The sequence below is a fragment of the Hirundo rustica genome, chromosome 6, assembly GCF_015227805.2.
Source record: "Hirundo rustica isolate bHirRus1 chromosome 6, bHirRus1.pri.v3, whole genome shotgun sequence".
Lineage (NCBI taxonomy): Eukaryota > Metazoa > Chordata > Aves > Passeriformes > Hirundinidae > Hirundo > Hirundo rustica.
In genome coordinates, this window is record NC_053455.1 from 44648192 (window position 1) to 44720280 (window position 72089).

The 72089-nt window shown below is 38.8% G+C and overlaps 2 protein-coding genes across 2 annotated transcripts; one reads left to right on the forward strand and one right to left on the reverse strand.

Annotated features, from left to right (window-relative positions):
* Nucleotides 1-7985: 7985 nt before the first annotated feature.
* PDHX (pyruvate dehydrogenase complex component X) lies at nt 7986-41437 on the reverse strand. The gene is made up of 11 exons (XM_040066527.2): nt 41296-41437; nt 33993-34076; nt 29279-29379; nt 24227-24432; nt 22883-22981; nt 18043-18214; nt 16469-16616; nt 14278-14336; nt 13002-13160; nt 10775-10839; nt 7986-9507 (listed from the first exon to the last, which is right to left on the reverse strand). The coding sequence occupies exons 1-11, from the start codon at nt 41435-41437 to the stop codon at nt 9243-9245; spliced, it is 1500 nt and encodes a 499-aa protein (XP_039922461.1). The 3' UTR covers nt 7986-9242.
* Nucleotides 41438-41749: 312 nt separating this feature from the next.
* APIP (APAF1 interacting protein) lies at nt 41750-56050 on the forward strand. The gene is given in 9 exon segments (XM_040066528.2): nt 41750-41777; nt 41780-41853; nt 44143-44243; nt 47139-47187; nt 48504-48621; nt 49670-49805; nt 52351-52518; nt 53052-53174; nt 54314-56050. Coding segments are annotated over 8 exon segments (774 nt in total). The 3' UTR covers nt 53152-53174; nt 54314-56050.
* Nucleotides 56051-72089: the final 16039 nt, after the last annotated feature.

Genomic DNA, 72089 nt, shown 5'->3' on the forward strand with positions numbered 1-72089 from the left:
CTTTCATATGTGTCAATAAATCATCTGGTAAGCACCTGGTGAGCAGGCAGTCCTTGGAAATCTGGGGTGATAACACGTTTGAAGTTTGGAGTTTCCTGGGCACCTAAAATTAAAACTCAACAGTCATCTGTATACAGTTAGTCTGTGCCAGGACTTACTAGACAGAACTTTCCTCCTCTTCAAGTCATGACCCAAATCTCCAAGTTAGAGATAACGGTAGTTGATGCTGAAGTTTGGATGAGATTTAATCAAAAGTCAAGAGAAAACTACCTCCTGTTTCTATTCCATTGAAATTCAGTTCACTGCTATGAAAGATCTGAAACCTACCAGAATAATAATAAAATCAAGCTGTTTTCCAGCAAATTCTTTGTTATCCAGTTGAAAATAGCATTCAAAAGGACTTCTTACATTTTACAGTGAAAGCACAAAGGTCCTGTCAAAAAAACCCAGACATTCAATTAAAAAAATCATTCAAGTTTATTCTCTAGGGAAACAAGGAATGGCAAGTCCAAACCCAACAGTGGTTTCCCTCTGTGCTTAGTGATGTACTTCAGTGACGAGTTTGTTGCTTACATGCAAGCCTCTGTGTTATTTTACACATCTTTGGAAATCCCACCTGGTCTCCAGCTGCCACTGCTGAAAAGAAACTATTGTCCCCTATTCCTGTAGCTTTATTTTAAACCAGATGTAAAGGGCCACTACAATCACAACATGGCTTGAGGGGTAAAGAAAAAATTAAAACAGCAAAAGAAAATTATATACCATGCTAGCTTCAGCAATATATTTTATATATCAGTCAGTGAACAGTCTCTAACAAAGTGATTTGGCAACAGTCAGAGGTACCCTGCTCTAAATGTAAAACACATTCTGTTATTAATGAGTCCTGCTTTAGTGAATCTAAAAGAATTAAACCAGTTTATGGATAGACAAAGGAATTCTTTTGAAGGAGTGGCAAATCCTGCTGGATTACATGAACAGTTTACAAAGGAGGAAATAAAGTAATCTTAATATTTCTCCCTGCTTCACAGGCTTTCAGTACTTAGCTCAAAACAAACCATTCAAAGGGTTTTCTGGCTAGGCAAACTAATACAACAGCACACACATGTATATACATAGAAAATATATATTCTTACTTAAAGCCACTGCTTCAATCCTTTGGCAGAACTGTGAAGATAAGTATCAACCAGTTTCTGTCACAGTGCTGGTAAGCACAGGAAATAGCTTCAGGGAGAAACAGCACAAGCAAGGATCATCCAGAGCCAGTGGGAAGTGGCCCAAATGACTGAGAAGGGACAGCAGCCTGGGCTTACAGAGAAGGAGGCAGCAGGGCTGTGGGGTTTTTTGCCATAAGATTCACAAAGTGGCTGAGATTTCAAGACCTACATCTAACAAACATTAACCAAGTGCCTCTACATTTTCTCAGTCACAAACAGAATGAGCTCAACACTAGGAACACCAAGACTTCACATTTATGGTGGTGGAGAAATTGTTATTATTTAAGATATAGTATAGGGGCACTGTTAAAATCAGCACAAGGAAAACATAAATCTAGCTTTCTTGTAAAATATCTCTCACCCTAATTTTGGGAATCTTTAAAATATCCCCAAGTAGCTGAACTAGGTCTGAGAATCATTTAGTTGTAAAAGATCCTCAAAAATCATCAAGTCCAAATGTAAATCCAGCACTGCCAAGTCCAGCACTATACCACGTCCCTAAGCGCCACATCTCCACGTCTTTTAATGCCTCCAGGGATGGCAACTCTATCATTTCCCTGGGCAGCGTGTTCCAATGGTTGACAGCACAGATGCAACTCCAGTCACCACCATCTCCAGGCTCATCATCCAGTCAGTTGCTTACCCAGTGAACACCTACCCAAGCCATGAGCAGGAGGGTGCTGTGGGAAATGCTGTCAAAGGCTTTACTAAAGTCTTGGTAGACAACATCCACTAGAGCCTTTCCCTCATCCACCAAGTTCATCTTGTCCCAGGAGATCAGGCTGGTCAAGCAGGACCTCCCTTTCCCAGTCCCACGCTGGCTGGGCCTGATCCCCTGGGTGCCCTGCACGTGCTGTGGGATCACACTCAGGACAATCTGCTCCAGGACCTTCCCTGGCACTGAGGTCAGGCTGACAGACCTGCAGCTCCCCGAATCCTCCTTCCAACCCTTTTTTGTAGATGGGTCACACTTTTGCTAAATTCCAGCCAGCTGGAACATCCCTGTTTAGCCAGGACTGCTAATGAACATCTGAGAGATGTTTCAGCTTTCTCTTGTGTGGTCAGTTGTTTTTTATGTCTTCTCACCGTTTGATTGCTTGAAAGAGGTGAGGCAGCCCCAGGAGACCCGAGACACATGAACACAAAGGGCTTCCTCACTGATATTTCACATTATCACTGGAAGCCAAAGGCAGCTTTTAGGATGTAGTTTGAGATGCTATTCTAACATTTTCAATCTCTAGGCACCTCTGTGGACAGTCCCAGCACTATTTTTATTTCAGAAATCTACTTTCTCTTTGCATTATTAGCAAGGAAACAGCCACTAAAAGAAAGATAGACAGAAACTCATAAACATTTTAACTCTTTCTGAGAAAGTTGACTCCTCACAGGCTTCAAAAAAAGTTGAAGATTTCTTTCAAGTCCAAATATGCCTCCATTGAAAAATATCTGCTTGCATAAGGATTTCAGAGATAACACAAATTGTTAGGAATTCATGGTGAGGTGAGTCAAAGTTTTCTGGGATTGTTGTAAAAACTGATTACGCATTGCCAGATAAGTAATTCCTCAAATTATTTAAACAGCTGACACATTACTAAATGACCTCTTACTTTAAAAGTGGTGGCCAGTTCTAAAATAATCTTTATGCATACACTTTATTATTTACATAAATCTATATCTGAAACAAAACTTGTGCAACTGAACACCTTTGGAATGTCCTTCAGAATTCTAATGAAAACTGTTATGCATAGATATAATTCAAAATTTTGTAAAACCATCATTGTGTTTATAAATGCTTTGGTTAACTAGGTCACTAATTAAGTGCATTAAAGCTAATTTTAACTGGGGAAAAAAAAGGAAATTGAGCAAGAAGGAAATGAAAAGAAATTAGATATTTTTCTCACATGGCTGAGAGCCTACCAAAAGGCCATCTTTACATCTCCTACTTGGTGACAGGGGCATCTACTCCAGAAAACTTACCTTGCAGTTGCATACTTCAATCAGAGAAAACTGCAATCTATGGTTGTTTAATCTGTTCTTCACTTATGAAACTTTAGCCAAGCATTCTAAATTACCACAAAAATAATGGCAAACCACATGAAAACAATTATTTTTAATACCACAAGAACTTCAAAAGAAACCCCTAAAACTTCCAGAGTCAAAAGAACGTATTCTAGAACTTTTAATTAGAACTTGTGGTTGCTATGGGGGAAAAAAAAAAAAAATGTCACTTATAACAAAGCCACATTTTTCTGCATTTAATTAATCTAAAACAAAACAACAACAACAAAAAAACACTCCCCCACACTCCCAGTCTTTAGGTATTCAAGAAACCAGAGTTCTTTTGTCACAGAGTTCTCCACAGAGTTACTGTTTTCCTGTTCTACTGTCACTTTCTGCCACTAGTTGGGCAAACTCTTGTCTCAGTGGAGCATTATAGCTATTTAGTAGGGGGCTTTTGGTTGGTCAGGGGTTTTTTTTGTTTGTTTTGCTATTTTTTTTGTGTTTCGCATTTTTTGTGGCGTAGATGTCATAATTCTGAAATTAAAAGTAAATTGTCAATTACCATCCATGACTAGTTCAATTCAAATGGTATACACAGACACACTACTGAGCTGTATATAGTGCACATCCACAGAAGGACAATTACCATATTAGACAGCTTAAACATTAAACTGGACTCATGCTCAGAAAAGCACAGAGAAAAATAATGGCTTAGTCTATGCCTAAATCAGTCCCAATACCCTATGTTTTTTGGACTGTTAGGTTTATCCTTAAATTAGGTACTCTGCAACAACCGCAGGTTTTACTTGGTTGTTGTTTTTTTATTAGTTAACAAAAAAGTTTAAAATCTCTTCAAGTGCACTGGACAAATTACTCTTACACAGGACAACTCCTCCTCCCACCACAGCCCCAAAACGCTTTGATGAGGTAGGTACAAGGGAAGGCTGCTTTCTCACCCAAAGATTGCTTCACAGATTCCTCAGGGTCTCTCTTAGCCAAGTGTATTTGCTCCCAGCTATCATTGCACCTGTCTCATCACTCCTGTTTGAGCAACAGATGCGATGGTGCAATTACTCTCTTCAAATGTAATCAGGGCAGGTTTCTCACAGGCCTCCCCCAGTGTTGTGCCTGAACACACACATGGAAACGTGAACATTAAAGCAGAAATGTTGAAGTCTCAGCAGGGGAATCCAGAAGCCTGCCTCTGTTCATCCTGTAGCCAAAATCGGAAAAGCTTTAACAAACATGGTTGAAAAGGCAGCAGATGGTCTTTAGCATTCCGTCTCTGCACGTGCAGGGATTGTACATGGGCCCACAGACGCACGGGAATTATGCATTTCCTTTAAAACGAGGTCTAAAAAGTAAAATTCCCTTTCAAATGCATTATGGAATATTAAAGTTTTGAAGCATTATTTCCTTCAGAGGTTATCTACGACAATTACATAGTCAGAGATCATCTGCTTATACTTTATGGCTTAAAGAAATCCAGGCACTCCTTGATAATGAATAAAATAGAGATAATGCTACACAAAAAATGCTGTTCAAGCACAGGTGAAAGAGACTTTCCTTTGAATTTCTTTCATCTCTTCTACCCTCCACAGTAGAGGTTGTCTTCAAAATTAAAGATATCTTCCTGCAACTCTTTAAATATAGTCTTTGGCTAAAATGCCTCTCTCAGCTCAGACTGCACTTTAAATTTAAGCCATGTGAATAATATTTGAGACAGCCCTGACAGGTAAATTTCAATAATCACTCCTATGAGTATTATCCACTTCAGTAAGAGGGCTTCGACCCTCTGTTTGTGGCCTCTGTCTGCAGCTGTCAGAGAGCATACAAATACATATGGATAGCACCCAAGGAGGTACCTTAGAGCATTGTTTCAACTTTGCATATCCAGAAATGTTTCTTCTGCTCCAGCCTGGGAGTCACTCAAAATTGTTAGCCCTTGTTATGAGCTTGAGTAAGACACCACCTGCTTTGAAGATTATGATAGCTATAGTAGGTTCAAAATATGAATGCACAGAGGAAAGACTCCAAACCTACCTGAAAAAGCTGTAAATCTTCTATATTTGTCAACAGGGAAATGCAAGGTGTTAAAACATCTGATGAATTTCCCTGGGCGTAACCAATTAACTTATGAATTGACTCCAAAATAACTGCAAATTAATTCTCTCTAAATACTCTTGGGGGTGGGGTGGAATTTGAATGTTATTTTCATTTGAATCTGTGCATAGTTTGTAATTTAAAGGAACAGTAAAGGTGCTGTAGAATTTTTTCCTACTATCCTAGAATGAGGTTGAAATTTACACAATAAGCCAAAAGTTTCAAACTCCCTAACAGTTTAAGAAGAGTTCTTTTCCTGATCAAGCCAGGGATCTGTGGTAGTTCTTATTCTCCAGGCAAGGAGGAGGAAACAGCATGTTGCTGTCTGCCAAAACCTCCCCAGTCAGTGCATGCTGCTAATGCAGACTGGGACATGACACAGCAAGTATACGCATCTCCACAAGCAAATGGCCTCCTCGGATATGTAAGCTTATAATTTATTTGAGAGAGAAGAAATTAAAATTAAATAAAAATACCAAAGCTGCAAAATGAAACATAGTTATTTCTTAAAATAGGCAACTGAAACAGGAATTAATTGATGGCTAGGTGAATGTAGAGCATTATTCAGTTGCTCGGATCCTTGCAAAGTGAAGGGATGAGTGTGTTGTAATGCACATCACACAGACAATGCAAAAATGATGAAACTGCAGAGAGATCTGCTCCTCTAACAATTCACTTCATTCCTCAAACAGTGAGCAGAAATAAAAATGTCCAGAGCTGCCCTTTCTTCTTGTCTAGGTCTAAGCCACGAGAAAAACTTACAAAGTATAAAAGGGAATCTTTTCTCTTGTTCTCTTATCTTTAAAGGAGATAAATAGTGGCATTCATTAACGCAGCATGAATCATTTTCCTTAGTACAGGTACCGAACAAACAGAAATGTCCATCATTTTCCAGCTAGTTATTTTCTCATAACAACACAAATGTTTAACTTGACAGGCAGGGCCATTATTATGGAGAAAGGTAAGAACAGTTTGGTTATTGTATCTGAATGATTATGTACCATGACACCTACAAGTTGAAAGAAAATTGACGTAAAAGTGAAGGAGCGCAAACTGAGTTCAAGCAAACAGTGATAGTTTTTCACAGATAAAGATGAAAGATGTAGATTTTGTAAAGTAAACATGCAAAGTAGCCTGTCAAGCTTCCCGTAAGTGATTTTCGCCCCAGTTTAATCAACATGTAATTTCACCCAAATCATACATTTCTGTGTTTCTTGGACATGTTTCTACACATCTCTAGCAGGCTACCATGATCATCCTCCTGCTTCACTCAAGCATGACAACAGAGAAAGAAATCCCAAGTTCAAAGTTCAAAACTTATGCTTAACTAAAGAACATGCTGAAAGACACTTTCAGCTGATCAGGCTTTTTCCTGTTTAATCTATAACTGCTATACTGGCTTAGAGGAATCTGCTCTCTATGCCTTCAACATTTTAGGCACAAACAGAATAGAACATGACTGCATATGAGTCAGCCGTGTGCCCCGGCATCTAAAAGGACCAACTGTATCCTGAGGTGCAGGATACAGCATCAAGCAGAAGATAAATTACAGATATTTTATTTCATAAGGAGTAGATTGCAGGGGAAAAAAAAATCCCCAAAAGTCAAATATTCTGACATTAAAATTAGGGATTAAAGTGTGACACGCAATTCAAGATTTGCCAACAATCATAAAGTCCGGAATAGCTACCTTTTTTTTTTCCCCTAATCATGCCTCCTGTAATGGGAAATGATATAAAGATAGTAAGTATCCTAAAGGCACACATTTCCAGCACATATTAGTACACTCAATTTTTATGTTTTTTTAAAAAAATTACTCAAGAAAAGCTAAATTTTTCATCTGTGAAAATTTTACTTTCAGGAAAATTTGCTTCAAAAGCAAGCACACCTACTGCCAATTACCTGGCAATTTACCCATTGCTCCTATCCCAAAGCATCAAGATACTGAATATTTAATCTGTATGGGCAGGTATTTGTTGTCTCACTCCTGCTGAAGTGGTAGATGCTGCCAAAGGGTACATTTCCTCTGAATTAAAGAGATGTGACTGCCATCACATGTCTGAATTCCACACACTTCCTTCACAGGCTGATGACTGACAAATCATATCCGCTTCGAGTAGCAATGCTGGCAAAGCAGGCAGGTGTAAAGACACTGCAATTCCAGCTTGTATTAGCCTTGCCCAGTTCCGAAGCTCCAAAGGTTTCTCTAACCTGGAGAAGCTGCCTGGCCTGCTGGGACAGCACAAGGGATGTGAGCACCACCCGGTGGGACGGGACACGCATCCCATCCCATCCCATCCCATCCCATCCCATCCCATCCGGACATGCAACAGCGCCTTCCAGTGGCTCCGAGGGCGCGGAGAAAGCACTGGCTCGCAAGAAGGGATCGCAGCGCATGAAGAACTGCAGCGGCACACAGCAGCCATGCAGCCCTCACCTGCGGGAGCACCACCGAGGGGAACACACAGCACCACTGCAGCAACACACGCACTAGTGAAAAGCAGGAAATCAGATTTATAATTTTCCTGAAAAATCTCCTGGCCAGAGCGGATTCAGCAAATAATCAAAGCTTCTTTAAAAATATAGAATTTGGTCCTTTTTTTTTTTTTTTTTCCCCACAGTAATATGAGGTTGACAAACAGCTTTGGAAAAATTGGTCATCAACCATTTCAAATTGCAAATTAATCCTCAGGAACCAATCTTTAATATGGTTTATCAGTAAGAAACTCTTGGAAATACAGAATGGCTATGTCCGTTCCTGCACAGTACACTGTATCTGGTCATCAAAATCTCTCCCTACAGTCAGACTAATAATTTGTGAAATTTATGATAGCAGAAGAAGATAAAAAAGCAACATCATTTAGCAAAACCTCTCACCTTAGTGTTAAATACAGGTTGTCTTGCAAGTAGCTGTATACTCAATGAGCTGCTGCCATAATTAACTCCTACAGATCATTAGGAAAAAGCAGTTGCACAAACCAGAATAAAACAAACTCCCATAATTCTACTGACAATCTATATTCTCGTGAGGTCCTGTAAACACAGTTATTTCATAACATTTACATGCAATATCTAGTTCCATACTTATATGTAAGAAAGAAACCAATTTAATTCTGTTAAATTCAGGCCACTGCACTTGAGTCTCCAAGTTACATTTCAATACACACTGATGATGAAACACTTTATACTTACATCTACATTCCATCCATGCAAAGAACAGCACTAATCAGCAACCATTCAGTGCTTGAATTTGACCTTTCATACTGGGACCTCCATGAGAACATTGCTTGCACAACTAAGTTCTGGTTTTTTCAATACTTAAAGGAGACATTTAAGAAAGATTGGAACAAACTTTTTAGCGGGACCTGTTGCAACAGGAGAAGGGGTGATAGTTTTAAACTGAAAGCAGGTAGATTCAAACTAGATATAAGTAAGATTTTTACAGTGAGGGTGGTAAAAGACAGAACAGGTTGCCCAGAGAGGCAGAAGATCCCCCATCTCTGGAAACATTCAGGGTCAGGGTGGATGGGGCTCAGAAGACATCCCTGCTCATTGCAGGAGAAGCTGAACAAGATGACCCTTAAAGGTCTCTTCCAACCCAAATTATTCTATTATTCCCTTTTATAGTTCATAAAGTTTTATTGAGTTTTTTACAGATGAGACTGACTTTCCTATGCAAACATGTGCCATTGGCACTATACGTTTAAAGAAACGTGGCATGTTAACTTTAAGGTCTTTTAGCTTTACAGTACGAAACCTGGTTATTTCAGGAGACTAAAATGATGAGTGTTTCACATTAATTCATAAATTAAATATTTTAACTGTCCGTCTTCAGCTATTTATTTACTCCTCTATACAGAAAAACAACCATAAGTATATAATAGTTATCTATGCTGTCAAAACAGGAAGCAATCTTCACTGAGTTTAATTTAAGGCCAGTCGCATTGGATTCTCTATATTGGCTTTCAAGGTCTCCAGAAACTTTGAAGCCAGTTCATCATCCACCACTCGACCATCACTCGAAAGAGTCACTGTCATGAGTTGATGCTGCTCAAGTTTCTCATTCCCTTCTTCATCTTCCACAATCTTGAGCTCTGGTCTTGCTCGGCCCACAGCGAGGATGCAGGCCTGAGGAGGGTTTATGACTGCTGTGAAATCACTGATGCCAAACATGCCCAGATTGGAGATACTGAAAACAGACAAGAGTTTCAGTAACATCAGAAAAAACATATTCCCTACAATAAATAATCTCTATCCAACAACTCCTACGATTAAATCCCCTCCAAGGCAAAAGCCATTAAGTCAAAAATAGATCTGAACTATTGTCAGTTGAGCACGTTGGGACTCTCAAGGGTTCGGAATTCTTGCAATTAAAAATAACGTACCTTTTAAAAAGTCTTTCTTTACAGCAATATATTCTTGCACTGCACACACAGAAGCCAGAAAGTAAACCAGCAAAGCAATGTCTTAAATATATTTTGCCTATCCCTGTTCCAAGCCAAATGTCTTTTAGACTGAACCTCACAACTGCAAGTTACAATGGCTGCTGGTACCCACTAAACGATAAAATTTGGGCATCTAGGTATCACTCAACAGACAAAAACATTTCTGTCCATGTTACCATCTGTGAAGTGGTATACTAGGAAAGGCTTGCACTCTTCTGTGACCAGTTGTCTATGGAGAAAGCTGGCCCACTATCTCCTCCTTTCTGGTTATAGTTACAGCAAAGAGTGGAAAAACAATTAAACACTACAGTCCAACCATCAAATGGCACCTCTCCCATGTTCATCACTACACCAGGTCCTAAAGTGTCACATCCACCTGCTTTTTGAACACTCCCAGGGATGGTGACTCAACCACTTCCCCGGACAATCTGTTGCAATGCTTGACAATCCATTTCATTAAGTATTTTTTCCTAATACCCAATCTAAACTTCCCCTGGTGCAACTTGAGGCCATTTTCTCTTCTGTTACTTACTACCTAGAAGAAGAGACCAACCCACACCTCACTACAGCTACACTCCTTTCAGGCAGAAAAAGTGAACAGTGACATGGTCCCCCCTGAGTTTCCTTTTCTCCAGACTAAACAATCCCAGTTCCCTCAGCTGTTCCTTCTGAGACTTGTGCTCCACCCCTTTCACCAGCTCCACTGTCCTTTTCTGGACACACTCCAGCACGCCAATGCCTTTCTTGTGGGGATAGAACCAAAACTGAACACAGAACTCAAGGTGTGGCCTCACCCGTGCCAAGCACAGATGAAATGAACCTGTACCAAAGTAATTGTTTCCCCCTGATACAAGATGCTCAGTCTAGGTTTGACCCTCAGAATCATCACATGGCGTTTCATCCTAAACAGAGCAAGATTTTAAAAACAATGCGTTAAAAGACAGTGGGACAGCTGAGAATAAAACAGTTCTGAACCCATGCTGCATATATTAAATGCTTCTAGGGTTTTACCTAAAAGATCCTCCCTGGTACTCTTCTGGTAACAGTTTTCCATCTCTGGCCTTCTTTGCTAGAGCCTAAAGAAGATGAAAGAAGAAAACAGGCAGAGAAAAAGAAATTAGTGTGTTGTAATTGGTCAGTTCTTTTTATTTCAGGAAGAGATTTTAAGTAGCATACAGACATTAAGTCAGCAAAAGTCACCTGCTTTTTGATTTAGGGAAGCACGTCAGCAACAGTGTTGTTGTATCTGCAGTGATTTGGCAAAGAGACTGGGACACAAAACTTTATTTTCCCACCAATACTGGCTGCTCAATAAAATCTGTTTTCTCACCTTACAAATATTGTTCCAGTTTTTACAATGGAACCACCAATCTCCTTGGTGGTTTTAAGATTATCTAGCAAAATACTGATGAGATAAATTCACAGTATTCGTAACATATTTGTTAAAGAAGCTGACAAATCATTTCTGAACTTTCTACCAGAATGAATGCATGTAATTCTCCCGGCTAAACATTCAACTACCTTTTGAAGGGTGCCTGTAAGGCCAGTCCTTCTGTGATATCCATTACATTTGTGAGACTTTTCTTTAAAATTCAACAGAAGAAATGTTCAAATATAGCCCAAGAAGTTCATAGTATGTTCCAAGATAAGATAGCAGAGTTACAAAACTTTAAAATTTATAGTAAGCAAGTCAAAGTTACAAAGATACACTGAGCTTTATTTTATGCTTCTTCTCATCTCTGAATAATTAATGAAGACAATAGCCATGGGAACAGCATTCACACAACAGGGTCAATATAAGCGTGAGCATTTGTGCAATTGCATTATTTGAATGATGAAAATACAATGCCAGGATGCACATGACCTGGAAAGAAGACAAAATTAACATGCAGCAGAAGGGGACATATAAGCAATCACACAAAGAAAGCGTCTGCCAAACAACAGGGAGACTGACAGAGAAGCAGCTGCAGTTCCAGTGTGTGCCTCCCCCTTATGCATACCAGGTATGTATTTATTTCAGTAATTCAGCGAAGAAGTTGAAAAGCAAAATGATGTTGGTGGTGGACACCCATGTCACACATATTCCACTTGCAAGGCAAGGGGAATGCTCGCTGTCATGGCCCCACTGAGTGCAACACAAGCTGCATTTCCATCACATGAACTGCAGGACATTGATTTATGCTGAGAGGTTTGCAGTACCCCACACTATTACAGGTACTGGGGATGCTAATGAAAGCACAACACCAAACAATGCTCTTCCTCTTGTCAGTCCATCACTAACCCCACAACAATCTCAGCTGACCTTCCTCCTCAACTGGCTACTAGCGTAAGAAACTGTTTTCACAACACATTCAGCATAAAGTAAGCAATATGGACTGGAAAAAAATCTTAAAAACACCCATTTATGAATGTTTTGTGGTATGACCCATCTTTTTCTGCTAGAACTTTTTGGCTGTTCCCCTTTGTCAACACAGACTATTATGGTTTCTGTAGTTTTACACAAAAGGCAATTTACTAAGCACAGTGGTGTCTAGTTTGGGGACAGTTTTATGCCTGAGAATTTTCTTCCATTGCATTCCTCAGATGCCATAGGCTTTGATTAGCACTCGTTAAATGACAATAAAAGGCCTGTGTTGGGACACTTCATCATTCACTCTCCTTTTGCCTGCCAAAAACCACTCCTTTATCTGGCAACAACTGCCACAAATCACTCTGACTGGCACCTGGTCTATGCAAAATACTGTTCATTAGTCTGAGGAGTTTAATGCTATATCCTTAATTGAACTTTATATTGAAAAAAATGCAGACAGAAATATGTTCCATAGTATTACTGCACAGAGAGTAAAAAAAGCAGACATGAGACATTTTCTGGGAAAGGAAAAAATACAAAAAACCCCAAAATCTCAAACCCCAAGACTGGAAATACTAACGAAAATAGCATTAAGTAGTCTTCTCTTGACGATTAAAGACATATAATTATATTAAATTGCAGAAGTCTGTACGGGTTTATTTTTCAAGCAGTCTAGCCACCATTCAACTAAATAATGATATTATTGTCGACTAAAAATGAAAATAGTTCCAAAATTAATAAGAATTTTGAAATGTCAGTAATGCTGAAACTGCTTTAGATCCACTGCCTTTGTTATTACTGATGTGTATCTGGGTCACGTTACATTTTCTGCTACAGAAAACCATACAGCTGCTCTATTCCTCAGCCTGCTGCACATTTCAGACCCACCTTTGCAGAGGCAGCAATTTCCTTTATTCCCTTGGCAGCGACATCTTTTATGATTGGTGTAATGAGCCCTCGGTCCGTTGCCACGGCAATGGAGATGTCAATGGACTGCAGCCGCCTGCAGGCCTCCCCATCCCACGTTACATTCACATCTGGCATTTGCTAAAACACAGAGAGACAATAAAAAATAGACAGCTGTTAGAAGAATAACAGTGCAATCAGTTATTAAGGAAAAGGAAATTCCTTTAAGACACATAGTTACATACAGGCATCCATCATGTGAATTAGCTTGCACTGATTTTATTCATGTTTACTTTGTCAAAAAGCACGAAATGTATGCACCAGAAACTAAAACTGGCAGGACAGGCAGAAGTTTGTTCAGTGTAGCTAGGAAAAAAAAACTAATTACTACAAATTTCCTCACTGATACCACCTTATGATGGCCCAGCACGTAAAGCAATGCAACTTCTCCCACAAAATAAATCACAGGATGCTGAATTTTAAAGCATGCCTAGAATCCTATTTTCTGTCTAGATTGCAATTATACATTAATTATACATTAGCATTAAGCTGTACCTAAGCTATACCTCTTAAAATTATACATTAATATTTAGTACATGTTCAGCTATAAATCTGTTAAGTCTTTTCCAGTCCAGTGTTCTCTCAATTCCACACCTCCACAGGAATAGGAATAGTTCCCCAACTTAAACATAACTTCCTCTCTCAACTTTTAAATAGTTCAAATTATCCTCACAAATGAGAAAAACAGCTCTAACATTTCTTCCAACATTTTCATTTCATTGTGAGGTAATGCAGGCAATAAGAATTCCTTGCAATGAGCAAAGAGTGGTTGCCAGAATTTTTATCTCAAAGCAGGTATCACTGAATGTGCCATCAGAATACACCTGAGGTAATAACAAGGTTGGTATAAAACTTAAATAAATGTTTGTTCATAACTAAAAGAAATAAGATGTAACTAAGACTAGACGAATGATCTTGTCAATGGCTTTAGTCTGCTGACAAAGCAACTACTGTGACTTGCAGATGTTAACTGCAGTAAGTGGATCTTAACTAAGAAGTTCTCATTTTTGCAGTTTACAGCATAGACAGGGAAGAGAATTTTACCTAGAAATCTACAAAAAACTGACAATAAGCAATACAGAATTAGCGGCTTTACTGTGATCCCATTCATATCTCCACACAGACTCACAAAATACTTTCCTTGTCTCCTCGGCAGTTTTCTATTAAAATGTATTTTTAAAGTCAATTATTTGCTTACCCTCAGAGTAACTGCTGTTGCCTTGATAATAAAATCATTTACAGATACCTTAATATCATCTGCAAAAGGAAACAGAAGAATTAAGAAAAAGGGTAATAGTCATTGTTCATAAGATTTGCTTTATCAGCATTTGTGTGATGACCAGATTCCAGTGATTCAGTGATTTCCCCCTTGGGACAAAATGCATATCCATCAAGAAAAATCTCATGCAGAGACACTCAGGAGAGTTTCAGGAGACTGAAACGGGTAACTAAAATCAGGAGTGGCAGCAGAAGCAGGGATAATAGATACAAAGCAGATTAGGCCATAAAATTACCCTGAAATGCACAACATTTACACAATACTAAACTCACCGTTCTCACAATTAAAAAAAATTAGATTACCCTTCCACCACCATCACTACTGTCACCAAACCTGATCAAGCAGCAAAACTGCTTAATTTTCAAATCTGGTTTATGGCATGTAACACAAACCTTTAGAAATATTTTTGCAAGGGAAAATAATTTACAGATAATTACATCAAGTGAAACATTCTTAAGTCATCACAAATTTAGAGGAGTAAACCAAGTATCCACTTACCACATAACTGGCCTGCAACATTTGCCATGATTAGTAATCTATGTATAAGAAGAGAGACAGCATTCCAACAGAACATAATAGAACTTGCAATTACTATGCTGCACTGACAGAATTTCACATCAGACAAACCTGTACCTTGGTCATCAAATATACACTGGTTTCTGTTTACATCCTACATTCCTAACCCTTGGCAAAAATGCCACTGTCCAGTAGTAGAGCAGGAATACAGTTCCACATCTAATAATATTTTACCCTGCACCACTGAAGTTTATAATAGAAGATACAGTATAATAAAGTTTATAATAGAAATTACAGTGGAAAACACCATAATTTCCATCAGAAGAAACACAAAAATCTACCAGGACAAGCTCTGCAATTCAATTTCATGCAAAGATATATGGCTTTTCCACCTCTGCATTTAAAGAAATTATTTATTAAGAATCAACAACAGCAGGAGAGGTGTGAAAAATTTCAAGTGATTATTCCTAAGATCCTTTTCTGGTTCATTCCTTATGAACTACTGCTGTTTAAAGAAAATATGAGCATCAGAAAATTTCCTTGACGTTCACTTGTGGATAAGACAGCACTAGGAAAAATGACAGGTAGAAAAATGACCTAGGTATTGTTGCATTAAAAATTAGTCATTCAAAACTCCAGTGGAAGGAGAAGGAGCTCCTGCATCATCATCTAGGAAATCTGAATATACCAGTCAAATTTTATTTTAGACCACACAAACAGATAAACAAGCATGGGCTAGTCACTAGGACAGAACAGTTAGCCTCAGTTTCTCAATAAGTACAGCATAGAAATGTAAATGAAAACTATTCTGCTGTATTATTCTGAATAACATGAGCAGAGCTCTCATGGCTTAGGAAAGCTACCATTTGAACCTATAAACTTTCAAACCATGACAGCAATCATGAAACTTTAGATCAAAACTTGAAGGGTCTTAGACCTAAAATTTTTAATTTTTCTTTTTTGTGGAAATGGGGAGAAACATTGCAAAGCTGAATTATTGAGAATAAACTACACAAATGGTACCAGAAAAAAGAACTAATGAAGCAACACAATAAAGAATCCATGTGAAATTTTTTATGTTCTTTTTTCTTGTGCCAACAGCTGTATTCTACCATAAATGTCTTCTGTCTTTAGAACTAATCTGTGGTTTAAAAAAAAAAAAAAGAAGTATAGCAGGAGAAAAACCACCCCATTGTTTCTTCACTCTATAAAATAACAGGCCTTTAGATTTTTTTACCCAACACACAGACTTAGTACCAGTCTAGGAAGTGCACATCTCCATCACCAAACAGAGCATCACTATTTGCTTATGCAACCTGATCATTGTGGAAAATAAGACTTCTGAGTGATATGTGACTTGGCAAAGCAACACCTCCGTTTTCCTCTATCCTGACAAGCTGTCCAATTCAATAATTGCTGGGAACTACAGTTTGACTGCAACATACAGAATACTGAAAAATAATTATTTGATTACACAGTGGTCTACCTACATAAAATCTACACCTCCTGGGGAAGTTTATCCAAACAGGAAAAATTATACATTAATATAACCACACTAGTATTACCACATATTAAAGTAAGTCAGACTACTAACCTTTGGCCAATTCTTTTCTTAATTTCAAAACAGCATCAATGGCACAGTCAGCAGCAGCATATGCATGAGGTATGGTGGTTTTAGACTCTGTTAATCTCTTAGCAATAACTCTTCGGATGTTGCTAGCTGGAATTTCTGTGAATGTGCCCTGAAAGAAATCATATCCTGCATATTAAAAATCAGGACAACAATCACACTTCCCCTTTGCTGAAAGTACTCCAGTACTTGTGCATTATCATCAGTGACTCCTGCCCACATCAAGCATCCCCTAGATATCCAAAAGTGATACACTCCAACAACTGAAATTAATATGACCAAGGCCATTGAGTGATCTAGTGCATTCCTATTAACTGGGATCAACACAACAGGTTTTACAGAATAATTCCATTTTAGAGTATACAATTAACCTTGTTAAAAAAAAAAAAAAAAAAAAAAATCCAAACACTGAGGCATTAATTTTCAGCCAGAGTATCTAAGCACTATTCCATCTTTCAGGCCTGGCATATTGCTCAGATTATGCTTTGATCCTTTTAAATTATAAAAGAACATTTCCTCGGTAAATCATTGCTTTTTCAATTCCCTGTGTAGCTCCTTAAGACAAGCTTTACTGCATCTTTTCTGTTATTCTTCTCTCTTCTTCCAGATATAACCAATAATGTTTCAATGGCCAGCTTCTTCCTAGAAGCAGGTCAACTTGCAAGAATAAGTGACTACAGAAAGCAAGAATATAAATGATTCTGTAAAACAAAATTTTGTATACTTATCTTTAGCACACACCCCTTGAACATATAAGGATTCATGGAAGCCTTAGTACATACTCAATAGTACTCAACGTACAATAAATTGCAATATGTATGTTCTGGTGCAATCATAGAAACATTTTATTCTATAATGGATCTGAGTTTTTGAGTTGTTTGGCTCTTTGTAAAGTTAAAAAAAAAAAAAAAAAAAAGCCCAGCATTTTCCGAACATTATGAATTGTAGCTACATTGTAAACTTCAGCCTAAAAAGAAACATCAAATTTAGATCTAGAGCCAGAAAATGTTTTTCACAACAGCTTTTCAATTTCTACTAATGTGTATTTCAGCAAGGGCATTTATTCTTTAAAAAAATATATTTTCTGGTATTTCTAACATTTCAATTTAACACAGAAGCTAATTTAGGTTCTAGAGTTTGCGCAATTACTCTCCAAGGCAACCACCAAGAAGTCTTTTCCTTCCTCACCTCTTGACAACTCATTAATGGACATTTATATCTTGCAGGAAAGCAAACAAATCAAGTACAATAAAAATATATCATTCTCGTTTCTCCAATGCCTGCAATATATATTTTTTCATCAGTTCAATTTGCAAGCCACACAAAAGAGCATGCAGCCCATCATTACAAGGATTTGACAGTTTTAATTACATTGCCTTAGAATCACTGAAGCGTACTAAAAACTGCACATCACTGAGCTTGACATCTGGGTGGCCTTAATTTCCTTCCTCTCTCCAGATCTAGAAAACTCAGAGCTACTGAAGCAGCTATTGCACTGTTCAGCTGTAGCAATGCTGAAATCCTAGCAGAAGTCTTACCGGTGCAGCAGGCTGTCCTGGCGTGGAAACTGGTGGAATTGCTGGCCTTGGATAAGTAGTCACAGCTGGTGCTTGTGAAGGAGAAGGCACTGCAGCAGGAGCTGGAGGAACCACAGGTTTCAGCTCACTGGGTTTACCTTTCTGCTTCTCTTGCAGAAGTTTGAGAGCATCCCTGGTGATTAAACACAGTGAAATATTGACAACAAAGAAACTACTTAACAGTTACCGAAGTATTATCGTTCCATCACTTATTCTGTTTAATTAGCCACTTCCGTACAGTTAAATTTCTGTTCTCAAACCAAACATTAAGAAGGCAATTATTATTAAGCAATACTAATTTTGTGTTGTCTTTGTGGTATCTTTTTAGTAAATTCTCATAAACTTCCATGAATAAAAGGGCCTGAATATACAGTAAAAGAAAAGATTTGTGTTAGAGAAGCATAACAATCATCATCACTAACTGTAAGCATGCACAGTGATTTTGATTTTTGAATTGTACTAACAATTCTCCTAAATAAAAAGAGTACATTTATTCAGGCTGTAAAGCCTCAAGTAAAAGCTGTGTTATCTGTTATATTTGTAATAATATGAATTTAATGTAATTACTTCAAGCTGCTAAGTGAGAATTGAATAATACATTTATCACTCATTTCTCTGCACCTTTCTGTCATAAATTTGCAGAGTCAGGTACAGATGTTATACATGCCCATACTTCCTAACACCACACACTTTGGGGAAACAAAGCCAAAGTGTTCTCCAAGGATTTTTTTACTGATACAGCTACCACCACAAATTTTTGCTGCTGTGGGCACAGTATGACAGACAGGAGCGACTCCCATCTCTAAGCCATGACACTGCGTCTGCTCCAGGTGCATTGCACTTATAAAGCAACAAGCTAAAGACCAGCAGCAAGGAGGCTCAACAGAAATAACTGCATTTCCACCACCACCTCCAGCTGCAGAGCGAGTCAGTTGTAGATCTCTTTTTATTCTCCAGATCTGCTAACAATAGCCTGTATCATATACTCTAGATAAATCTCTGTCACTTCACTAAGACACAGCATGTACACAAAAGTTCAATTCCACAAATCGGCAGAGGAAATTAAAATAAATTAAAAATCCAACTCCTTACAATGCTACCAAGCTTTTAAAACACAAGGCATAAATACTAAACAAAGCTATCTAATTTCAGTAGTTACTGCTTGAGAGACTATTCTTGAGTGACAGCCAAAAGCGACAGCTTGAGGGACAAACAAGAGTTTGTTACTAAATTCTTATAGAAAGAACAAGATTTCAGGACATTACGCATTCTTAGGTCTTCCTAAAAATTAGCACTCCAGAACCAAGAATTGAAAATTGAGAAGCCCTACATAATGCCTTTTACCATTGCTGACTTGCTTCAATTGATTCTTACCTTCAACACATACTACGACAAATGATATTGAAACAAAAAAGTGAATGAGCTCAAGGTAATTTTTTTTCTCATTAGAAGTTGTTGCTTGTTTTCAAATTAACATGTTAGTCAAAATTTGTTTTAAAATTAAGTGCTTATTATTTGACACAACTACTGTACCAGGGAAAAAAATTAGATTTGACAGAATGACAATCTTTCCCTACCATGACAATTTCAGACATAAAAAGTAACTGCATGACATAATGCAAGCTTTCTGGTTAACGTATTAGAAGCTACCAAAACTTTGTTAAGGGTTTTCACTTGGCAGTCGTAGGACAGACTCTCTGGTTTTGGTGGTTTTTAGTGTGTTAATTGGAAAATGTGTGTTAATTGCCAAAATTGAGCTTATTTTTAGATTAACAGATTCACTCAAGACTTTCTGAAACAAAAGACACATATATAAAAATCAAAGTTCACATATATTTGTTATATGTACATATGAATAGAGATCCCCCCATCAATTCCAAATTATTTAACAGGTTAAGAAAAACAGGTACAGCAATGTTATGACTGCTGTATTTGCAACACTGCAAGCCTGAATATAAGTAGAGTTAGAAGAGGCAACAAAGCAAATAAAATTAAACAGGTTTAAGTACAAGTCAGGCAGTTAGGTATTTTATTACACCTGGAAAAGGAAGGGTTGGTCACATGTTTCCAACAACTAGATGAACTTGGGTCAGTAACAGAGAAAGAGAGGTAACAAACATGAAAGAGCAGCCTCCTTTGCAGAAAAGGTTTCAGAGTTTAGTATACATTTATCAAACAAAATTATGCCTCACCAAACTGTTATTATTAGAAATATGCATATTCTGGTAACTCTACTACAATTCAGTTTACCACTACTACAGAAATGTGCAGTCTTTTTACTTCACAGTAGACAAAATCCAAAGAATGGTGAAAGCAAGCTGAGTATTTTGTGTTCAAAATATACTTTTCTTGATACAGACAGGTTAGGTAACACGGACCCTTAGAATCCCTGAGGATCCAATGGTGCAGCAACAGAAGCATGGATTGACACAAGCTTCCTGTTGTGGCAGTTACTGTTATTAAATTGTACCCAACCCCTTTCATATGATTTATATGCCCCTTTCACATGTTTACACCTGTTTAACTCAATTCACAGATTTCCTAGAAGCAGGCAAATGGTTAGCAGAGACTGAGAGCACATCAGAAACCTCCAGGTATCAAACTCATTGCCAATCATTACAGAAGGAACTCATTCCTCCCACATGGCAGCTAAAAAACTGCACACAGCAGAGATCCCAGGGTCAGTTCATACTCAATACATGCACGTGAATTTAATCTCCAGAAAAACAGCACTCCATGTGTTCTTTGCAAGCTGAAAACGCCTGAGCAGCTCAGAGATCCCAAGACACACTAACTTAATAACAGCTGGGAGCAACACAGCCTCAGAAAAACACGGTTCTCAGTAACCTGCCTTTTCATGGCTGCACTTATAAATCCCTAAAGCACTATGAAATAGAATGGGAAAGGGCAGGAGTAGCTGAAACAATCAATTTTAATATAGCCCTCCCAAACAGTGTCTGAGTTATGAGTAGAAACGTGGTACAATCTTTGACAGAATTTGTGAGTTACTTTGTACTGGCACACCAATTTTTTACGACATTTTTGAAGAAAATGATATTAAGAGATATAAGAGGATATAACTTAGAAATAACAAATTAAAAAAACCCCTGCCACTCCATAAAAAAAATACACACAAAAACCAACAACAAAACAGGCAGGAAAAAGACAACAGCAATTCAACCTTGAACGGACACATAAGAGAAACAAACAAAAGTATACAGATAAATAAAATAAAGAGAGAATGCCAGTAGAGTGGAAGTTCCAACTGCTATTGCAAGTGTTACAGTGAATTGAATTTAAACATAGAAAGTTGGGGGAAAGAATCTTCCTTGCTTACGTAATTCGCTATCTTTCTTTCTTTCTTGTAATCTGGTGAGTGCAGCAAAGGAAACATTTCCCTGAATATCTGCAGCAGCTCTCTATAAAAATCTGCACATTTTATTTCAGATTGAATATAATAGCAGAATCTGGAGGCATCTGAAAGATTAACCCTATTTCAAAAGAATGGTTAGAAAACCCCAGATGTTCTTCATCTTAAACTGACATTTCGTAGTCAAATCTTTTGTATGACAAGAACAGTTTTAAAAAGAAATTATTTTGCTAAATAATACTCATAACTACAGAAAAATCTTCGCTAGATCTCCATGACAACTAGGAAATGTTAATTTGTTAGCTCAAAGTCCTAGAGGGTTTCCACCTGCCATAGCCTCGTTACACACCATAAATTACCATTACACTTACGTAATTAAGAAAGAACTCTCTCTGATGATTTGCTGTTACATAGCATATTCTATCTATTCAATTCCTTATTACATCTCAACTCAGCCATAGTCATAATAATAAAAAAAAAAGCTTTGAAAAACTGCCACTTTTCTGGGTCCAGTTCCAAGTCACACTGACCTGGTCCTGGTTATCTTTGACTGGAACTAAAATAACAGCAGCCAGCAAAGTCTGCATAAGTGAATGATGGTATTTGTCAAAAGGAGTAATCTTACTGAGAACAAAAATATTTATTTCTGCCAAAATCCTCACTTCCAGTAAGATACATACTCATGTGAAGAGAATGCATCATTTCAAGGCTAAATGCACGGGATCTATTCTATTTTTTACACTCAACTTTCTCACACAAAGGCTCGAGTGCCAATCATTACACTGGAATACTCAAAAAGGTATAAAAAGCTACTAGATCATAAACCACAGCTTTGTAAACAAACAGTCTTTAAATCATACAGAGGAAAAAGAAAAATGGGAGGAAAACAGAATTCTGGAATTTCTTATCATTACACTTCATTGCTCCCCCCAGTCTAATAAAAATAGGAAAAAATGAAATCCTGATGGATTTCAGAACAGAACTGCAGAAAAAAAAAAAAAAAAAAAAAAAAAATCAAAAAGATCTGGACTACCTGAAAAAAAGGAGTTGAATAAAACAGGCCACTGGTATTTTATTTTGGCTCTGCATGCATCTTGGGAAGTAAAATTCTTGAGATCCACTGTGGTGGCTAATAGTGGTGCTTAGAAGGCAATAGCCACCATTAGGCTGAGCTGCAGGAAATGTGACAGCAGTACCACACTGCTAAGATGGGACTTAAAAAATACAAATACGTTTTGGTTTTTTTCAAATTAAGGGCCTCTTCAAATACTTCCTAACCCATTCTTCCTATCTTTTCAATAGATTTATCAAATTTAACTAAACCCATCCATAACAAAACATGGAACAAATACATGGCATTTTTAATTAGCAAACTTTAATGGAAGTTGCTCTAGTATCAAAAGTTGTAGGTTTACCAAATTATCCACATACTCTTTAGTGAAGATTCCTCGAGGCCCACTAGGTGTAACATTGCTTGGATCTAGACCATGTGTCTCCAGAATGTTGCGAGCTGCAGGACTTAAGCGAACCCTGAATAAATGAGGGAGGGGAGAAGAAATTATTTAAATAGTGAGATTAACTTATTTCATTAATGTACATAACGACAAACTACATTTCTCTCTGGTCAACTAGAAGGCACAGTACATTTTAAGTGCATCTTAATATGATTTGCTTTCTAAAATGAGAAAAGCCAACGTCTAGAGAAAGTGTTTTAGAATTCCTAGATACAAAACAACACACTCATAAAAGAATAAATACTTGGTTTCAAGTCTTTCCACAAAATCTCCTATTCATTATTTCCTAAAGGAGACTATATTTGCACCTCATTGAATTTTAAGAATGGTCCATTAAGCCCTTGACAAAAAAAACCCGATGTCATAAATGATCATTTGTTTCCAAACACGCTGATGCATCGCTAACAGCTGCAGTGAAACAGCACTTCTGATGTTCCTCAGTACTAAAATGAAGACATAATCCTTTCAAGGATCCTTTTGTGGATCATCCTCCTACTACAGGTAATGCCTGGGCAATGACCTCAGGTGTCTTCCACTGGCATGAGAAAAGCCTAAATGCTGGCCCCATTTAGAACACAGCAAACCAGATAGAAAAGGTAATGAGGTTCAGGAAAAAAACAAACAAAAAACCCCACAACACAAATAAGGAGTGATACCTCCAAACAGGACATATCCTGAGACACAGAGATTAGTGTTTCCTGACTAAAACTCTGGAGCTGACCCCTCCTTCAAGATGCTTACAATGCTTAGAATACCAACAGACCCAAACCAAATTAACAAAGAGCACATAAACCAACCGTTTTAAGTTTTTTGCACTCCACTGTTATGAAAATATTAGAACTATTTTTTTTCTAATGTCAAAAATGCAAGAGCTTGGAAGGACCTTGGAACATGTCATTTCCTTGTTTATTTTTTCTCCACAAATAAATAGAAAGCAAGTCATAGGTACACCTAGCATCTGATGCATAGGCACTATTGTCCATCCTGTATTAGCAGAACTTCTTTCCAACTGTAAGCTTAGAATCCCTCATAATTTAATTGCAGAATAAAAGCACATTTAATTCTAATGTTGTTTGAATTGATTTACTGGACTTATGAGCAAAGAAATAGTCTAGGCCTGCAAGGTTTATCACCTCACTCATACTGAAACACTCTCCAAATAACAGCCTACTACTAAGTAAAAAGGGACAGAAAATATTTCTTGGTTCAGTTCTACTGATCTAATGAAGAGTTCTATTTCAAAACAAACATAGAAACTTACTGCAATTTTCCAGGTTGATGTTGCAGTTTAGGAGGGGCTGAAACTGAAGGAGCTGCAGGAGCTGAGGCAGGTGCAGGTGGTGGTGGAGCCACAGAAGGTGGATCACCAGCATCAGCTGGCATTTCAACTTGCTTCCAATCCTGTCCTTCCTCTACCAGCAGACCAATTAGTGAGCCCAGGCGAACATTTTTGCTTCCTTCTTCCACCTAGATTAAGAACATTAGGTTACATATTACACTGTCTGCCCTAACATGACTAAAACCAGTAGATGTCAAAGTTTCAGGTATATTAATGACAATTCATCAGTAAGATACATCCCATTTTATTGCTACTATTAATAAGATATTTCTAGACTGAAATTAATTATAATCACTATTATAAGGAGAGGAACATTAAATTATGCCTCAAATCCCATACACCTAAAGTTAGCACTCAGAAATTAAACTTTTTATACACACAGCCTTTACAGCTCAGAACTAGATTAGAAAAAGAAATTGTTAGGATTTTGCTCAATGTTTCATCTCCTGGATTTTTGAGTCATTGCTACATTTTCATTACTCACAATAAAAAAACCTCTGCATAAACCTCAATGAACCCTAGAATCTCAGACTTAGAAAGAGCTGAAATAAGTAGAAGGACTTCAGGGTTCTGGGATAAGAGGCTGGACACAAGCCAACAGTGTGGATTTGCAGCCCAGAAAGGCAAACGCAGGAGTGTGGCCAGCAGGGTGACAGATGATTCTGCCCCTCTACTCTACTTCTGTGAGAATCCACCTGGAGTGCTGTGTCCAGGTCTGGGGTCCCCAAAAAGACACAGACCTGTTAAGAGTTGATCCAGAGGAGGCCACAGAGATGACCAGAGGACTGAAGCACTTCTAGAGAGATAGGCTGAGAAAGCTGGGGTTGCTCAGCCTGGAGAAAAGAAGGCTTTGGAGAGACATTAGAGCAGCCCTCCAGTACTGAAGGGGGTCTTATAAAAGGGAGAGAAGACATATACCTGTCTTTTTATACAGGCAGGACAGGGGGCAATGGTTTTACAATCAAAGGGGGCAGGTTTAGATTAGAAAGAAATGCTTTATACAAAAGTGGTAAAGCACTGGAACAGGTTGCCCATAAGGGTTGTGGATGCCACGTTCCCAGAAGCATTCAGGGCCAGGCTGGAAGGGGCCCTATGCAACCTGATCTAGTGAATGGCATCCCTGGTACAAGATGATTTTTAAGGGGCCTTATAACCCAAAACATTAAATAATTCTATGGTTCTATGCCATAGAATCATGGAATGTTTTGGGTTTTAACTCGAGAAGAGTCAAAAACCCCCTAGCTTTGCTGACAAACCAACAAAGCACAGGTTTACAGAAGTAAAATTCCCTTGGGACTTTTGCCACTGTAGCATAATGCTTTAGTTACTAACAAATATATATTTAAGTAAATGTTTTTCCTCCACTGGGAAGAAGAGGAGACAGAACTTATGCTGGCTCATACTGCACACATTTTTATACAAAGTGGTTCCCATACCAATTCTCATTTATGTCGTGAATGAGAAAGTGGTAATGGATACTAATGTAAGGAAAGCTTTCCTGTCTGACTGTCCAGGAGCCACTCTGGCAGTCACAGTCCCACCACGTGAGAGGGGACCAAGGCCCCTTTACAGTGGGTGGCTCCAGTGACCCCATGGGTGCCTTGCCTGGCTCCCTGCACACCCTGTCCTCACATTCACACAGGGCTTCCTCACCAGGTTGACCCTGGGTTTCCCTCACCAAAATCTCAGACACCTGGATCCCTAAAGCAATTTTAATTGTGGCCCAGTAACAAAACCAGCTCGAGCTGGTGCCTGTGGAGAGGGAGCCTGAACAAAAGAATCCCTGTGCTTTCATACCCTCAGTCTGTCGATAGTCTGGGGTCTTCCTGCTGAGCCCTTGGCTCCTGCTGTGTCCCAGTGCCCGGTCACCTGGCAGTGCCACAGCTCCCTGTGCCCTTCGCTGTGCAAAGGGTCACCACCAGATCAAGGCCCCTTTTCTGGTGCTCCCACCTTGTCCCCCAGCCAGGGCACAACCTGCAGCTCCACTCCCAGTACCTGCTCTAAGTCTATTCCTCAACAATTAATTACAGTCCTTAAACAATCATTCATCATCTGTTTTGTTTCAAATAGAACTGTAAAGTATCTTAGAAAAAAAAAAAAAAGGTGTTAATTTTAGAAGCAACTCTACTGAAAGAATAATCATCATTCTGAAATAACCCTTCTAATATTTCATTCAGTTATTTAATCTTTTACCACATTTTACACCGAATCAGATGTGATCATTAAAAGACCTATTCAGACAGAGAAGAAATATATATGCATGAGATTCTATTTTACTGTTAGCATGCTCTTCCTAAACCCTATTAGCCTGCTCTTCCTAAACCCTACATACATTATACAGTCAAGAAAAACCAAGAAGGGTTACAGAAGTTGAATTAATTTAACCTAATGAACCTCCTATCTTTAAATGCAAAGCCCAAAGCATTAAGCAGTGAGTGTGCTCATTTCACTCAAATTTCCCATACTGAACTCTGTCAAGATGGTTCAGAATTGTAGCTGGCATCAAAAGGCACACCATTTATTGTCTCATTTCTTTTAGGAAGTGAGTGAAATTCAGCCAGATGCTAGCTCAGAGCAACAAACATTCTTAAATTCCCATCAACTACATCACTTCTGAGTGGCCTACATCACTTCTGAGTGGCCCTTGGAAGGACAATCTTTTCAATAAGTAATCATCACCCCATCCACAAACTTGACATAGCTCATTTTATAAGCCTTACACAAATGTCCACTGAATACCTAATACAGAACAGAAATATCTACCAGATACTGCAGAAAGACAACTAAGGATCACACCTGAGCTAGGGAAAAAAATTTAAAAAAAACCTGAAAATTTCTGATCTTATTGCTCTTCTTGTTATTTTAGTTTCTGAAGCATCAGGTTTTTTCTGTAATTTTTAGGAGACTGGAATAAAAGCCTGTCTATTCTGTACCCTAAGTCTTAGGCCCACCATTTCTAGATTCCAAGGATTAAAAGAATCCATTAAAAATTTGGTTTGCATAATGAGTTGCTCACACTACTCCAGTAAAGCTGCCTCTCTTCCCTTATTCTGAAAGATATAGTTATTTTCTACCTCCTGGCATCTCCTCCTCAGGTTCAGCTCTTGGCATTGGATTGTTACTGGATGACACGAATATAACTAAGGCTGAAAGTAACTGCTCCATGACACTGATATCATGTAGCTACTGGAAAGTCTGGCTTTGATCTATCAAAAAAAAAAACATGCCACAAGAGCAATACACAGAAATTTTGAAATTTGCAATGCATTTGAAACACAAGACAGGAAATTAAAAAAACCCACAGCTTCTGAAATACTAATGTTACTTGTAGGCATCATTAATTACTATTAGAGAAACTTATTAACTTTTTTTTTTACTATCTCTGTAGGATTATTTCTTTAATACTAGACAGAGAGAATCCCCATATCTCCCCCTCACATTATCTAACAAAGCAGGGTCTGCAAATACAAAATAGGTTGCACAAGATTTTGTAAAGGTTATCAGGGCAAACTGATTTTCAGAAACATTCAAAACTGAAGAACAGAGATTTAAAAATAGTGAAAGCATTGTCCAGCAATTATTTAAATAACTACATGGAGACTAAACACAGATTAAAAAATACTTCTGATGTGAGATTTCATCCTGGCATAGCAGAATAGATCCTCTGAAACCTATTAAATGTGTTGTTCCATGGTTGGACACAAATTTAGTAATGCAATTAAAAGAAGGGAAATTACTTTAAGACCTCTTGTCTATATACACTAGTGTTTAAATGCAAGTTATCCTGTAGAAATTGAACACTAATGACAGTTTTTGTAAGCCCTGAAAAGAGTTCCTTTAACAGCTGAGTTCCATCTTACATCCCCTCACCTCCCTACCCAGCTTCCCATCTCTCTCGAGACTTTCACTTTTGCAAAGGATGTTCCCTTTGCTTGCACAAAAAAAGGAAGATACCAAACAGAACATCGCTTCTCAAATGCTGCCTCACAGGACACTACTCTTCCTCTTCTGTTTTTGCAAAGGATAACTGTGCAAATACAAGCTAATGTAAGAAAATGCAACTGTAGCAGAGATAGGAAGTCTAATATACCAATCAAAAAAGCTTTTGTAACAGCAGCAGAAACGTGTCTCACTGTGCATGGGGTAGAATTTTCTCATGGCTCCAGGAACCACTTTGTACCCATGCCCATTCTGCTGTTTCCAAAGTAGCTGGACTGCAATTAATACCAGTATACCTAATTCATATAATTATGTGATCCACACCACACAGGTAGATAGTCCCTAGATGAGACCTCCCTGACCAAATGACACAATATTTACTGAAAGTACACATCTCTCATATTTTTATTTATTTTATTCCAAATCCTTCCAATTCATCCTGATGTTTAATTATTGTGGAGGGAGAGAAGAAACAGCTGCAACACATGACCACCTGAGACTGGTTTGGAAAATTACCAACTCATCCCAGTTCTTGTTCTTTATATTAAGCTTAATCAATCTAATTTTGATAGAGGAAGTTATTAACTCCAAGAACTCTTCTCCAGGTCAGCCCATCTTTGTATAACATTCCACCCTGAATGACTGGCACAAGACAATCTAGCATAGAGATGACATCCTGGGTAAAGTACCACCCAAAAATTCCATATTCCAACTGATTGTTAACTGTTTTCCTGTAACTCAGATTAAGGGGTGTCATAAACTACAATATTCCATGGACATAATTCACCAGGTGCAAAACATACAAAACAACCTACTTCAATCAGGTTAAGTGAAAATCCATTAAATATATACAGAACCATGTACCAATCATGTACACGCATGGCACAAATAGAGCAATTATTTCTCCCCAGAAATGCAAGTAAGTGCACTTTTCTGAATGCTGAGCAGAAATGTAGCTATCTAAACTAGTTTTTGAAGCCATATGCTAAACAATCTGAAGTTACAATACCCTACGGAGAAATGCAGGATTCCTACCAGTATTTTAGCCAATATGCCATCGTCACTGGATTCCATGGTAACCACTGCTTTGTCCGTTTCAATTTCACACAGTGCATCTCCAACATTCACAGTGTCACCTGCAAAATACAACAGAACTTAAGAATACTTGCTCTAAACTTCCTTTCAGATTTGTTTAACCATGGAAGATAGATATTCACCATATAATATAGTCATTTTGTATTCTTTAATATATTTTATAGCTAGTTGATCCCTCATCATTACTTATCATATTGTATCTTTCCTTTCCAAATAAAATCACCAAGATTCAAGAACCACTAACTGCTGTGGCAGAACACTGACATGTTCCAAGTACTGATGTTTACAGCAGGCTTCCCAGGAGGAAGTAAACGAAATTTATTTCCAGAACCCCATACTCAGTAGCACTGCCAGGAATAAAATACTGAGCCTTCCCTATTCACTGTTAGCCACCAGCCAGAGCAAGCCATCTAAAACTGCTGAAGACAATCGTATCATAGTTCTGTAACTGGTGTCTACACTGTTAAAGACATACAAATAAAAACCTCAGGAATGTTAATGTCTTTGGGAAAGCACAGCTGCAAGCTTCCTTAATCTTCTATATAATTCAGAAAGGTCTTTTTAAGCATTCATTCATACTTTGTGAAATAAAAATACGCACAAGTGCTAGAAATTGCTTTTGCTACACTACACAAATCCAAGATTAATTCTGAAGCACACTCTTCCTCTGCTTTTGAAGAATATCTGTATCTGCTAGCAGATGATAAAGATATTATATGTCTGGATTATTTCAACAAATCAATACTGGCTAGATGTCCAACATTAAAACTGACGTTATATTAAAAACTATGAGGTAGTTGAATGCTTTGGCTTCCAACAAAATACAGCTTTTTCTCCTTATATAGACAATACATACAAGCCTAAAACATGCCTACAATTTTATATGAAGTAAAATTTTTAACATTTCCCCATTACCTGAAATGGTGCAACAGCATTACCTGTCTAAGCATTTAGCTTTACTACTGCTATCACTCTATTGTGCTTAAAGAGCAGAATTAAAACCTAGTGCAGGTTACCACCTACGTTTAGGTAAGAGACAACACTATTAAAACAAAAATCATTTCCTATTTCAGGACTACATAAATTAGAAAGGGAAAATGAGGTGTGTACCTCATTTGTGTTGAATGAAAACATCAAAAGCTCAGTCACCTACATAGTTTTTATAAGTCATAAACGTTCCTATTACAGAAATTTGTTGAGAAATATACTTCATCTTTTTAATGTAATAATCTAACAACCATATTCTACTTTGCAATAACTAGAGCATGAACAGTTTATAAGAGGAAGTCAAAACTCCAGGCTCTATATGAGTGTTTTAATTTCACTGGATCATTAATTCAAGTAGGCCATATATCAGATCATTAGGCAAGTACTTCTCAGCTGTTAAGAAATCAAATTGTTGGGCAAATTCTGTAATTTACAGAGCTAAGATTGGCAAGCAGAAAGGAGGTTACCTCTGTATCTCAATCTGCCATCAGACTGTAGGTGTTCCGCACTATTAAAAAGAAATCTCAGTGCCCAGAGAGCGAGAGCAGTACCTCCAGCAGGGCAGGCCAGCCAAGCAAACGCCTTCATCCATGCGTTTGTCACACGCCACGTCTCAACTCGAGTATCTGAGGCTGTTCATGGAAAATTAACTTTGTCTTGCACGGGGAGGGCAACAGGAAAAGTCTTCAGAGAACAGGATAAACCACTCTTCCACTACTTTGTTTTTGTTTTCCTTTCATTGCTGCAGCCATAAAGTTACCACAAATTTGAAAGGTAACTGAATAAATGCAGTATAAGAATTCACTTCACTGCAGCATTCAAGTCCTGTGTGTTTCAGTACCCAAGTGCACTAGAAAGGACCATAGTTATTTTCATTAGAGATTGCAATATTTGTGACAGCTCCTAATTGATACCCAGTTTGATGTCAATTACAAATCACCTTTCCTAATAATTAGGATTGGAAAGAACACTTTTGCTAAAGGCTACCTTTGCTCTTACACTTTAAACTAAGACAGCAGTATTTGCTTCAACCAGAGCTCTCTGAGCTTATATGTAATGGCCTTGAAAATTTTTGTGTGGGGTTCAGTTTCTTTTGTTTGCTTTTTCATTTGTTTTTGGTTTTAATGATTAAATTCCCATAGCTAAGCTGAGTGGTTAGGATCTCTACTGAAGCAGTTTCCTTCCAGGAGATCCAATTGGCATCCAATAGCCTTGGTGCTCTGTTCAACTACTGAGAGACAAGAATCCAATCCACAAGATACAAACCGCATTTCTTAATGTTGCCAATAAAATCAGAGTTGACTGAACACAGATAGTGAAGTCTCTGGAGCTGATGTCTCAAAAGGCAGCAGTTACATTGCGTGTGGATGCTGCCAGCACTGTTGTATCTTCTGTTTTCTGCCCACATTAACAAGAGGATTTTGGTCTCCTGGGCTGTCATTCTACCATCTTTCATCAACATTAAATTCATACATAATAAATACAAGTTTTTAGAAACATAGTTTTATCTTTGTGAGAATGACTTTATTACCCACAGGAATCAACATGAAACTGCATTAACAATGAGAAGGAAAAGTAAAACTATCAATTAAATTCAGAGCTTTCCCTTCTGCGGTGATGAAATTATCTGTCCATCTTTTAAAACCATAGAATGAAAACAGTCGATATTTACACAAAGAATAGAAAGATTAGCAAAATAGTATTATACTGACCCCTTCTGGTTACACCGTGGGAAAAACATTTCATGTGCAAGTGGCTTGCTTCTGTCAACCGCTTAAAAATATTTATTTTCTTAGACATTAGATTGTCAAACATTGATATTCAGCAATAACACTACTTTTACATGGCAAACACTCTAGAGAATTAAGTAGTTAAGAGCATTCCTTACAGAGAGGTGTGTAAGCTTTAAATCCCCTCACTATTTTCTTCAAAATGTATCTCCTTTTTTTTGTCTTTTTGTTTATTGTCCAGACTCTTAGAGGAAACAAAAATACTGATAGGAATTAATTATGGTCATAGATATGGCCAATAAGATAAAATACTATATTTGGGTTTGGTCTTCTTTCTCAATAGCAAACAGAGCAATAAATATGCTAAAATAATTTTCTTTCAAAGTCTAATCATCAATTAAGGTTTGATTATGATTTAATTAAAACAGGTGTGAAGCTTTCTTTTCTTTTGTGTTAGGATGGAAGGTTAGTGAAAGACTGAGAAAAAACACTGTATAGTTTTAACATTCTAACACTTTTTAATGAGGAAAGTGAATTCATTCATGTTAGGGAGCAAATTGGAATCTACTTCAACTCCTACCATGCCCTCTTTGCTTTCTCTTGCAATTTTGAGCGCTATAATTACTGTAAAACAGGCTACTGTTGGTATTTAATGTTTTACAATTATCAACAACTAATGAATATAAAAAGGACTTTGGATAATTCTTTCTGCATCATCTTGGACTTGATTAACTGAAGCTTCAAATTTCAAGAACAATGGTGCAATTTTTTCAATAGACATAAACTTCTCAATTGTTCCCAGTAAATTCTGCAGAAATTCTTATTAAAAGTTACATGAGCGAAAGGCCAAGTCCACTACCAGAGCAAGAAGCTGTCATCCAGCCACCTCTCAAAATGGATTCAAAATGTAGGAAAGCAAAGCTCTCACAATAATGGAAGCTGTATCAACACTTAAAAGGATAATAAGCCAAAGGAAAAGGCTTATCTAGGCACAATAGTCAAAACACATTTAGCTATCCAAACTGTGTCTGTCAAAGATAATAAGCTTTAGGATATTTTCCTGCAGATGTATTAATCTCTTTAGGAAATCTAAAAATGCCTGTGAACAAGATACATTCCTATTGCTATCCAAAACCCTGCAAGGCATCCTATACCAATGGACAACAGCTACCTGGAATCCAAAACTACAGACAAAATTCAGGTTTAATATTAAATTGAAGAAGGGACAGGGTTGGATTAAATAGGACAAAGATGTCCTGACAGAACAGGAACTGCTGACTCTTCTACAGATCATTTTTCATTTACATACAACCTACGTGAAGAAAAAACTTGACAGACTTTTTAGCCAGTTGCTCCAAAATATTTTAACAGAAGCACATAGTTGTCAGAGCACAGAGTTCAGGCTTTTTCTGGATGAGTAGGTTGGTTTTCAGTTTGGGTTCTTTTAGGGAAAAAAAATCCCCATTTGGTACTAGGGTTATGAAAGTAATCTAAATTTCTCACCATTTTAACTGTAGACTAAAGATATTCAAAAAGTTATTCAAAAATACCATAGCTTTCATGGTATCCCATACCACAGCAGAATAATCAAAGAAAGACCCTCCCCAAAGTCAACAGCTCTCAGACTTCCAACACTACTGAGCAGCATGACAATACTGGGAATTACAAACAGCACACACACTCACATTTAGGAACAGCCTAATGGAAATTTTTCACAAATATGATCAATGCAACCTTTTGGAAGACAATTAAGCAAAACACATTTGAAGAATGAACTATTTCAAAGGAGGTATAGTTCATGATGACAGCATCCATACACCAAACATTCTGCTTCAAAATACTGACCTATAACCAGGAAGAATTATGGTATTTTTACAGAATAGATTTACATAGCTGAAAAATTACAGAAAACGTGACCACAGGAAAAGCTATCTTACCTTCCTTTTTTAACCATTTCACAATGTTTCCTTCTTCCATTGTCGGAGAAAGTGCAGGCATAAGAACTTTAATACCAGGTGTACCTGCAAAACAAGCACATGGTTATCTCAACTGAGTACTTTTTTCAGTGTAACTTTTTTCTCAGTTAACTGCTTAACACAAATGAAACTAAAAGTGCATGAATCTGAAAGATAATTGAACAAAAGATTCATTATGATGCTCTCTTTTTTAAAGCTTACTTACAAGCATGCCCACCAAAGAGCTCAAAGAAAAAAAGGCACATTACAAGAGAAATGGAAATTCCCAAACCCTGAATTCCTAGACCCAAAGTTTTGTTTATCATCTCGAAATCCACCAAAGGCACTACACCCTCCTTTCTCCTGTTGTCCATCTCCTCCTGGACTCAGGCTGCAGAATTTTTTCCAGATTAAAGAATCTTTTAAGTTAATAAAGCCTTCGTGATCCTAGTATTCTAGACACTGATGCTCTACTTCTCTCGCTGATAAACTTTTTAAATGTTGATTTATCCTTTTTACTAGAAAACTATATCTATTTTGCAGAAATTGCTTGATTTCAAGTTTCAGTGATTTCGTCTTGGCTCAGTAAACCCATAGACAGAAGCAGCACTGTGTAACAGCAATTGTGTGCCATGTCAGTGGGATTCTTCTGAGGACAGAGCTCAGGATACAGCACAGTCCTCAGCTTCACAGCAAATTACACCTCTTGTCTCTGATTCTCTATACCAAAGGAGTATTCTGACATTAGTATGAGAGATTCTGAACTTTTAAATAGTTATGAGGCTGAAAAAAAACCAACTTTTTAGATCAGTTTTGTAAAAGCAGCTTTCCAGTAGCTGCTTTCTTAGGCTCTTTCTTGAACTATTATGTCTGAATTTGTGTTCAGCTGAAGAACAGAAATAGACACACAGAAGTACATTGTATACAATGGCAAGATTTATTTCCATTTCATATTTCCTTTTCTCTAATACCCAGAATTAAGGATTATCTTTCAATAGGAAACAACACATTTCTCCCAGTTGCTGTATTGCTTGGAGTAGTCAGAAACAGCTAAACAGAAACACTAAGAAACTAATAACTTTTCAGTTTTTCTTCTCATTATCTGATTTTCAGCTCAAAATTCTTCTAGCTTTTTTCTTTGCCTCTTTTTTTTTTTTTTTTTTTTTTTTTTTTTTTTTTTTTTCCCCCCCCAGAAGTGTGCTAAGGCACATGGGGGACAGGGAGGTGATTCAGGACAGCCAGAACACCTTCACCAAGGGCAAGTCCTGCCTGACCGACCCAGAGGCTTTATATGACAGAATGACTACAGCAGTGCACAAAGGGCTATAGACGTCACCCCTCTGGACTTACAACATTGTTCTCTGTAAATTGATGAAATAAGAATTTGATGGGTGAGGAATGGGTTGGATCGAGGGTAGTGGTCATCATGTCAATTCCCCCATGGGCACTGGTGATGAGTCTCTTAGAGGTACTGGCAGATGAAAAGCTGTCATGTGGCAGGTTGTGGCTCACAGACCAGAAGGCAAACAGAGCCTGGGATACATAAAAATCAGTGAGGCCAACAGGTCAAGGGCAGTGATTCTGCCTCTCTACTCTGCCCTGGAGAGATCTCACCTGGAGAAATGCATCCAGCTCCTGAATTCTCAGCATAGGAAAGACATCCATTTGTGTTAGAGGGGGTCCAGAGAACAGCCACGAAAATTATGAGGGAGGAAGCACCTCTTGTATGAAGAAACATCAAGAGGGTTGGGGTTGCTCAGTCTGGAGAACAGAAGGCTCCAGGGAGACCTCACTGCAGCCTTTCAGTAGTTACTAAAGGGGGCTTTTAAGAGAGATGGGGACAGACTTCCTAACTGGGCTAGTAGCAGTGGAACAAGGGGCAATGGTTTGAATTGAAAGAGGGAGGATTTAGTCTGGGTGTAAGGAAGATTTTTACGACAGAGATGAAACACAGGAATGAGCTGCCCAGAGCGGTGGTGGATGCCCCAACACTGGGAGCGTTCAAGGTCAGGTTGGATGGGGCTCAGAGCAACCTGGTCTATTTGAAGATGTCCCTGCTCATTGCTGAGGGAATGGACTAGATGACCTTTAAAGGTCCCCTCCAAGCCAAACCACTCTGTAATTTTTTTTAAATGTGAAATGGAAAATTGTAGCAAATATCTAATGACCTGAGGAGCCATCAATGATCCTGACATTTTAAATGCAACAACAGCAGAAAGTGAGTTATTCCCTAAAGCCCCCAAGACAGCAACACAATCAGGATCATGCTACCCAAAACATTTGAGTTTTGTGGAAACAAGCTCAAGTGTGCGGTTGACGTTCCCAGAAGACTGCATGAGCAAATACATATTTTCTGGTCTCAGTCTTTCCATGGTAGCTTCAGTTTAATATTACTCATGACTGTCATGTTTAGAAATATATCCAGACAATGTTCTTTGTAACACTCTCAATTCCCATCTGAATTACCTCCATGCACTTTCTTTAAAAAGTTTCTTGCAACTTCTCATCTAGGTCTAATATACAGAAAAATTAACTATGTTATGTATGTGAATGCTCATCTCTGTTCATTTACCAAATAAAATTTTGTAATATTTGAAGTATGATTGACAAATTAAAGTAAGAGTTAACAATTGTCTTATACTATACATATTTACTCAAAAATAATTTCTCAATAACAGCAACTAGAAAACATTATACATTATATGATACATTATAGGATGCAAAGAAGGGTTCTCAGTTTCATTAGTCTAATTTGACAAGTCTGACTTTAACCATCAAAACATTATTTTGAAGTCATATCCCACAAATATCTAGGATTATTGAGAACTAGTCAGAAGACCTCACTTTAAAAAGTGAAAATAATCCACAGTTTTAATGAGGAAGAAAAATTTAAACATGGTGGTTCACATTTCTCTTCCATAAAGATCCATTTTCCAGAGCATGCTTCAGACTTTGGCACAAATACAAAACTGAGCAACAAATTTGTGCCACTGTAACATTTTCCCTTCAATGTTATCAGCAACTACCACAAAACATACAATCCATTCTGGTCCTTCATCAAGTTGGAAGAGGAACTCCAGCAGCAAGTAGCTATGAAATGGACAAATAAATGAATCAAACTGGATACAAAGTAGAAGACAGGACTTATACCCAGAGAGGCCCACGCTCAGAGAAGTTCAGCATGAGATACGCAAGAACTCCAGCCACAACAACAGTCTTTCAAATGACCACACACACACAAAAATCAGCCTTAAAGACAGTGTGTCTCTGTATATCCAAGAGAATTGGCTCTTGGTGACAAGTTTTAACCACCAAGCTGAACCTGGGAACATTTCTGCTGCCTTCGCTCTCCATGAAGGGATTCAATGCTTATTTAACATGTCCCACCAGAAATATATTTCATAACTTCCTACACACGCCCTGTAGTCAGCAGAAAATTGAAAAACATACCGCAACTTAACACCAATGATAAGATTATGAAACATTCAAACCAAAGAAAAATTGACACACTCTAACATAAAGAGGTCATTCTGTTCTTTCTACTTTCTCTTTTTCCTCTTTCTCTGCGACCAACAAACTAGGAATTCCATTCTGAATTAATTCTTTTAAAGTATGCAAAACAAGTTTTTCTCTACCAGCATCACAAACAAGGACAGATGCATAAAAAGAAACAAAAAATCCATGTGACATGAAAAACTAGATCCACATGAACCAATAATTCAAATAGTGGCTTTTTCAGAAACAGAAAAGCAGAGAAATAAAAGTAATGCTAAAATAAAATTTAAATTTACACTGTCAAACTAGGAACCAAGACTGAATTTTACCTCCAAATGAGCTGTATTTTACCAGAGAAGTTATGACTTCTCACCTTTAATTTTAGAAGCAACAATACAGTTAAGAAAAATGGTGTCACCAAAATATATACCACCTTGAAAAGCTGGTGGAAAGCTGGTAATTTAAGGAATTAAAAGATGTTAGTAATTTACATGTCCAAATTTAGTAATCTAAATCCAGCTATATATTAAGCACTCTCAACATAAAAAACCACAATAGATTGTCTGGGAGGACTGTAGACAAGAGTTATTTAAGGAGTGTAGTGGTTTCACGTTCACTAAATTCTGGTCTTAGTACTCACTCCTTTTCTGTGGGAGAGAGACTAGGAGAAAAACAAAGCAGGCTCAACTTTAAAATTAACAAATAGTTTTATTAACACACACTAAAAGAATGGAAAAAGAAAGTTCGGAAAAAAACTAAAACAAAACAGAATGAAACTCCAAGAACACTCTTCCCTCCCCTTACAAACTGTTCACTTTCCTACAAAACAACATAAAGAGACAAAACTTGTAATTTTCAGTCAGTTTCACCATCTGACAATAGTCTTTCATCAATTCTTTAGGGCAAGAGTCTTTTAGAGTCACGGATCCCACTGACAACTTAGAACAGTTCTCTTGTGGGTTTTAAACTGTCACAAAAACAACTGCCTGGAGAAACCTGCCTTTGTGACCCTCCCAGGAGCAGTTTCCCAAGCTGCTTATGGGTCATGGGTCTTAGACTTTTGCATACTGAGGTGTCACCTTTTAAAGATGAATAACTCCAAAGCAAAGGATTCTTCACCTCAAGGTACAGAGATATCTTCTCACTTCTTCACTGGCACAGAGAGCTTCTCACCTCTATCTCTGTTTCAGCATCTTTTAGGATTAATATTACTTAGTCCATCACAAATACCTTTGCTCAAATCCACACACAAATTTAAACAACCATCTCCTCAAATGCATATCTTTCCCATGATTTAAAGGAATGATCTAAATATAGAGTTCATTTCCATGGGCTCAAGTAAGAATGGAACAACCAACTCTTCAACCCTCTGTCCCAGTAGTCTTTTCACTCTCACTCTACTGACTTCATGCTGTTTCTTCTTTATGTTCACTCTGTCCTGTTCTTTTCTCTCTCAGAGAAGGGCCAAGCTCTGGAAGCTTCATGTCGCTAGGAAAAGGTTAAATCTGCTCGGAGTCCTTATCTCTCTCTCTGTAGGTGGTGGTGTTAAATGTTCAAGGCCGCTCTGGTGAGGGAGGAAGAACTCACAGAAACATCAGAGATCAGAGCACTCAGGCAGTCCGGAATCACAAAAAAACCAGGCAGGATCATAAATGCCTTCTCAGCCCACCCCTCGGTGTAAATTGGGGTGGCCTCAGCCTAAATGGTGCCCATAGCTCTTATCAGGGGCCCAGCAGAGATTTCTCCCTGCTCCAGAGAAGTCTGAAGAAAGTAGCTGTTATAAAACAGCAACCTCTCCTTCCCCCCCTTCACCCGGGAGCTGATGGAATCCGGCCAGGCCTCAGGCCAGCTCCCCCAAAAAGTGGGGAGCAGCAGGCCCAGCTCGATGTTACCTGTCTCTCTGTGGCCAAAGGAAAGAAGGAAAAGGACCTACCTACAGGAAATCAAGGGCTTTTATATGGTACTTCCCAAAGTCGCAGATAACAATTTTCAGTGGTCAGAACAGATGCCAATATTCCAACTAACTCTCTGATAGGTCCCTGTCCTTTCTAAAGCAATTCCCAGGTCCTGACCCGGAGAATCATTCTACATTCCTCTATAACTAAAAAACCAAACTAACCCATGACAAGGAGTTAAATAATAAGACAAATTTAGGAGTAGCTTATCCTGCATTATATCATATTTGCATACTATTATATGTAGAAAGAAGACAGCTTTTTCTAATAAAATTCGGAAACAGAACACATTTATTTCAAGGAAGGGATAGACTTCCCTGTATTACACACAGCAGGTTTTACAAAGGAAAAGATTTTCATACTGCAAAGCAGCAAAGACAACCAGGGCTGGAAAGAAGGGAATGTTGAGGTCTAAATCATAATGCTTAAACTGTCTCTGAACTACAACTGAGTTTTATGACACAAGGTTAATGAAAGCTCACTTTTTTGTAAGTGCTCTTAAACACTGTTTAGTGTTTAGTTTGGGTATTTCATGCTCAGCAAAACACCAGGACCCCATAACAATGCACCTGGTCATTGCTTTAATGTTTTACAAGTTGTAACTTGCAGAGTAAGTAGGGAAAGATTGCATTTCATTTCAGGATCTGTAGCTCCTCCCACATCTCTTAGAGGAAAACATGGAAGGGTAAATGATCTGCCAACAAACTCCTGAAAAGTACATCTTGAAAGGGTGTTGTTACAACCTCACACCTTGACTTCTATGTAAGAAAGGATGCTAGGCATGCAATTAATAAACAAACAAGCAAAAAAAAACCCCATAAAAGATACATCACACCCTTTTCCAGTTACTTGAAACATTACCAGGAGAGTAAGATGACAGAAATGTGGTAGAATTGCCAAACACAGACCAAAATAATCAAGTAAAAATCTTTCTTTTTCAGTGCTTATCTATACTTCCACTTAGGAAACACAATGAAATTTCTGTTTTCAATGGTGAGAACTTTTTCCTTATTCACAACAAAATATTTCCGTGTTTGAAGGCTTAACGTTTTGTCCTCTCTAGATTTCAATTTCTCGCTTTCTAGACCTCTAACAACTCTCGCATCTCTCTCCGAGCTTTCTCCCACCAGCCCGTACCCACCGCCAGGCGCACCCCGTCCCTCCCGAGCCCAGGCCAGCAGCGCCGGGTGCAGAGGCTCCCCCCCTCCGCACGGGTCCCCGCTCAGCTCCTGCCCGCAAACCGAGGGCGCCGCTCGCCTCCCCACCGCCAACACCGGGCACAGCTCGACTTCTCCCGCAGACCACGAAGGACTGCAACCCGCGGGAAGGATTCGCGCTGAGGAAGTTCACGGAGGACCGTGTCCCGTGGGAGGGAGCCCACGCTGGAGCGGGGCAAGGACTCCGGCTGCTCTCCCCGAGCAGCGGCATTAACTACACGGCACGAACTGACCGTAACCCTCATTCCCAGCTCCCTGCGCAGCTGGAAGGAAGGCGGTAGAGCAGGGTGAAGGAAATGTGGTTTGGGTTTGGCTTGTTTTCCCCTTCGCGTTATCCTGCTCTGATTTTGATTGGCAATAAGCTCCATTAATATCCCCAAATCGAGTCTGCTCTGCCCGTGACAGGAATCGAGTAGTGGTCTCTTCGTGTCCTTATCTCAATACGTGATCCTTCTGCTATATTTTCTCTCCCCTGCCCAGTTGCGGAGGGTAGAGGTGCTTTGCCGAGTGCCCGACATCCAGCCAGGGTCAACCCACCGCAGCTGACCGCTTTCAACCCTCTCTCCGCCGCAGGTCCCCGCAGACACACGTAGAGCACGGCACCCGCCCGCCACTCACCCAGCAGCTCCCGGGTGCCGTGCAGGTGCCTCCATCCTGCCCGGGCGGGCAGGGAGAGCCCCGCGCCCAGCGCCGAGCGCCCGGCCCGCAGCAGCCGCAGCACCCGCTCCCCGCCGCCGCTCAGCCACAGGGACGCCGCCATCTTGCCCCCACCCCCCGACGGCGCCGGGGCTGCCCGCAGCCCGCCTGAGCAGAAATAACCCGGCACGCCCCCAGCGCCGGGGGGGCGCCTGCAGAGAGCCCCCCGTGCCCCGCCTGCCCCTACCGCGGCACCTGCCGTGGGAATGGCCGCCTCGATCACCCCAGGCGCGGGCAAGCGCAACCGCGGGGACACCCGCGGCCAGCCCGGCTGTTCGTCCCCGGCGCGCACCCGCATCTCCTCTTGTCACTGCCGACCCCCGGTGCCCTCCCCATCCCGCCCGCCGGGGCTCGGGTCGGTGCCCACGGCCGGGGGATGCCCAGCGCTCCGCAGGCGCCCGCGCGGGCCCCAAAGAGGCCCCCGGGCGAGGACCCCGCGCTGGCCGCGCCATGGCGGCCGCCGGCGGGGACGCGGTGCAGGTAATGGAGGCCGGGGGGCGGCGGGGTCGAGCCACCGCTCCGAGAGCTCCCCGCGACCGCGGGGATGAGGCTGTTCTTGAACCTTGGTAATCAGCTAGCAGCTTCGCAGTCGCTAATTAGTAGAGAGGTCCTGGGAGTCGGTGGATGGCAAGTTGACTATGAGCTGGCAGTGTGCCCTGGCGGCCGGGACTAAATTCAGCCAGCGAGAACCAGCATTCTAGGAGCAGTGTTCATAAGCTAAACCACAAGTTCCACCTCAACACGGGATAAACTTCTTTATGCTGAGGTTGGCGGAGCACTGGAATAGACCGCCCAAGGGAGCCGTGGAGTCTCCCTCTCCGGAAACATTTCGAACCCAGCTGGAGGCTCTCCTGTGTCCCCTGCTCTAGATGACCCTGCCTTGGCAGGGGGATTGCACTGGCGTGTCTCCAAAGGTCTCCTCAACCCTAGCTATTCCGTGTTCCTATATAAACGTGGTACAAAAATTTAGTATAGTTTCCAGGATGTTGCCAGCTGTCAGTCTGGCTGCATCTACAGGACTCATGGCTCTTTTTATGATAATTGGGGTTGTTTGGGTTTGTTTTGTGATTTGGTTTCTTTTGGTGTTTTTTTTTTTTTTTTTTTTTTTTTTTTTTTTTGTTTTGGTTTTTTTTTTTTTTTTTTTGTGTGTGTGTGGTTTTTTGGTTTTTTTTTTTAATTGGTCTTTGATTGGGGTTTTATATATCATCACAAGCAGAACATGAGCTGGCAGTGCTGTGCTCCATCAAACACAGTAAACACTGAGCGTGTGGAAGCACCGCCTGGGCAAAGCTCAGAACACCTCTCCAGTTTGTGTGTGACACTGGTGGAGACACCAGCCCAAGCTTCAAAACCAACATGAACTGACCGCAGGGAGATGAGAGGTATCAGCAGCCTAGATAGGAAAGCTTTCCTCTCTGTCAGGAAAGAGGGAATGAATCTAGTTCATCATAAACAAAACAAAGGAAAAAAAAAAGAAAAAAGACCAGCAGATTGAGTTGTAATACATTGTCACAGAGGTGAAAGGGAAGACCATCTTCTGCATGATCTTTGGTGAGAGGGAACAAATCTTGTGACTCACTGCCATTGGAGGTTGTAAAGATGAGATTAGAGCAGGAGATTCCAAATGTTGTCAAACGTGTTCCAGGCTGCCATCTCCAGTAATTCACCTTCCCAGTCTCCTGTCTCAGAAGTGCTGCCTCATGTTCCTGTTCCATGCTGCCTCCCCACCCTTAGTTCTGCAAGTCCGGCACCACTTGGAAGCATTTTTCTAAACATTTCAGCAAAGGTTTTGGCACCAAGTGACCACCTGCCTACCATTTTTGCTGTGTGCTGCTTTTGCTTTGGTTCTCTCTATTCCGTGGGTGTTCACAGAATACTCCCCCCTAGTGTGGATTCTTGCTGCTAAACAAAACATTTTTGTTGGAAATGTTATTTGATGGGCCTAATGGCCAATGTAAGCAGTAAAGCAGCTAATCATTTGTCATTTAAGAAAAACTTTTAAAGCTTCTAGTTACTGCAGTAAAAAAATGAATCCTATAAAATGGGCCACCACAAAAGCAGCTGTTTTACTGTGGTAATTTAGGCAGAACTCTTACTTCTGATACCAGAGATACCTTTGGTTAATATATACATATGGATTTTAATGTAATAAACAATGGAATATGGAAAAAAGATTTTTTTTTCCTTCTAAAGAAATATTAAAATAATGCACTTTGCCTTCTGACTAAGCTGCCTGTAAGGTAACTTTGTGTTCTAAAAATGTAGCAATGTAAAGTTCATAAAATAATTTGCATGTATTTTCTGTGGTATCTTTGACTGCTAATTGACTAATAAAGTCTGTTCTCCTGAAATTTGTAAATCAAGCAAATAAACCTTCAGAAAAACTGATAGGAAAACTATCAGTCAAGCTTTTAAAAATGGATAATGTTAGTTACATTTATTTTCCCTTTTTTTTGTGCAGTAGTCCATTACATAACCCTGCTGGTGTAATATCTATGGGCCATAAATTTTAGATGAGACCTTTCCTGTGAAGGTTAGTCAGACATGCACTTTATTTGGAGGTTTTGTTTGTTTGTGATGGCCCTGGCAGAGCATAAAGGGCATTGTGTAAACACGCAATTATTTTGTAATTGAAGTTCATTAGCATAAATTAGACCATTTTGCTGCAGTATGAAAGTACTAATCCTTTAAACTCAGTCTGACAGCTCGAATTCTTAGGCTTGAGGTGTTTCTGATGGTTTTGCATTTATTTATTTAATTTCTTTTTAGGATGGGTTACATCCAAGGAATCTTATCCCAGAGCTTTGTAGACTGTTTTATGGTTTAGGCTGGGTAACGGGAACTGGTGGAGGAATCAGCTTGAAACATGGGTAAGTAATGATGAAAGAGAAAAAAAAGAAATAAAGAGAAATAATGTGGTGGTGAGAGACAGGCTGGCTGTGTTTAGTAGTTGGTGAGAGCATTTCAGTTCCATGAGAAATGTTTGCAAGTCAAGAGTGAGCAAGAAGTTAGAGGGGGGAAATGAACAGTATGCCAAATTTAACCATAGAGGAGGGAGGTGAATAATCTGAATTAATCATTGCAGACCCTTCAGTGGAGAGAGACAGCTTCACAGAGTGACCTTATCCCGTCCTTTTCTTACCTTTGGTTAAGGTAGCTGAATTGTCTTTGAAGAACAATTTGTTCCCCCTTTTTGATTTCATTGACTATGGAATTTAGAGTGGGTTACATCAGGCACCCGGCTTTCAAATGCCTGTGGTTAAAATAGATCAGTCTCACCCTAGACATTTTGCAGGCCAGATATTTCCTCTAAGAAGGAAATTACTGTTCTGCTGAGGTGATTTCTAAGGAGACAAATACTTTGCATACAATTAAAGCACAACGGGTAACAGCAACAATTTTTTGGTCTGTATCTCGTACAGAAGAGGCACACTTTGAGTTTTAATTTGCTTGTCTCCCACCTGTTCATAATCCCCAATCCTTTTAGTGGAAAGAGAGCTCCTCTCAGTGGCCACTGGAAAAAAAGATAAGTTCTCATGCTGCAAAAAGCCTTGCACAGTGCCTGCAATTCTGTACCCAGTCACAAGGTTGTGACATGATCTGGAAAGTATCTGACCTGTCGTTTTTCTGGTATACACATGCATGCATGCTCAAACAGCCATTGCTATTCAAATATGTTTTATAAATATATATGTGAATAAAATACCTTAAATGCTCATCCTTATGCTCTTTAGACATTGTGCAGATCATTTCATCTCCCTGCTTCATTTTGCAAGCAAAGCAACAACAGTAATAATAATGAGATGAATGAAAAGAGGGTAAATTCTTGTTTCTAAAGTTGTCTGTGGGAAGATCTTTCTAGCACTAATTTTGTCATCAGTAGCTAAATGTAGCCTACTTTCTTTATCAATCTGAGCAACTCCTGTTGGTTGTGGCAAGACAAATGGCATCAGAGAATGCACTAATAGAGTAATACAGTTTTCCTCGGTAGTTCTACAGCTTGTTTACTTGGCATTTTTAGAAAGGAAAATATAAAATAACAGTTGAAATTTGATTCAAATATAACAACTGTTTTCATCAGGTAATCTTAATCAGCCTTACTGTGCTGTTCATATCAAGAAAAAAGAATGCCAATTTGGACTTGGCATAGCATATTAAAAATGGATGTAGAATCCTTTGCGAGGTATCTTGTATTTGAAGACTTTATTTTGTCATCAGATTTTCTCTTTCTGGTTAAGTCTAAAAAATAATTTAAAAAAACTGGTTTGAGAAAAATTGTGTGCCTTTCATAAAAAATTGAATTTACCACTTGATTTCTCTTCTTTCTCATGCAAATGCATCAAGACTCAATGCAATGCCGGCAGTGTTAATTCACAAATGTCAAAAATTACAAATATGATAAAGCCACATTTTTCTGTGCTTCACAGACATTTTAACACTGTGAGTAGTTCATCATATTAAGAGTTTTATTTTTGGAAGAATTAAAATCACAGAATGGTTCAGGTTGGTAAAAATCCTTAATATCATCAAGTGTCCAACCATAAATCTACCACTGCTAAGTTCTCCACTAAATAACATTCCTAAACACCGTGCCTAAATGTCTATTAAAAATTTCAGACATGGTGAGCCAACTTCTTTCCTGGGAAGCCCATTCCAATGTTTGGTAACTCTTTCAGTAAAGACATTTCTCCTAATATCCAATTTAAACCTCCCCTGATGCAAATTCACATAATTTGCTCTTGTCCTGTCACTGGTTACCTGCGAGAAGACGCCAGCCTCACCTTGCTACACCCTTCTTTCAGGCAGTTTGAGGGAACAAGGAAGTTTTCCCTCAGCCTCCTTTTCTCCAGACTAAACACACCCAGCTCCCTCAGCTGCTCCTCACGAGACTTGTGCTTCAGACCCTTTGCCAGCTCCAATACTCTTGTCCAGAAATACAAACATCCCACGGTCCTTAGGAAATGTGTCTGTAACTTGACTAATTATTCACTAGATGTCTCTGTGCTCCTGAATTTAGTACGTGACTGCTGAAGCCAAATGGTGATTGCAATTCAGAGACAGAATCTAGTTGGGGGTTTTGTGCTAATAATGAAAATAATGCAGTACCATCTTGAAATAATTTTAGTTTCAATCAGTTTTTACAGTTTTTAGTTCATGTAGTCCTTGCAAGAAGTGATGCACTTCTATTTAAATTTCAGTCATTTAATTGCACTGAATTAGTGCTATCTCTTTATCAACACAAATAAACATGGAACTGTGCTAGAAACCTAACCTGCACAGTTAAAAAATAAAGTATTTACAGTGCTGAATGTTACATATAATTATTACTGTTTATAGATAGCTCATGGATTATTATGTAATGGTTTTGTCACCTGCCTCATCACAGATCAGTATCTGCTTGCAATCTCTCATTTAATTTTTATTCTGAATTTCAGGAATTTGAGTTTTGAGTTACTGTAGGGAGAGACCTTTTTTTGTTGGAAAAATAAGGCTGCATTTCTTCAATGTGTTTCAGATATCTGTTAAGTTGAAAGCAGGATTTTGTACCCCTGCAAGTTAGAGATTTTGTTTGCCCTTGTATGATTTGGTTCTATTTTGAAAGCAATCTACCTGTCAATGTATGGAAAGAGCAAGAAAGTTTTTAAATTGTGAGTGTCCAGATTTGCTATTTCCTTTTCAGTGGCTCAAGAGCTTGAATGCCTGTACAATGCAACAATCTTACTCAACTGCGTTTACTGACTTTTCTCATGTGCAACTTTTCCTAGGGATGAAATCTACATCGCTCCTTCAGGAGTCCAAAAGGAAAGAATACAGGTGTGTTAGACTGTACTTTTACCTCAGAGCTCATCTTGAGATGGATGAAAATGCTTTTGTTTACAGATTCATTTTTCCTTATGTGAAGTTACAAACTTGTTATACTGTTGACTACATTACTGAAACAACTGATGATTTCTCCACTATCATAGCAAGCCAGTATATGTTTCAGTGGCCAGTAGATTAGTCCTGATGTTCTCCTTGCTTTAAATTAACACAAAGCAGTGTGATAGTGGAGCATTACTCCAGTCCAGCTTTATTCTTTGTCAGGCTTGCTTGGCTGTACCTGTCTGGCTACAGTTTCAAGTTTCCCACCTAAAAAGACATTAACACCTCATCGCTGTTTGTTTTTATTTGAATGACTGCAAATATTTGTCTTGATATTCTCTGTAAATAACTGGGCTCTCCCCTTCAAAAGGTGACCTTGTCTATCTGTCTGCTTTCCAAAAAACCCCAAAATATAAGAGGAGGGGAGAACAGTAAACGATAACTATTTTATGACAGCGGGAACTCCCCCAGAATAGAGTAATACATGGAAAGGATTTGTCATCTCATAAATCTGAGGATAAATACAGTGAGGAGTGAAAGGAGTTTCTTCACTGATAGAAACTTGGGGTCCCATGGCAGTGTTTGCTGGGGCTGTGGAGAAGTAAGGCAGGCAAAGGTATGTAAGATAACCACGATGGTCTGTTCTGTGCTCACAGTAGCAAGAGGATTAAGCACAGTCAGTGAGGAAATTTCCTGCACTTGTGTTTTCTGCTGATTTTTACAATAACATTAAAATTTTATTACTGTCCTGAACAATTCTTTGTACTATTATGAATAGCTAATTGATGCAAAGGTAATATTCATGTAAAGCTACTAAAAGCAAAGTTTAAAAATAAATAGTTCTACAAGTTAAATGTATTATTTTTAAATTTAACTCATGTTCTTTGTTGGTTCTTTTAAGTAGGGAAGGAAAAGTACATCTATGTTTCTTATTTTGAATCAGTTACTACTTTTCCTTTTGATCTACTGTTATTACTGAGCTACACTATCTCCTTTCTGAGAAAATGGTAGTTGTACAAATATCTGCATAGCATCAGTCTGAGGAAAAAGAATGCCTAATATTAGTTTCCATCACACAATATCGGTAAGTACTATTAGAAGCTGGAATAAATGGGGAGCATTACAGCACTTTTACAAAGTTAAAACCACATTCTGTATTAAATACAAGGTTTGTATATATTTGTTTCCCTAGAGGGAAAACAAAACAATTTGAGGTCAAATATCAAACAAAACTACCACAGATCAAAATAATTTCTTCTTTCTTATAGCCAGAAGATATGTTTGTTTGTGACATAAATGAACAGGACATCAGTGCTCCTCCACTGCACAAGAAACTAAAGAAAAGCCAGTGCACACCTCTTTTTATGAATGCCTACACTATGAGAGGTATGCAGCAATGTTTGCAGTTCACCAGTGACTGAAACACTGTAAATGTACATCCACAAAATTGCTATTCGGTACCATATTCCTTTTACACAGAAGTTACAGTGAAGTAAACATGAAACTATTAAATAAATTGATTTACAAAGGTTATATACAGTGGGATATAATCCATAGTAACATCCTGTCAGTATTACTTGCAATCTCTTGTAGCTATGCCTGTGATCATGTTTTCAGCACTGATTTTTAGTGCGGAATATTGGTAGGTTGCAGGGGAAGCCCGGGATTACAGCAGACTTATATCAGTGGTTTTGCCAATTCAGCTATTACAGTTTAAATCCTTTTGTATCCATTGGCTGAGATTAACAGTTATAAATTAGGAATAGGTGAAAATGGTATGAAACTTTTCTTTTGCAGGTAGACAGTAATGGAGAGCTTTTTATGTTGTGTAAAATTTAAATTATTTTAGAAAGGATTTAGGGAGTCTCTTCTGATCTTCCTGCCCAAGCAGCTTACATGTGTACTCAATGAATAGCAACATTGCATCTTTATAAGTAGATTATAATTATTGTCTATTTATCTTTCCATCATGACACAGTAAGATAACGATGAATGTTTTTTCAAAGAATCAGCAGATAATTGAAGAAAACAGAAGAAGAAAATAAAAGGCTTTAAACATTCATTTCACAAATAAGTTTGGGAATTCTTTATAACCTCAGAACTCTGATAAAATTAATGGTGTCTCAGTCATTACAGAATGTAAAGAAATGTACAAGTGATGTTTCTGCTTGAATTTATACAAGTAGTGTCTCTCATGAAATTTGTCACTAAGTCAAAGTTAACACAATTGTCCTAAGGCAATCCATAATTATCCCTTATATGTGAGCAATTGCCTCATACATTCATTTAGATCTCTGTATATTTTTTCCCCTCATAGAGTAGATCATCTTTTGCTAAGATGCCTAATCAAAGGAAATTAATCAAGTATGTGAATAAAATTTTCTTTACAGACATATTTTAAAATTAATTCTAAATTTTCTTTTTCTGTTCTTAGGGGCAGGCGCAGTGATCCATACACATTCCAAGGCTGCTGTTATGGCTACTCTTCTTTACCCAGGGAGTGAGTTCTCTATTACCCATCAGGAGATGATAAAAGGAATCCAGAAATGTACTTCAGGAGGCTATTACAGGTACTTCCCTATATTTAGGAAAAGAGGCATGACATTTGATCATTTGTTTTCAGCAATATAAATACAAGTCATTTGAGTTACATACTTGAAAGTGTGTAATATAAAGTATTGGGAAGAAGAAGTAGAAAGACCTCTGGAATGAATGAGTCACCACTGGCTTTCTGTAAGATCTGAAGCCTGTGGAAGAGATCTGAGATAAAATCTTGTAATGCCAAGGCTGCTGTGGTCTGTAGAGCTACAGGAAGAAGCCAAATAAAGAGCTGCGTCCTGAGATGTTGCCACATCTGTGCAACATTCAGCTGAAACTGGAGCCAGCCAACACCAGGTTGGATTGATAGCATGTGCAAACTACATTTGTGTGGACTTCACATATCACTGCCTGTGCTAGTTTAGGGCATGTTAAGAGAGTAGAGGATTTCAGATTTACTTGACAGAGTTTGAAAGAAAATTCAGAATAAACAGCTCATTAAAGATAATGTTATTACTTTTCAAGGATGAGCTCTGAGGTAAGTGCTGAGTTATTCCAAATTATGTGTGATGGCTTGTTTTGAGGTCTCCACCCACAGAGTGTTGAATTGGGATCTGCAAACAACATTTATATAACATGTGACAAGGAGATGAGAAATTGAAATGCTGAATTCTTTCCACTTTTTGATGTTAATTTTTGTATCTAACTATTGCCCTTTGGCAAGGGAGCAAGCCATATGTGATTTTACGCCCAGGCATATTTTATTCCATTTTGATTGACTTGCCAACTTTACCTTCTTGTCACCATTAGCATGTGCATTTTTAATGCGGTAAAATACAAGCCCTCGTACTGAATTGTATGACAACTCTGTTTTTTAAAAAAATCCACGACAATTTTTTCATTATGCATTTTGAACTCTCAAGCACTCCTAAACGGATTGTATTTACTGGGTTCCATACCTCCAAGTTTCCTATGTCGTTTTATTAATTTACTAGAAACACTCAAGAAATCAAAGCTCCAGGTTTCATAGCTCATAAGCACATATTCATCCATACTAGACTGATTCCACCAACTTCCCTCACACAAGTCTCCCCACTGAATTCAAAAGAAAAATGAGACCTTGGATTCAAAATACAAAATGTGACTTTTCAAAAAAGGGATTATATGTTGTTTCTAGTTACATAAATCTTTTCTGGAAGCTGTCCAGGAAAATGCTACAGATAGAATAATCAGAAGTATATGTTGGCCTAAATATAATTCCAGTGATCCCAGACTAGGTTTACCTTTGATTACCATAGAAGGAGAATTAGATCAGTAGTAAACAGCTTTGAAAGTCAGACTGTCACAAGGTATTTTACATCAAGGTTTGACAAAGTGTAGGCTGCTTATATTTCAACAGAAAAAGATATCCCACATATTTAGCCCATTCAGAGTCTTCTGGACATTTTTGAGCTATTAGTTCTTGATAGAAAGCTTATGGTCCTGGTTAGGAATCAGTTATGGTATTTATAGCAGCTTCCAAGCTCAAGCAGAAAGCAGAACCTAGGAAGACAATCCATTAACTCATTTGTCCTCATTAATAGCAAACACTCCAAGTGTAATTTTCATTATCAGAATTTATAAGAGTCAAAGTAAATCTTCAAACCTTGCTTTCTTAATTCACTGTTTTATAGCCTTCCTTGAGAAAGCATCAGCATTGAGAACCATAAGGGATGAGACTTTATCTTCTGAATATGTGATTTAAAATACAAGCTGTTGGTGTTTTTTTTACCATTGCTTGCTTTCTGTGTTTTACAAAAGAAAGTACTGCTAGCATCCCTTTATGAAATATCTATGTGATCTCAATGATAAATCTGAACCTGAACTGGGGACTTATTAAAACTATTTAAACAAGTTTCTGCTAGTGTTAATTAAGGTTCAAGCAATGCCAAATATCCCAGTCCTCCTTCAGAAGAAACTCTTAGGCAAGTTCCACTGAGTAACGTGCATCATCTTGTCTTTGGAACTGGGATTCTCAGGCTCTCTTAAGATCACTTGTAGCCCACCAATGACTCCATCACAGAAAATTTATTTTTCATGTGTTGACTCTACCTTGTATTTATATGCCTTAGCAGGACAATCTTCCAGGGGCTTTCTGGACTACCTAAATTAATTTTTCTGCTCTCCAGCAAACAGCTTCATTTCCTTCTTTGTGATATGATTCTTTTAAATAATTTATTCTGAGGTAAAGCTTGTAGATGATGCCAGTACAGGATGAAAAGTTTGAAAAAGTTGTAAAGGGACGCAACTACAAAGTGATATGGGAATAAACAGCTACACCTAATAGATTAACGTGTTATTTTCTTTTTGTGCCGCAAGTGTAGCTCAGGTATTGCCAGTGTAATATGTGTTCGGGAGTGAGAGATGTTCCTGAGAATTCTGATGCTACAGCATGACTCACAAGAGAAGAGCAGAAAATCTAGTGCTGGGAATTTAACATTTTACACACTGAGAGGAAAACCCCTTTCCTAGGGAAAAGCTTCATACATCCAAGCACAGGGGTTTTTTTAAGTACATGAACATGGCTTTTTTTTACAGATATGATGATACCCTGGTGGTTCCTATTATTGAGAATACACCAGAAGAGAAGGATCTCAAGGAGAGAATGGCACATGCAATGGAAAAATACCCAGACTCTTGTGCTGTCTTGGTCAGACGTCATGGTGTTTATGTATGGGGAGAGACATGGGAAAAAGCCAAAACGATGTGAGTACAATTCAGGAATACGCTATCTCTTGCCTCAAGATCTTAGTGAACTTAATGCTCTGTAAATTTCCGGTCCATGGACAGTGATTCAGAATATTAAGACCTCACTGCATGTATAGGGAGCTTTTGGGAATGGATTCATTCATTATTCCATTGCTTGGTTTTCCTTTCCTATCAATGCTGGCTGATAGGGTTGCCAACATTTTCCTTTCAGACAAGTAAACAAGTCCCTCCTCATATGAAACATGCAGGTAATCTCTGCTTTTATATGACATCTGCCAATACTATTTGTGTAGGCCTCCCTAGTCCCATTTTTGGAATTTAACTTGTCTGCTGATGGAAATGCACCAAATCAATATTATGTAGCAAAACGACACTTTCCATTCCACAGCACTGGAAATAAACAATAATAGAGCTGTCCAGTCAGACTGTCACATTGGTGATAAAATCTTAAGGAAGGAAAATACTGATTTTCATAAAACATGGTAAGACTTGAGCTTTACTTACATTGCATTTTTCCCTATTTATTTTAGGTGTGAATGTTATGACTACTTGTTTGATATCGCAGTGCAGATGAAGCAGCATGGGCTAGATCCTTCAAAACATCCAGTGGGAGAAAATGGGATCTTGTAAATGTCAACAACATTTATATTCAGGTGTGAATTTATCTGTAAGGATGATCTCTTTGGAGGGAGACACTACAGATGACACCATCACTTCAGTCTGCTTTCCCACTCAGGAAACTTCAGTATTGCTCTTCTTCCTCCAGTATGCTCCATTACCATTGCAGTTGTTTCTATGCCTGAAATAGTGCTCCTTTTCCACACAATGTAACAAAAACATACATGTATTAATAGCTAGATATGTCTATTGCATATTTAGTACCAATGTACACCATGGAGTGTGATTGCTTTTTTAAGACAAAATAATATCAAGCATTTCCAGAAAAGCCAATGGACTAAAAAGGCCAGAGCCTAGTGAGCTGATCTGTACAGAGATGTCTGAACACGCACATTTGTTCTGCTTGCAGGATCAGGTTTGATTTCAGACCATCTCAATGATATTACTTATATGGTGGGTTGGTTGGGAGTTTTAGGGGGTTTGGTTTTTTCCTTCAGCAGACTTGGCTGGTTTGAGTTTCACTGATTAGTGCCACCTGTTTACCTCATGCAGGAAATCATATTGACTTTGTTTTCTACTGTAGCAATGATCAGTTGGAAGTTTTCATAAGAAATTTTTGAAGCTAAAGTGCATAGATAACATGATCATGGTGTACTTTACATGAAGGATACCCGAAACAGTTCTCACATAAGTAATGTACAGCTTGGTATGGCAAAACGCAGTGGTAGCATAACATTTCAGAGTTGGAAAGTACAGGTTTAAAGGTACCAGTACTGAGATTATAAAAGAATTTCTTGACTAAAGCAGTTGTGTAATTAAATAGGATAGATTAATGACAAATTCGTGCTAGGCAACATGAGCCCAGAACAGACAGGGACTTGGCTCCTCAGCCTTTATGCCCACCCCAGAGGAGGTGGGACAGGAGGTTTGCTGTCAGTGAGCCTCTGCCTTGGCAGGTATTCAGGGTGCTGCCACTGCCTACAGTGATGAAAACATGCTGGCTGACACACGTGCACAGGGCTACCTCATGGCCCATGAGAGCCATTCCAAAATTCCTCCTCAGCCCCTGCAGCTGGATACGTTGGGCTACTACAGTGGCATTAATATTCCTTTGCCTACTTATTATGACAAGTATTTAGAATATTTTTGCTTTTGCTTTGTTTCTTCTGTACAGGTTTCTTACATGATGATAGGAGTTCCAGCTTTCACCCCACACTATTGAAGCCAGAAGGGGGTGCTGATCCTCAGTTGAATTGACAAATGTCAGCAGGAACTTTTAACTGTTAAACGCACCCAAGAAGAAAAGGAGAGTTAAAGAAACCCCAAATACTGAACAATCATTGCAATTTACAAGTCCTGCCAAATGCCACAGTAGGAGGAATGAAAATTCAGATGCAAAAATACTTTGAAAAATTTTGGAGAACTACTGTCACATTTTGGTTTTGTGCCTTAAAAATTCATATTTCAACAACCTACATTTGTTGATCCTGCTCTAATGCTACATCATTTAACTTGAAATAAGTCTCCATTTTTGAAAGGTAGTGTAGCTTTTATTCTTTGGGAAAAAAAAAAAAGGACAACCCCTTATTTAAAAAAAATAAAGTTTAAAACATTGTTTGGACTGTTGATTCCTTCATACCATGTTCATGTTTATGAGGGGTTTTCTGTTTGTTTGTTTGTTTGTTTTTAATTAAGCTTGTAGCATATGTATTTTTAAATTTTCCCAATTGTGATTATAATGAGAAGATTTTATAGCACGTATTTTGTAGCTGTTACTGAGGGACTGCTCTGGGTATTACCTCTTTAAATTCCTTCACTTTGAATAGCAGCTTTTTATGACCTCTGCTTAGCCCCCACAAGGTAGATCTAATCAAACTGCTTATTAAAATACAGTCTCACATAATTATGACACTTGGTGTCTTCTTTCAGAATCTTCTGGAATGGCCCTCTGGTGGCATCAGTGTAAGACTGACCAACTTTCTAATTGAGTGTTGAGACCTCAGTCCCAAGGGTGAACTGAGACAGGCTAAGTGCCAGCTGACCCTGTTTTCTGCTAGGGGCCATGCATTCCCACCACTTCCCCTTCCATCATCTGGCACTTCTTTTGCAGCTTCCATAAGGTGAATTAACTCTTCAACCTAAAATAAAACTATTATGGAAGTGGGGGAAAAAATGTTTTAATTAATTCCTACTAGGCCACTGGTAAAAACACTGAATCAAGTCCAGGGTGGGTCCAAAGAACCAGGGCAAGTGGAGATGGCAGATGCCAGAGATGGCAGACGCCACTTCCCCCTTTTCCTGGGGATGACAAGGTCAGCATTTTGTGTACCCTTAGGCATGTCTGCCCTTCCCTCTTGTACATAGCTCTGTACCTTTAACCCTTAGGGGGACCTTGGTTATTGTGAAATAATGATTATCACTAAGTAACTGCAGGTTGCTTGTAATACGTTTATTGATATGTTTTTTTATTATTAGGTGCTTGTTTGCCAGTGGCAAATACTTTGCAGCAATTCCACAGCTTCTGAGTGTATGTGGATTGCAGTAAGAACTTGTATGAAAATGCTATTTTTGGACCAGAGAGTGACTTTGGACAGGCTGCTTCACTTAAACATAAGCTATCTCTGAAGTGTGTTCAAGACTTGAGAGGTGCAGCTGACCTGAAGGGAAAGCAGACTGTAATTCTCTTAACTTTTCTTCCCTGTGGTTGTAGTAATAAAAATACTTCTCCATATGATAATCCAGTTGGTCTTGAAATCTAGTTGCCATCTATTGTGGCCTTTAATCCTTTATTTAAACTGCCTGATTTTTGCAAAAAACAACTTTGTGTGGTATTCTGATGATGATGTCAGAATAGGTGATAATTGTATCAGTCCGTGATACTGATGTTTCGTAAGAATAAAGAACATTTTGCATTTGATGTTTTTTGTTTTGCGTATATAATGGCAAACCACAAAAGAACGCTCATGAGGAAAGGGGCGTTTTTGCCAAATATATTCCTCTGGGGTTGTGTTAGTTACAATATTCACTTTCTCATGCAGCTACAATTTGCCACTCTGTAGCCTTTCTAAAACCTGTAAATCATCACATTTCTACAGTAGTAAAGTTCTTTCATACAGGATTCCTAGATGCTCAGAGTCCCATTCAGTGATTTGGAAATGAGGTAAATGCACCTTTCTCACGTTTTCTCATATGAACCCTCATCAAAGAAATTTGCCTTCACAACAGTGGTGGCTTCATAACCCTGTGAAATGATTACTGTTTTCTGAAGTGCTCAGAAAACTCTTGCAGTTCAGCTCCGATTACGCAGAACAAAAGTAGGAAAATGTCTCATACGGTTCAAAGCTTCTTAACTCCTAATTTTTAAGTCTATCTCTTTTCCTGATGTGAATAGTAGGCTTATAAGCCAGCTAGGTATTTTTCTATGTTTGCAGCAAAGACTTGATCTCCATTGAAGCCGATTATCTAGGTTTAGTATCACCAGATAGGCTTATGGCAAAATGACATAATTCCCATTTAAATGGCTCATCCAAAAAGCTAAGTAAGTTCCAACATTTTCCAATAAAAGTAACTTCCTAGCAAACATCCTGCTTGCTTTCCAAGAAGGAAATAAAACTGCAGAATACAGGATCTTGAAATGTTAAAGAGATAGAACTCTTAACTTACCATAAGCAGTTATGATGCCAATATATGTTCTGTCGTGAATGCTGTAATGCCTGAACAATTGGCATCCTCTTCAACTCTGAAACTGTAATTGAAAAATGAACATTAAAAAAAGCCCACTGACTAGTGGAACATTACAAATAAACCAGTAGCCTTACTCTAAATTGGTTTTTGTGCCGCGCATTTTGGCAAACAGGTTTGTAACAATTTTTTGCTATTTTACAGAAGCTGAAAAATTGGAAAAAAAAATTCGCTGGAACATTCTAGATGGATTACTCTCATACTGAGGAGTAGAAGAAAATATATACTTTGATATTAATCCTTCCTGATTTCAAAATGGTTAAAAAACCTCTGAAAATGCTTCATTTTTCCAGCCACTTCATACTTGTATTTAAGTTTTGTTCTAAGGGGAGGTGAACCCTTGCAGGCTTTGGTTTGGTTTTGTTTTCCTACCTGTTAGATGAAATAGAAGTTGTGCCTTACAAAGCCAGGTTGTGTCCAAGGACAGCCCTCTGAGCCGAGACAGGCTTTTGTAACAGCGTGTAGAGGAGCCTGTGATTGCACTTTTCCACCAACTAATCTAAGGCTTCATGGATCTGAATGTTTGCTTCAATTTCAAGTTGGCTTAATGTTAAAGGCTTAATGTTACTGCAAAAGAATCCTACCTGACCCGATTTTTAAAAGAGTGAATTTCTAAGTCCCTGAGTCTGCAAAAGAGCTCTCAAGCATTTGTCCTGGTACTGCTCAGGGTTTTGCTGCATATAATGGACGCTAAATAAAATCTGCCTTTTGGTTGACTTGATTAGCACAGGGTTGTGATTCTGCTAAATGTGAGTGCAGGGCTTTCAGCATATACTAAGTGGGCCATTGCAAAATTATTTTGGAGGTGAAACCTCTAGTGCAACCACAGCCATTGCCTATTTATTAGGATTTTAATCTATTGGAATCAAAAGCAATTCTGAATATTACATTTTTAAATTTCTCTACAGTCTTCAGACTTCATCTACCATGTGCTAGTTTTTGCTTGAGCAGTCAAAGAAAACCAGTGACTTCCTAATGCTCGGTACAAAAAATGGATTGAGCTTGTTTGTCTGGATGGGCAACCATGGACATTCATATACTCTGAGTAGCATTGACAAACACTGTGTACTTACTGTACTGTTTGTTGAGTTGTTTAAGTTACTGTGCTGTTTGACTAGCAAGTTTCTCCCATCTATGACAGATAAAATTACAAGTTAATCTCCAGAAACCAGATCAACAAGAATTTATTTAAGTAGTTAATCATAAATTCTTGCTCCTTAATAAGCCTCAGATTAGCTTCAATTTCTCTAATGGTAATTTCTGGTTATTACAAACAGAATACACTGGATATAGAAGAAAGAATAGGTTTTATATTTAAAACAAAGAGCTGGAAGTCTAGATTTTGTGGCTGATTGAACTGTTACCTTAAGGTCATGCCTTGAACAGTTCACTTTGATGGGAGTTTCAAAAGACCTTGAATGAATCAGATACTACCCTAAATCCCATTGGAAAGTTAGGGGATTCATTTCATTAGGCTCTCCTCTTAACTCCAAGGATGTAGCTGTCTTTATTTCCATCAGGAGTAAAAATGATAAAAGCAGAGGGGGGCACCTTGAGTACAAGCTGCCAGCTTATCACTGCTGTATCCCAGTTTGACATCAAATGCCTAACTGGTATTTTTTTTCCATACTAGAAACTTGTAGTTAAGAAAAAAGTTCCATGACTTGATTTCACCTAGAAGGAATTTACAAACTTAAGAAATCAGGAACTGAGCTGTCCTGCTTACTCGAATGTACATTAAGACTACCAAAAGTAACACAGCACAATTTTTGTGACTCCAGTTTCTCGCTTCCTAAAGGATACCAGCTCTCTGTCTTTCCAGATGAAACCTCTGTTTTATTATGTCATTTTTTAGTTCCTGTTCTCCAGACAAAGCAGGTTACCCTGGCAGTCCCCATTTCAGGGCAGTTCCTGAGAACACTGCAATAAGGAATACGTGTGAATGATGACTGCGCATTACCTGGGCTCAGCAGGTTGCTCGGCACTTAACACGGATGATTCCATTTCTTTTGTCTTTATGCTTTGTCTCATTTCCGTGTTTTATTCAGTTTTAATCCCGCTTTTCTGTACGATTTTCTTCCTTCTGGTCTTTTCCTTATAGTCTTTGAAACCAAACATAAACTTAGTACCATTTGCATGCTGGTTGAACTTTCAAACCCAGGAATATTTTTGTGTTAGCAAACATCTCTTTCCTGATTCATCTGCTACATCCCTGACATATCTGGGCATGTCCTGTTATTGTCTGTTTGCAAAATTTTGGTACTTAAAACAGTTAATGTGCCTTTTGTATCTCAGACACACTAGGATTTTGCAAGCAAGTGTCTGTTGATTGCAAGAGCATATGAGCAAGTATGAGACTAATTTCCTGTTAAGCAGTCGCTACATTAAAAGGATATTTGCATAATCATAGACCAAGATAATGTAGGGAAAACCCCTGAGATCATTCTGCTGCCAGGATTAAGCCAAGCCCAACATGTAATTTATTTGAATGCATGAAAGCTGCTTCTTATCATTCACTTCTATCTCAAGTCTCCAAGCACTTTAGTTGGCAGCAGCAGGCTCTAACTCCTCCTGGGTAATTCATTATCCTCAACAACTTTTAAAAGGGTTATTTTAAGTTTAACTTAACAGTCCCTGCAACTTAATTAATACAATAAAAAAATTATTCCTTTTATGACTTCTGTCATGTGTTCAAAATCAAGCTGCAGCATCTTCTTGGGTCATCATTTTATTTGATGCCCTCGCCTTCAGGTTATGATAACTTCAGAAATATTGCATGCACCACAAAAACAGGGATTCAGAACGACACCTATGAAAAACAGGAAAAACCAATGAGATTTCTTAATGCAGGTACTTTTTTCAACTTGTATATAAATAAAGAAGTGTCCACATAGGAGTTTAGCAGAAGAGCCTCAAAAGAAAGTACATTAGCAATGAAAAATCAAGGCCCCTGCCACTGCTATTTCTGAACAGATTAGTGCTTAGGGCTGGAGGTTCCTGATTTCCATTTTAAATTCAGGTGCATGCTTGAAGTTTTATTTGGAGAATCTCATTGTCAAAGTAAAGAATTTGTCACACTTGCCACCTGATACTTCCTCCAGGTAAACGTGCTTAGAGGCTTATGGCTAGAGTGCTGCAGTGGTACCTGAAAGGTTATTAATTTTTTTTTTTTTTTACTCTGCTTGGATAAGTAAGTTATTTGAACCCAGAAGTCCAATTGCCAGGGGAAAAAAAAAAAAAAAATCCCAAGGCTGCTGTCATGCTTGCTTGCCGTGGTTAAAACAAACGGGGATACAAAGAGATGTGTAGGTGTAGCAAGAGGGCAGCTGCTGTTTCTGAAAAGCAGCTGAGGGAGGAGAACCCATTCAGTAGCATTTCAGGGACAGCTCAGGCTATCAAACCTCCGGCCATAGCACAAGAGGGGAGTAACATTTCAAGTGAGGAAAGAGCAAACATTATCACAACAAATTATTTAATTGTAGGAAAGAAGAAAGAATATGAGTGAGGTCTCAGACACCTAAATAAAAAGGCATCTAGTAGCAGTGGTGGCAACATTAGCAGATAAGCACAGTTAAACAAATAGCATGATGTTCACTGTCCATTTCAGTTTAAACACAAAATAAAACACTTCCACTCGACTAGAAAATTGTACCATGATTTACTATAACTATGATTAAAATAGCACAGCTCTAGTAGCCTGAGTATTTAAATATTATTAATAAAAGAGTTGTATACTAACCTACATTAAGATGTATTGTCCTGTTTGAAACTTCTAGTCCTCAGTAAGGAAGTTTATTATATATGAAAAAGAAGGTCTAGGCATTTTAAGTAGTTCATACAGCACAGATTCCTACTAAATTTTTGAAAAGGCAAAAGCAAAATTATCCAATACTGAAAATTAGGAACTAAATCCATTCAAACCAGAAGAGAACAAAGGCTGATCGAGTAGACAATAAGTGTAATGTGAGTGTAACCCTTGCTGTAACTCGAAACTCACATTGCACAAAATTAATTACCAAAGAAAATGGAATGACAATACAGTGCAACCTGTTCCCACAGGGAGACAACGGACTGAAGAGAGTCATCCCAGCTACATTTAATGCCTCTCCATAAAATACAGCCTATGTTTAACTAACTGGATAAAGGTTCCCAAGCTGAAACACTGAGACCAAAATTGTGGCATTATGCCATACAGCGGCATTATGCAAGACATGAGCTCTCCCTTATCATCTTCCTGTGCATTTGGAAATCTATCCAGAAATCGATATGAAGAAATTTATCAGAAGGCTTAATCTCTGGAGGAAAAAAAAAAATCCCAAAACTAATTTTATTATTTCCTTCAATATTAATGATAGGCCATTCACAGGTTCACTTTCCAGAAATCCTCCAAAGCTCTGCAGCATTCCAATCTGCTTTACCCATCTTTACCAATCTCTGATTTTTTCCCCTTTTACCATATCCAGAATTGATCCTAACAACACAGGGGACAGTTCTACGAAGATTTCTTCATAGAAGAAGTGCCCATACATGTGAACTGCTTCAGGATGTAAGAAGGAATACAGAATATTCATACATGGTAAAAGAAATTCCACCATGAGCATGAGATTCCTGAACAGAGGAATAAGATGCAGATGAACGGAAGGGGCATGCTAAAAGCCATAAGTAATTAGTGTTAAACCCACAGAAAATCAAAATAATACAGCAAGGATCACTAATATCCAGGAGAGGTTAGAGTCAGGATAGTTTCAAAAATTGTGTTTTTATACCTTGCTATCTCTGCACTGAAAATGTACTTTTGGATATTACTAATTAATTAGATGGACTAATTCAATCTTATAGAGAAAATTATCACCATTTTCTATGCCTTTTATATTGACTAGAAAGACTAAAACACTAAAAAGGCTAAGATCAGGCCAGAGATAATTCACCAGGATAAAGAATAATGTAAGCAACTAAAGACTTCCTTGCAGGACTCTTGCACACCCTTCTTGTGGGGCTGAGCACAGTGATTTCAAGAGCAGGAGATACAACACTTCCTCAGGATTTGCAGATATCCTTGGGAATTAGCTTCTACAACCCAAACAGGCTCTTGGGACTACCTAAAATATTTAGTCAATTCAGATTCAAGAGTGCAAGAGCAGTATAAAGTCACAACATCCTTCTCCAAACTATAACTTCAACGCTCGACTTCTTAGAGGAGCTCTGAGTTCCTGTTGTGGTTTAATCCCAGATTAAGCACCACATAGCCACTTGCTTACCCTTCCCTGGGGAGCTGGGGAAGAGAATCAGCAGGGGAAATAAAGAAAATTCAAGCATACAGATGAAGATAGTCAAATAGGTAAAGCAAAAGCTACATGCACAAGCAAAGCAAACCAAGGAATTTTTTCAGCACTTCCCATAGGCAGTGTTGAGCTATCCACAGGAAAGCAGGACTTGAGAAGAAAACTGCCATCCTTCTGAATGTATCCCTCCTCTTCCTTCTCTCCCCAGATTTATATGCTGACCAGGACACCATATGGTGTGGGATACATCTTCAATCATCTGGGGTCAGCTGTCCAGGCTGTCTCCTCCCAGCTCCTTGTGCACCCTCAGCCTCCTCGCTGCTGGCGTGGGACAAGGAGGCCTCAGTTCTATGTAACAGTGCTGGGAAACAACAAAAAGCATCCCTCTGTTACCAACAGTGTTTCCAGCACAAATCCAAAACACAGGCCCATACCAAGGACCACCAGGAAAATTAACTTCATCCCAGCCAAAACCAGCGCCAAGAAAAAGGTGTGATCTCCAAGCTGGGTACAAATCAGTTCCTTTTTGTTTGACTCCTCTGTGATTTACCTAAGCTCTGTAAATGTTTTGTTCTTCCTTACGCATCTTTCAAGCATTTGAAAGTGCTATCCCAAAAAAGGAGGTAGGTTTCTGATACTGCCTTGTGAAAACTTTGTATTCACAAACTTTGTATTCAAAGGCAGAAGAAAATTTACATTCTTAAAATGCAAGCTGTATGTGAAGTAAAATAAGAAACCAGTAGCACACAATGAGAGCAACAGTAGGTCTTTAATCTTGAGCCATATCTGGGTGTTAGACTGAACAGAGCAGAATGGCAGCCTCCTCCTATTTGAGAAATCTCAACCTAGAATCCATTCCTAAAGTGGATGACTAAGCACTGTCTTTGATTAAAATGTAACAAGGGATTTTTTTTTTTTTTTCCTAAGGAGGAGGAAGTACCAGTTCCATCAAGTTGTATCCAAGGCAGTTATTCAGAATTATGAAAACCTGGTACCCTTTTGTAATGAGGAGGTACATCTAAGTTTGTGCTATCTCAAGACGAGAGCTAAAACTTTAGTTATTTTAAATTTGGTGGGAGTATTCCCATTCCTTTTGGCTGAAAATGCTGTGAAGTTACTCACTGGCTCAGAAGGAGATAGCAGTGGGTATCTATGAAACCTCAAGCAACCAACAGGCCATTTACATGGGACAGGGGAGTCTTGAATGCTGTTCCGTGTTTAGTTTATAGGTGCTTGAATCTCTGTCCTACTTGTCAGGTGTGGGGTTTTTCAGCTTGAGATAGAGGAAGCTGAGTAAGAAGAAGGAAGCTAAAGTACTGTCACTCAGCAAAGCTTTTGTCATGGGAGATGCAGAAATGAAGACCCTCCAGAGGCAGAAGGGATCACAGTGTTCTATGTACTGGAGATTTTTGAATGTGTCATTTATATAAAATGGAATTTTATATAAAAAAAGCTTCTTTTCTGTGTCAGTTATGAAAAACATTTCATCCAGAGCATGACCCAGATGTGCTCACACCCTCCAAAGACATATCAAGATTTTGGTTCATGAAAGTGCTTAGGTTTAATGTATGTGGTTGGTTATTCAAGATTTTGATTATTGTACACAGTTCCAGAAGAAATTTAGATGACAAGGAAAAGAACCCATGGATTAGATATCTCTAATGTAATTACTTAAGAATCTTGAGAAAAGTCCTTGATCTTGAAATGGAGGTTTGAATAGGCACTTTAGAATAAATCTAAAGAAATGAGCAATTACAGATTCCAGGCCACCCTTTTAACAAAAACCTCTTTTGCTTTCCATGTTTCTTATAATCTTCCTTTGGTCCAATCATTCATCTCAGCAAATTTTTCATTTTTCAAATTAGTAACCTTTAATAAACACACCCCTATAATTTGCATTGATAATCCTTTTCCCTAGAAGAGTGGGTGTTGCTGCAGGAACATGTCCAGAAGTTGCTCTCCAACCAGTTACTACTCAAAAAAACACCGTGCCAGTAGCTATTATGACTCAATAATAGATTGAAATCTCTTGTTATGTGTTAATATGGGATAACAACTCTCTTAGAATTTCCATTAATAATGAAACATCTTAACAAAATACAGACAGAAAAACAGCTGCTGTGAACTTGTAGTAGATACAATTCCTGCAAGATCTCTGTATTACATTAGCACTCAAGACACTGAATCCCAGTCTTCCAGACACCCAGGAAAAAAGATCTCAGGCCCAATTCAACTGCTGACACGTGTAAAAATGAGCAAATGCACTTTCAAGATAATGCGGTAACGCAGGTATATGTGCCTCTGTGAATGTGGTAATGTTAGAGTGTTAAATGCTGCGTTGTTCTGACTAGAAAGGGGTTAAGTTCACCTGAAATAAAAGCAGAAAAAGCTCCTTTGTGTGGTATGAAAGGAAGGGATTTTGTTATGCCCGGGTAACAGAATCACTGTAACTGGTGGAGACTTCTATTCTGAAAGAAGTGGTTTAATGCAGGTAAGGTTTTTTTCTTGGAATACAAACATACATTTAGGATTTGAATAAACAACCTCTTATTCATACCCTACTTTGTTTTGATGGTGACCCTTATGTAGGCTGAACACGTTTTTTTCTGTTAACATGCAACCATAAATGCTAAAATCCACTGATTTTAGGCTATTCATTCAAAGCTTCTTTTGAGAGAATTGACAAAAAATGGTTCTTTCCTTAATTATTAGAAAGCCTGAGGATCAAATTTTCTCTCTTATCAGCCAAATATTCATTTCCACGTTAGAAACTTCAAATCTAATTATTAGATCTCTTGGGTATTTCATTTCCACTCCCACTAAGTTAAGCTCATTCTATATTGTTCTCAGAACTAAAAGTTGAGGTTTGGAGAGTTAGTGTCACCCAGAGTAAAAGGACGATAGTCCTTTTGCTTTGTAAATGAGATAGAGCATAAATTTCACCATGTAACTCAAAAAACCTGTCCTCAACCAAATCATTTGCCGCACAAGAGGACAACAAAACCAAAACGACTGTTTGATCTTCATTTATACATGTCAGTCAAATACCTCTTCCTCCTTTTCCCCCAGCTGTGCACCTTTCCCCATTGCCCTACAGCAGTACATGGGTAAAATTAAACAAGGATATGCACTCTATTTTTTTCCATTTTTTTTTAATAAGTTATGATAAGAGTTGTCAGTAATGTTTAGAGAGGTAGTGGGAGTAACATTTTCTTGCTGTGTTAGCTTCAGATTTTTTGTGCAAGCATTCCTCCAGAATGTCATTTTAAAATGTTTAAATACCAGTCAGTTACATGATTACTGGAAAATAACAAGCACTGAACATGTTATCTTAAGTTAAACATGCAAGTTACTGCCATTGCTGATAGAGTCACAGAATAGTTACTACTAAATAATTAATTTTAGTGGAGTTTTTTTCCACAGCAACCATGCAATTAACTTGTGTGTCTAGTGTTATTTCAAGATAGGTGTACTGCTCAACTTGCTTGAGTTATGCAATACAGGTGTTCTGTATTTGCTGAAACATCCTGTAACCTGAGATCATTGCTACTGAATGGGTGGAAAGGTATCCACTCAGCAAAGTGGCCAGGGGTTAGTACTGTTCACTCTGGAAAAGTACAAAAGAGAGAAGAAAGTGTACATAGAGGGTGTGGTTAAAAATAAAATTAAAAAAAAAAAAAAGGCTGATAGCTTTGTATCAGTGGGACCCATGAACAGCCTGGGTTTTCTGGATTTTCCCAAGGCTTTTGATACTGTCCCTCTCAATATCCTTCTGGACAAGTTGTCCAGCTGCGGGTTGAGTAGGTACACAGTGTGCTGGGACAAGATCTGGCTGAAGGGCAGGGCCCACAGGGTTGTAGTGAATGGGGCTTCATCTGCCTGGCAATCATTCACCAGCAGCATTCCTTAGGATTCAGCTCTAGGATCAGTCTTGCTCCATATTTTGTATCAATGGTCTGGATGCAGGAGTCAAATGCATCATTAGCTGACAGCACCAAACTGAGAGACGCTATTGACTAGCTTGAAGGACAAGAGGCCTTCCAGAGGGATCTGGATAGATTGGAGCATCAGGCTACCATTAATGGGATGAGATTTGTCAAGTACAAATCCTGGTTTCTGCACCCGGGATGGAGGAACGTTGAGCAAAAGTATTGACTGGGAGAGGAGTGGCTGGAGAGCAGCAGGGATCTGGGCGTGCTGGTTGGCAGCAGCTCAGCAGAAGTCAGCAGTGTGCCCTGACAGCTCAGAGGTCAAATTCCATCCTGGGGTGCATCAAAAAGTATCCGAGATGGTCAAAAGAGGTGATCAACCCACTGTATTCAGTTTTAGTGCAGCCTCACTTTGCTCACTGTGGGCAGTTCTGGGCCCCACAATTTAAATAGGATGTGAAAGTACTTTAATGTATCCAGAGAAGGGCAAAAACGCTGATGAGGAGGCTGGAAGGAATGTCCTATAGCAAGGAGGAGCAAGGAGTCTTTGGCTTTGTCTGTTGGGGAGAAAAGGAAGCTGAGCTGCGGCCTCTTTGGTCTTTACAGCTTCTTAAGAAGGGCAAGTGAGAGGCAAGTGCTGATCTGTTTTCTGGTATTGAGTGAATAGGACAGATGGGACAGGCTCGAAGCAGTGTCAGGGGAGATAAACCCTCGCTGGTGTTTCAGAGGCATTTGGGATTTTCCCTAATAATGTAGGCACTTTCCCTAATAATAGATTTTATCTTCTGGTCAGTCCTGAAAGTGGTCAGGCAGTTTGAGTAGATAATCACTGTAGGTCCTTTCCAGCTGAAATCTCTCCTCTCCTCTCCTCTCCTCTCCTCTCCTCTCCTCTCCTCTCCTCTCCTCTCCTCTCCTCTCCTCTCCTCTCCTCTCCTCTCCTCTCCTCTCCTCTCCTCTCCTCTCCTCTCCTCTCCTCTCCTCTCCTCTCCTCTCCTCTCCTCTCCTCTATCCTATCCTATCCTATCCTATCCTATCCTATCCTATCCTATCCTATCCTATCCTATCCTATCCTATCCTATCCTATCCTATCCAAGATCACAACCCCAAAAGCATCTGGTTTCCTTCAATGGGTTAGGTCAAGAGACTGACTGGCCAGAGCCATGCTTCCCTTATCTGTGAAAAGAGGATAAAATTCCTTTCTGCCACGCTTTGTAGATTGTGACCAGTATAATATACCCTCATGGCAGAAGGTCAGTTGTGGTCAACTGAGTCTGCTTAAGTGCAGTTAATAAATAAATATGAGTGGGGGAAAGGGAGAGGAACATGGGAGAGAGGATAAAAGCGAAAAAAAGAAAGAAGGAAAGAGGAAACCTTCTGAAAAAATAAAATAGGATGAAGAGTTTAGATTTCAAGGGGACATTAAGAAACACACACATGAAGAAAACATTGGGAAAAATATAGGGTGAAGAACTTAGAACAAGAGTATCTAAAGGGCAGAAAAAATTGTAGAGCTTAGAAAAACATTTACTTTATAAAAGTATTTGATAACAGAAAAAACAATGGCTCTGTGATGAAACAATGAGCACTCTGTGGCACACCATCCATTTTCCCCACATTGGAAAAACAAGTTTCCTTCCTCTGTAATTGGTTGCATTCCTGTGTGATACAGCCACGCATCTTGGACCCTTCTGAGGTGAGAGCTCCATAGGGCAGAGAATCCCAGAGAGCTGAGCTGGAGAACCCAAAGAACTTGCAGAGAAGGGCTACTAAAGGAAGTAGCCCTGAGGGCTAGTAACTTTAGCACTAATTAAAGTGTCTGTTAGCAGCTTTGTGGTTCCAGTCTCCCACAGGATGTCCAGAGACGACTTTCACGACTTTCACGGCTTATTTCCGCATATGCAGTGCAGCTAACACATCACTCCAGATCCCCTGGAGCAAAGGCAACTACTTTTCTTCCTTCTCCCTCTCTATGGAAACTTCCAAAGTTGAATGGAGTCTAGGCTTTTTATTGGTGTTCTCTAATTCACCGGTACCAGCCCAGGTACTACTGACAAACATCAGCCAGTCGTGATTGAAGTGATTGGGTTTGACTTCCATTCTTAACCTTCGTGTTGATGTTGACTCAGCTCACTCACCCTTCCTCATGCACGGTAAGCTTCATGCTATGCTAAAAACAGGCGCAGGGAGATGCTACCAGCCTGCCACCTGTTCCCAAGGCAGGGAATGGCCAAGGGCTTTGAGCTCAAAATATGGCTGTGAGCTGTAGGAAGAGAGCTCAGAGATGGGAGAAAAGGTCGGAGTTTTGAGGAGCAATGTGTTGAAAGAAGTCTTCCATGCCTGGCTGAGAATTATTTACAAGTTTGGCGTTGAACTATCTCAGTCTCAACAGGATCCTATTGATTCTGATAGAAACCTGGTGGTTATCCAGGGAAATTATGTTCAGGAGTTTTTAGAGGGTTGTCTTTTGGTTTTTATTTTGCAGGGGTGGAGAAGGGAGGGAGGTGAAGCTTGTTATTTGGAGGGTGAGAGAGCTGGGAAAGGGGCAAAAGGACAATTAAATAAAAGGAAGAATTCTGCTTTACAGAAGAAAACCCTAGAGTATTTGATAGTATTCCCCTTTTCTCATTATGCTGCATTATTTTCAGAAAATTACATTAATGTTTTCCAATATGACATTTGCTTTTATTCGCTTACATCTCATTCCACATGTCCTATACCTCTTGTAATTCACAAAAATTTCTTGGTGCAACAACTACACGTGTGGGACACATACAAAAGCTACACATATGTTTTGGGTCAGAAAAGTGATCCAGTGAGACAGTGTCTCTAGCAGGTTTTTTAAGGCAGAAGGCCAACTTCAGTCCACTGGGTATAAAGGTTCAGCAAAAATTACTTTGTTTTATCCCTGGGGATGGCTAATCAATGGCCTGGGAGCAAAGTCTGGGCCCTGACTTTTTACCATGTCCTACAAGACTGTGAGATGGAGTGACCAGGCCAGCTAATTTAGAAATACTGACGTATGAAGTGGGGAAGGATGAAGACTGGGTGTTGAAGGGTTTACCTAGTTTCTGCTACACTGTGCAAACACATCAGCATCTTGCTCCCTTCTACCAGTCTAAGAAGAAAAGTGACACCTAAGCATTAGGAAAGTGACTGTCCTCAATTTGTGTGAACTATTACTAGAAGCAGTCCCATAAACTGGGGTACTCAAGTACAGCATGCATGTATTTTTCATGCAGGGCAAATATATAAAGGAATGATTCCTTACTTGACCTAGGGAAACACCACTCCCACTCTGCACACAATTACATCTTTTATGTTCTGCATGAAAGAATATACTGCAAATGAATCTTAGTACAAAGTTTAAATAAAGAATTGCCAAGTAATAATTAACTCAGTCTGTCATTTATTATGATTAGGCAGTAAGGTAAGGTCAGTTTCCTTTAATGCTTTTCAAAGAATGTGCTCATTTTAGAACAGGTATGACCAGTTACACAGACTTCTCAAAAGACATAGTGTTCTCCTCCTGGCTTAGTGATGCCCTAGGTATTCATTTTCATTGCCAGTTTTGACTTAATTATCAATATCACAGCCATGTTGACATGCTAAAAGCCCAGTCACACAGAAATGACCCAGCACTTTTCACCTGTAACCTCTCCTGTAAGGTTTAACTTCTGAGATGAAACACTTTTCAAAGCAGGACAAGATATGCAATTATGGCCCCAGTGTGAGGAATCTCAGGTTACAGTATTTTCCTAAGCTCTGTTAATGTGGGAGGCTCTTTGGGCACAGGTGGTCAACCAGAAAACCAATAGAACAGACCTAAGTATGTACAGAATATTTTGCTGCATACTACAAAATATCTTACAATGGAAATACTTTTTGCTCTAACTTCCGAGTCTGGATGGTTTTTTGAGAACAAGCTGTACAGACTTACACAGACACAGTTCCACAAATCTATTAACATTCCTCCATGTTAGTGGGCAGGATTTATCTGGTGCTGAGATTGTGTTGTGGCAACCCAGTGCGCTGCACATCATCTCCTAATGAAAACTTATTTTGAGATTTTTGGGTTAGGGATAATGATAATCTCACAAAGTTAATATTTACTGTTTATATTATAGTTGCACCTAGAAACCCCAAATGAAAGGATTCCATTTAATTTAGGTATTTTGCAAACAATAATAAGAAAGAGTTCCCGCATCGCAGATCTAACAGGGCTCTTATCGGACAGGATAAAAGCAATGGATGAAAGAGATGAACAAGGTGGGAGTGGATTGGAAAGGCTGCTTTACAGTTGTAAAGCAAACAGACTTCACTACAGCTCACTACTTGCCTAACTGATGGGAGTGGCTCATGAGCATCGCAGAAGAAAAAGGTTTTGAGGAGGGATTTAGAGGAGGATAAGGCATAAGGCTTTATGGATTTTGGCAAGGGCTGGTTTCCGCTGCTAGGCACTGCAGCAGGGAAAAGATTTAATACTTTTGCTTATCACTGAAAGAAGCTCAACTGCTTAAGAAGTTTCACTAAGTGACCATCCCTCACTTTAAAATTAATTAATTGCTATAACATATAGTGAAAGATGATTTTTCTAATTGACTCAAGCCCATTTGACATCTGTAAACTGCCAAACAGTTTTAATTTTCATCTCCTGTGAGTACATATAATTATATCCTCTCTTTGTTGTTTATCCTGGGGTTGATCATGTTCCAGTAGGGCTCAGGTCCAGAGAGCATAACTGTATGTTGAAATGCAAATTACACAATAACCATTGTCATAGAGACTTAAATGGAATATTATGAGATTTGTTGTAATCTCATATGGATTTAGAGGATATTTTAGACAACCAAGCAAACAGAAAAATAATTTTATGAAATAGAAAATATGACCACATTTCACAAAAATCTCAAGCCTTTTCCTTTGTGGATTGAATAAGATTGTTTCTTTCCTATTTACTTCTATGCTTTCAGAGGAGGCAACCAGTGCTAAATACTGTTATTTGGGAGTAAGTAATAACATTTTATTCCCAATGCTGTCTGACTTACGTTGCATTAAAATAAATATCTAAATTTAAACCAAGTTAAACCCTTAAGAATATAATAATTAAGATCTCCTAAAACTGACATGTGTGTTATTGTCAGCTGCAAATCCTTTCTTGCCCTCTGTGCCCCACTCACGCTGGCTGTCCAGGGTCCCTGGATGCTGCTCTAGGTTTGGCTGTGCATTCATCCACTCACCATCCCTGGCAGGAGCCTCTCTGCTGCCAGTCAGGAACTTTCACTCAGCCAGTCACCCTTAACCACACACTTAAATCCAGACCAGATTTGTTGCTTCGGTTCCCTGTGCTGGTGTAGCGCAGTAACTAATGAAGCATGATGCCGGTCAAGCTTTCAGGCAGGTGAGTCAAAAAATTTGTATGCAAATCTCTTTTCCCTTGCTCTTTAATTACATCTAATCTGTTTGTTTTGACTTCCCCCCCTGTATTCCCTGCTGCTTGGCTTCTGTCATCAATCTGCAAGGCATTTTTCAATTGATTAACGACTTGCCCATACAGTGTGTACCCACGCTAACTCCAGTCATTTTCTGCACCGTGGGCTCGTGCCCTAAGTTTGGTCACTTCCCAGCTTTCGTCTGCTTACTAAGGCAAATACAGACCCTTTGATGGACTAAAATAACCTGCTAAATCATCTCTAAATCACTCCTTGCTACCCAGTCAACCTCTCAAGCGCCCCATTATTTTTGCTGCACAGTTCCAATAATCCAGTCTCCTATTTTTTCTAGGTCTCAATCACATTGTTTTCACTGACACCTATAAAGTCTTATTTCAGGAAACAGGAAAATTAACCACAATCTCTATTTATTTACATTCACATAAAATAAATCCTAGCTAGAATTGTTAAAGCACCTGGCACAGATTTAGAAACATAATTATAGTATCATAGAATCAGTCAAAACACCAGCTGCTCTTTCTCTCCTGTATCTCTTCCATCAGCTACAT

Bases quoted from the DNA above. Each gene is read 5' to 3' on its own strand.
- PDHX (XM_040066527.2), bottom strand. From the start codon at position 41,437: ATGGCGGCGTCCCTGTGGCTGAGCGGCGGCGGGGAGCGGGTGCTGCGG. The intron at 34,077-41,295 runs GTGAGTGGCGGG...CTTGTTTTGCAG, and splicing joins CGGCACCCGGGAGCTGCTGG to GTACACCTGGTATTAAAGTT. The intron at 18,215-22,882 runs GTATGTGGATAA...TTTAATCACCAG, and splicing joins CGAGGAATCTTCACTAAAGA to GGATGCTCTCAAACTTCTGC.